Below are 72089 nucleotides of genomic sequence, written 5' to 3' on the forward strand. Positions count from 1 at the left end.
CCTGTACGGTGTATACTCAGCCGGGACATCCGAGGCGGTGTAGGAGTGGAACAAACCAGTATTAGCGTCCACAGCCGGAAACGTAACCCAAGAGTAAAACAACTCGTAAGGGAACGCCGGATCTGCACATACCACGAAAATCACAGCCATCCCATCTACCGGGACTTGGTACGTCTGAAGATGGTTGCGTACCGCAACGCGACTATGCTGCGCAATAGCCACCGCCGCCATGACAACACTGGAAACAAGAAAACACAAAGAATACTTTGTAGCACAACTGGGTAGTAATTCAAAGAAACCGTTTAAGAAAGAATCAAGCTTGAATAAGACCTATTTTAAAAAATAGGTAGGTTTCACCGACACCCCGCTTTCCGGAAACGGAGGTGAAGGGGTTAAGGTATGAACGATAAACTACTCGAGTGTCATGATATAAGGCCACCGAAACCGTTGGGCGCCATGTCGCAGGGTTTCTGTTCTCACACAGAACTGTGCACAGAGGAGTGGAACCTCGGCGAATTAGGGTGTCCCAAAACTCACCTTAGCAACCACCTCACCCCTTACCGAGCTAGCTACAGTGTCTCATTGGACGTATCAAACTCCCAATGTTTAGACAAACCAGAACATGAACTTATAGTACCTCAGGGTACGTGGAACTCATGAACACTCTTTCGTTATATTATCATTACAAACCAGAACATGGAGTAAAGAAGACACATGTGCATTTGAAATGTTTATTTACTAATGCCGTCTTCTCAGGCGCAGTATCTTAGATAATACAAGTATACTTATTATCAGTAGCAAAATTATCAGCATAGTTACTAAGACATAAAAAGCGAATGGTGACAGCATGTTGACATGCTGTAATGAATAAGAGTTAACAACACTTATATCTCACCCTCCCTAACACATATATTATATTATTAGCTAAGAAGGTCTCTTTGGGTTGTTTTAGGGCGGGCCCATACCTTAGTGTCCTAGCATGAAGGAATCACATCAGCATACACCAGCTCTCTCTGCATGTGCACCGCATCAAGTCCTCTATGTGCCTCGTGCAAAGCAATATCAATCCCGCCTGAAGCCAGAGTTGGCAAAGGCTGCACTTGTGTTATGACTATGAAGGCGTGGAGATCAGACCTCATAACAATTCCATATCGTGTTGTTCCTGAAACTTCAGCACTCTTCGTGCAGACATAGTTTATTAAGCAAAGCTGATATCAGAGCAATAACATATTATTCTCACATAAACCACGGCAAACTACTAGGTTGAAAGCTAAGTCAACAATTAAGTGTCGTGTGCAGAAGTTGCAAGAAAGAAAAATGGCGTTTAAACCTCAAATGTACCTATGCTAACTTAACACGATATAAGGATATACAGGAGCTATATGACAAGGGAGGGAGACACGGAGAGAGGGAGGGAGACAGGGAGGGAGGGAGACATGGAGGGAGGGAAACAGAGAGTGGGAGACAGGGAGGGAGACACAGAGGGAGGGAGGGAGACAGAGGGAGGGAGGGAGACACAGAGAGAGGGAGGGAGACAGGGAGGGAGCGAGACACAGAGGGAGAGAGGGAAACAGAGTGGGAGACAGGGAGGGAGATACAGACGGAGGGAGGGAGACACAGAGGGAGGCAGACACAGAGGGAGGGAGGGAAACAGAGAGTGGGAGACAGGGAAGGAGACACAGAGGGAGGGAAGGAGGGAGACACAGAGGAAGGGAGGGAAACAGAGAGTGGGAGACACAGAGGGAGGGAGGGAGACACAGAGGGAGGGGGGAAACAGAGAGTGGGAGACAGGGAGGGAGACACAGAGGGAGGGAAACAGAGAGTGGGAGACAGGGGGGAGACACAGAGGGAGGGAGGGATACAGAGGGAGGGAGGGAGGGAGACAGAGGGAGGGAGACAGGGAGAGAGGGAGACACAGAGGGAGGGGGGAAACAGAGAGTGGGAGACAGGGAGGGAGACACAGAGGGAGAGTGGGAGACAGGGAGGGAGACACAGATGGAGAGTTGGAGACTGGGAGGGAGACACAGAGGGAGAGTGGGAGACAGGGAGGGAGACACAGAGGGAGAGTGGGAGACTGGGAGGGAGACACAGAGGGAGAGGGATACTGGGAGGGAGACACATAGGGAGAGTGGAAGACTGGGAGGGAGAGGGGGGAGACAGGGAGGGAGACACAGAGGGAGAGTGGGAGACTGGGAGGGAGACACAGAGGGAGAGTGGAAGACAGGGAGGGAGACACAGAGGGAGAGTGGGAGACAGGGAGGGAGACACTGAGGGAGAGTGGGAGACAGGGAGGGAGACACACCGGGAGGGAGGGAGACACAGAGGGAGGGAGACACAGAGGGAGGGAGACACAGAGGGAGGGAGGGAGACACGGAGGGAGAGGGAGGGAGAAAGAGGGAGGGAGACACAGAGGGAGAGGGAGGGAGGGAGAGAGAGAGAGAGAGAGAGAGAGAGAAGGAGGGAGAGAGAGAGAGAAAGATGTGTGTATGCTGGGTATGGTGGCTCAGTGGACGAAGGTGTCTGCTGCAGGGACCTGTGTGTAACCTCATGGTCACAATTTTTGTTTGCTTTAGCCCCGCCCCCTCCCCCTTTGACCTCGCCCCCACCGGTGCGGCCCTCAGCCACAAACCAAACTGTAAATTTGGCCCCCGAGAGAAAATTTGTGAGTACCCATGCTCTAAAACCAGCCGAACTACGAATTCTGATTTACTCACCTGTTATCAGGAGATACCTCAGTGCTGCATCTTTGAGTCCAGTACTGATCCTGAAAAGTAATTCTAACCATACTAACCAGTAACTTGAATTTCCTTCCATAGGCTAACATTGACTGGGTTCACTTGGAAATTCTTCAAAGTGTGGAGTTTTTGAACTTTAAAATATTCACCTAAAATCATTCAAACAACGAATTCCGATTTACTCACCTGTTATCAGTAGAGAACCCCGTGCTGCATCTTTTAGCCCAGCACTGAACCTGAAAAGTAATTCTAAGCATACTTACCAGTAACTTGTATTTCTTTCCATAGGAATCAATTGTCTGGTTTTCACAAGAAAAGTTTCTAAGCGCCGATTTTAAAAAACTACAAATATTCCTTAAAAATCGCCTGTATAACTTAAACGCATTCTTTAACTGTTTACAGGACATGCACCAGTGCAAGATCCAGGATCCACCACTGAGTAAGAAAAAGTAACGTTAACACTACTTACCTGCTAAGTTAATTTCCTCCCATAGGAGAACATTGGTGTTTCTATGATTTGATTTGATTTGATTTATCCACTTATAAAGCGTGCGATTGCCCGAAGGCGTCATGGCGCTAAGACAGATAGCAAGCCTCAGAGATGGAAAAACTCCCCTAACAGTCAACCATAAAAAGCCAAGTTTTCACTGCCTTTCTAAACGTGGCCAGCGATGGACTTCCTTTTATGCTAAGTGGCAGCCGGTTCCATGCCCGATCTGTATGTACCAACAAACTTCTACCGCCCCAATTGGTTCGTCTGAATTTCGGGATACTAATTAATTTCAGTTGCCTTGATCTGAGCATCCTGACTGGTTCATACAATTTCAGGTTAGTTCACAGAAACTGTGAGCCTGAGTCCTGAACAGCCTTGTATGCCAAGCAAAGTGATTTGAAACATACTCTTTTTGCCACTGGAAGCCAATGTAAGAGTTTTAGTTTGGATGTAATTGACTCATATTTGGGGATGCCAAGCACTAACCTCGCAGCTGCATTTTGCAGGCGTTGTAACTTGGATAGAATTTGTTTTCTGGCCCCAGTGTATAAAGCATTTCCATAATCTAACCAAGACAATGCCAATGCCGTTACCACTGTTTTTCGGGTATCGTCTGGTATATAAGGCAATAGTTTCTTTATCATCTTTAGGATAAACCAAACTGAGGATACAAGTTTACTTGCTTGAGCATCAAAAGAAAGTTTGATGTCAAGGGTCATGCCCAGATTTTTTACTTTGTCTACCGGGTCCGGGCAGCTTCCCAGGTTGTCCGGCCACCAGGCTGGGGACCAGATATTAGCATTTCCTCCCAGCACCAGCACTTCACTCTTGTCACCGTTCAACTTCAAACAGTTGTCCGTCATCCACTGACTGACCTGTGACATACAATGTTTGAATTTGACTGCTGTCTCATTCACCTCCTTACTGATAGACACCACTATCTGGGTGTCGTCGGCATAAGACACTGGGGTAAAGCCACATTCCCTTATGATTTTTGCCAGAGGTGCTACATATAGATTAAAAATGGTAGGGCTTAAGGCAGACCCCTGGGGTACCCCACAAGGTGAACTAAATGATTTGGATTTTGCCTCTCCCAGCTCAACTGAGAAGGTTCTATTCCCAAGGTATGAGGCAAAGAGAGATATTGCAGAATCATGGACCCTTACTTCTGCTAGGCGGGCCAGGAGTGTCTCATGGCTGACCGTGTCGAAGGCCGCCAATAGGTCTAATAGCACTAAGGCGGCCTTCCCTCCATTGTTTAGCAGCCTCCTGAGTTCTTCAACCACCGTCAGCAGAGCTGTTTCCGTGCCGTGTCCCTCCCGGAATCCATATTGAGAATGATCTAATCAGCTACCCTCTATTAAATACCGGGACAGCTGTTTGTTTAATAATTTCTCTAGGATTTTCGCAGCAAATGGGATCCTGGCTATGGGTCTGTAGCTACTGGGCTCCTCATTATCCAAATTCGTTTTTTTCAGGAGCGGCCTTATTGATATACTTTTCCAAACATCAGGGAAAATCCCAGACGTATAATTTGTGTGAAGAATTTCACCAGAAGGGAGCTGAGTAGTTCTGGGAAAAGCTGCATTACTTTAGGCGGACAGGGGTCCATGGGACTGCCTGAACTGGTCGAGTTCACTTCCTTTATAATGTGCTCTAAAGTGGGTGGGGAAAATTGAAACATTGGAGTCTGCGGCAGCCTCTCCGCAGCTTTTGTTGGGCCGGAGATAACCAGATCTACATTATTTGAAAGGTGATTCTTAAAAGAGTTAAAAACCAAGGAAACCTTATTCAAAAAGAATTCACCCAGTGTATTACAAAAATCCGATGTTATTGTCTCTGAGCTGATGTTATCAATTGTTGCTAGTTTCTTAACAGTAGAAAAAAGGGCTTTGCTAGATCCTTTTGAGTCATAAATTTTTTTCACAAAGTAGTTGCTTTTTTCCGTTATAATCAATTTTTTATACGTGCCTAAAGCCACTTTATAGTCTTCTTTATGCTTAACGTCGTAGTTTGACCTCCATTTTTTCTCTGCCCTTCTACAACTCTGTTTTTGAGCCTTAAGTGCTTCTGAGAACCAAGGCTGTGATTGAGTTTTCCTTTTAAAGGTCACTTTCCTTAGTGGGACAGCCCCCTGCACTGCGGCCTTTATCCAATCATTAAATTGCTCACAGCCTATATTGCTCTCTAGACCAAGGTCAGGATAGAATCCCTGTAGATTGTCTATAAGAATCTCAGAGTTCGTCTTTGCCCAGTCAGGGTACGTGGCCTGCCTAAGCATTTCCACAGGCCTTCCGATACTTTCCTTGATTTCTAATGAGAACATAATTACCTTGTGGTCGGACCAGGGGACCAAAAGAGTGTCAATATTACTTAACCCCTGACAGGAGGAAAAAATACCATCCAATGAGTGGCCGGCACAGTGACTGTCTACAAAAACCTTTTATTCCAAGGAAAAATTGGCTAGCGCGTCCTTGAGAGAGGCTACCTTAGGGTCACCATCTTTCTCCAAATGCAAATTGAAGTCGCCCATAATAGTGTAGTCAGTGCCCGCTAGACTTGATTCTAGGAAAGGACTGAGTGAGTCAATCTGTGAGGTCTTTGCACTGGGGGGCCTATAGATTAATAGACCATTAAAAGTGAAATTGTTTGTGAGCATAATTTGAAACAAAAGCGTTTCACAATTCGGATTGCTGCCCTTTTCCTAGCTCTTTACCCTAAAACTGTCCCTGGTTATAATTGCTACCCCCCCGCGTTTCCTCTCTCTATCCGCTCTGTAAATAGCAAACCCCTCTGGAATGGCTAGAGCCAGATCAGAGTCTGAAGCTTTATCCGCCCAAGTCTCCGTGATAAATAATAGATCCAGATCTTGGCTTTCAATAAGTTCAGCCGTGTGAGTGTTGTGTTTAACCAACGACCTCGCATTTATTAGACCAGCCTTGATGAGTGTAATTTTACAGTCCTGGTCCTTAGGCTTGACGTTAGGTTCAGTCACCATGTCAATATGTGAGAATGCAAAGTCCTGCATACATACCGGACAAATTTTAGGTTCTTGGTGTGGCTTAATAACAGGGCAACTAGCCCTGGGTCTCAATAAATGAAGTTCAGAGCTAGAATATGTATATTTCCTCTTGTTTTCTACAAATTGCACAGGGGGTATGGCCCTGATCCCGGATATACCGCGGACGGGCGCAGACGGGCATTCATTTGGTGCGCCTTCGGCACGCCGCCGGCGCGGACGGGATGTCATCATCATTATATCCGGTGTAGAGGAGGGCGGGAGGTGGCCAGCAGCTGGACCGCAGCCCTTTTCTCCCCCCAATATGGCGGCTGAGAACCCTCTCTCCTCAAGCGTCAGCAACCTGGTCGGCTGCGCTGGGGGCAGGGTAATAGTGCGGCGTGAAGCAGGAGGTATGGGTTATCTTTTTAAAAAATAGTCACAACGCAAAATTTATTCCACAAATCAATAAAATGCACACTTTTAAAATTTTCAATTGGCAAGTTAAGCCCCCGGCTTCCGCCTCAGGGGTAAGCCATATGCTATCAGTCAGCGCGCTCGCGCTCTCGCGCTGTTTAAATAACCAGGGAGGGCGGGAGGCGGCCAGCAGCTGGACCGCAGCCCTTTTCTCCCTCCAATATGGCGGCTGAGAACCATCTCTCCTCAAGCGTCAGCAACCTGATCGGCTGCGCTGGGGGCAGGGTAATATTGCGGCGTGAAGCAGGAGGTATGGGTTATCTTTTTAAAAAATAGTCACAACGCAAAATGAATTCCACAAATCAATAAAATGCACACTTTTAAAATTTTCAATTGGCAAGCTAAGCCCCCGGCTTCCGCCTCAGGGGTAAGACATATGCTATCAGTCAGCGCGCTCGCGCTCTCGCGCTGTTTAAATAACCAGGCAGGGCGGGAGGCGGCCAGCAGCTGGACCGCAGCCCTTTTCTCCCTCCAATATGACGGCTGAGAACCCTCTCTCCTCAAGCGTCAGCAACCTGATCGGCAGAGCTGGGGGCAGGGTAATATTGCGGCGTGAAGCAGGAGGTATGGGTTATCTTTTTAAAAAATAGTCACAACGCTAAATGAATTCCACAAATCAATAAAATGCACACTTTTAAAATTTTCAATTGGCAAGCTAAGCCCCCGGTTTCCGCCTCAGGGGTAAGACATATGCTATCAGTCAGCGCTCTTGCGCTGTTTAAATAACCAGGGAAGGCGGGAGGCGGCCAGCAGCTGGACCGCAGCCCTTTTCTCCCTCCAATATGGTGGCTGAGAACCATCTCTCCTCAAGCGTCAGCAACCTGATCGGCTGCGCTGGGGGCAGGGTAATATTGCGGCGTGTAGCAGGAGGTATGGGTTATCTTTTTAAAAAATAGTCACAACGCAAAATGAATTCCACAAATCAATAAAATGCACACTTTAAAAATTTTCAATTGGCAAGCTAAGCCCCCGGCTTCCGCCTCAGGGGTAAGACATATGCTATCAGTCAGCACGCTCGCGCTCTCGCGCTGTTTAAATAACCAGGGAGGGCGGGAGGCGGCCAGCAGCTGGACCGCAGCCCTTTTCTCCCTCCAATATGGTGGCTGAGAACCCTCTCTCCTCAAGCGTCAGCAACTTGATCGGCTGCGCTGGGGGCAGGGTAATATTGAGGCGTGAAGCAGGAGTTATGGGTTATCTTTTTAAAAAATAGTCACAACGCAAAATGAATTCCACAAATCAATAAAATGCACACTTTTAAAATTTTCAATTGGCAAGCTAAGCCCCCGGCTTCCGCCTCAGGGGTAAGACATATGCTATCAGTCAGCGCGCTCGCGCTCTCGCGCTGTTTAAATAACCAGGGAGGGCGGGAGGCGGCCAGCAGCTGGACCGCAGCCCTTTTCTCCCTCCAATATGACGGCTGAGAACCCTCTCTCCTCAAGCGTCAGCAACCTGATTGGCAGAGCTGGGGGCAGGGTAATATTGCGGCGTGAAGCAGGAGGTATGGGTTATCTTTTAAAAAAATAGTCACAACGCTAAATGAATTCCACAAATCAATAAAATGCACACTTTTAAAATTTTCAATTGGCAAGCTAAGCCCCCGGCTTCCGCCTCAGGGGAAAGACATATGCTATCAGTCAGCGCTCTCGCTCTGTTTAAATAACCAGGGAGGGCGGGAGGCGGCCAGCAGCTGGACCGCAGCCCTTTTCTCCCTCCAATATGGTGGCTGAGAACCCTCTCTCCTCAAGCGTCAGCAACTTGATCGGCTGTGCTGGGGGCAGGGTAATATTGAGGCGTGAAGCAGGAGTTATGGGTTATCTTTTTAAAAAATAGTCACAACGCAAAATGAATTCCACAAATCAATAAAATGCACACTTTTAAAATTTTCAATTGGCAAGCTAAGCCCCCGACTTCCGCCTCAGGGGTAATACATATGCTATCAGTCAGCGCGTTCGCGCTTTTGCGCTGTTTAAATAACCAGCGAGGGCGGGAGGCGGCCAGCAGCTGCACCGCAGCCCTTTTCTCCCTCCAATATGGCGGTTGAGAACCTTCTCTCCTCAAGCGTCAGCAACCTGGTCAGTTGCGCTGGGGGCAGGGTAATATTGCGGCGTGAAGCAGGAGGTATGGGTTATCTTTTTAAAAAATAGTCACAACGCAAAATGAATTCCACAAATCAATAAAATGCACACTTTTAAAATTTTCAATTGGCAAGCTAAGCCCCCGGCTTCCGCCTCAGGGGTAGGACATATGCTATCAGTATAGATATGAAAACGTTTCTAAGTCTCAACTTTTAAAATACAATACTATTCCTTAAAAATCACTAGTGTAACCAAAACGATTTTACTAAACTGTTTACAGGAGATGTCCCAGGACTGAATCTAGGATCCAGTCCTGTGGTTAGAAAAGTAATCCATAAAGTAACTAATTGCATTTAACTAGAAATTCCCATTGAGCTCAATGTTGCATTGTGTTTGAAATTGTGTTGCCCATTGCAACAACTGTAACTACTGTACTTAAAAGTCTATTGCCTATTTTCAATTTAAACTAAAGTAATTCATTCTGAGAAAGTATATTTTGTAATATACTGTATAATGTAATTATAATATAATTTAAAAAATAAAATATCTAAAAATAAATTGTTTAAAAAAGTGTAGTAAATCAGTATGAAACAAATAAATATAACAATTAATACATTTAAAAATTGTCATTTACAAAAGCTTTGAAATTCACTGAAAAACCCATAGGTTTCAGACATGTTATAGTTGGGAATTAGCATTTAAAAAAACCTTTGAAATTCACTGAAAAAACCATAGGTTTCAGACATGTTATAGTTAGGAATTAGCATTTAAAAACCTTAGCAATTCACTGAAAAAAACATAGGTTTTAGGGGTGTTATAGTTAGCTGGACATTTCACTCGTACAAAACCATTGAAATTCCTCCGTTATAGTTAGTTCTGCTAACTATAACTCGCACGCCCGCAAGCCACTGCTGATGATGTCACATATTACATCAGTCATGACATGGTCAGTGACATCATTGTGTCATTGTACACTTCCATTGAATAAAGGGAAGGAACACATGCCTGTGAAAGCTTTTTGAGGGATCGACCAATGTAGTGGGTGGATCATATGGGAATGCTGATGGACATGTTAAATTACTGCTTAACGCATAATGTTTTTACATTTGATGGTAAATTCTATCAGCAATGGGCACCTCTTTTGCTCCCATCTACACAAACTTGTTCATGGGGTGGTGGGAAAAGGAAGTAGCCTGGGCTGAAGAAAAGAATATATATATGGAGAAAGTGGCACTTTGGACTAGACTCATTAACATTTATTTTATGGGAAGGAAGTGAAAGTGAATTTTAACTTTTCTTGATCAAACTGAGCGACAATGATTGTAATTTACAATTCACGTATACTCAAAGCCGCCAATGTTGTAACTTCTTGGATGTAGAGTTAGGGGTTAAGGATAATATATTAATAACCAAAATCCATAGGAAACCCACAGCAACTAACTCCATTCTACATGTGAATAGTCACCATCCAAATGCCCTCAAATGGAGCATTCCATATAGCCAGATGCTGAGAGCGAGGAAGGTCTGTTCAACAGAAGAATTGTATGATGAAAAAGTGTGTAGACTGGTCAGAACCTTCAGAGAATGTGGATACCCAATGACAGTACTTGAGGACGCCAGAAGCTCTAAAGAAAAAGCGAGATGGCAGTCCCATTACCCACAAAACACCCAGGAAGAGAATAAGAAAAGTTTAAATAGACTATTCCTGGTATACAACATGACCCAGTCGAGCATTAAGAAAATCCTCACAAAGAACTGGTAACGTCTTGAAGAAATCTTCAAAAAAGGACCACAAATTACATCTAAAAAAGTGAGATCCCTGGAAGATATTTTGACGTCAAGTCACTACATAGGTAAACAAGAACAACAAGGACAAAGGACATGGTTATCTAGAAACCTGGTGGGTTTCATAAAGTGCAATTCCTGCAAAGCGTGTAAATATGGATTGTACAGTAAGAGTTATCGAACAGTGGAAGGTCATGTAGTATCAATCAAAGAGAGAATAACATGCAACACACAATTTTTCATCTATGTGTTAAAATGTGGTTGCAACAAATTATACATCGGGAGAACCAAGAATAAATTGCAATTAAAAATCCTCCAACATATGAGAGCGATTAAAAATGGGTGACAAAAACTACCCAGTGGCTTGCCACTTCAGCCAAATGCATGATCATTCTCTGTCAACATTCACATATTGGGGCATCAAACATGTGAGGGCACACCCGAGAGGAGGTGATCTTGAGAAGGACTTAAGGAAACAAGATTCACGTTTGATACTCTCAATTGGGACCGAGATACCGTGGGGCCACAATAAGGATGCAGAACTGTTCGTCCGTTTATAATATCAGAAGAGATTATATTTATTGTCACTGTGCACCTTAAATAGACTAATTGTACATAATTCCTGATTATGAAGGGAGTGGATCTAGTATTAATTGTATTGACATCCATACTTTTTTATGAAACATTAGCAAAACATCATGTATTTGAAGAATGAGCAAAGGTCTTTTATAACAGCAATGGATATGGTGTAGCAGGGATCCTGTTCTCCTACAGAACTGTGCATAGAGACCTGGAACCTCAGTAAGTTAGGGTGTGCCAAAACTCACCTTAGTACCCAAAATCCCCTTACCTGACTAGCTACAGTGTCTCATTGGTCATTATAAACTCCCAATGTTTAGACAAACCAGAACATGGACTTAGATTACCTCGGGTAACGTGGAACACATGAACACTCTTTCGTTATACAATCATTTCAATTCAAAACAAGGAGTAAATGAGGACGCAAGCATATTTGAAATGTTTATTCACTAATGCAGGGTTCTCAAACGCAGTATCTTAGATAATACCAGCAAACATATTATAAGAAGCAAAATAAGCAGCATAGTTACTAGTCCATAGAATACACAAGGTGACAACATGATAAAATGCTGAAATGAATCGGGCTTAACAACACCTGATTCTCACCCTCCCTAACTAGCATATTATATTATATCTAAGAAGGTCTCATTGGGTTTTAGCAGGGCGGCCCGATACCTCAAGATCCTAGTGGTAAGGGATCACATCATCTTCCACCAGCTCTCTGCATGCGAAGCACCATCAAGTGTGTGTGGGTGCGCTGCATGAAGCAATATAAAACGTGCCTAACGCCAGAATTTGGCTGCCGCTGTATGTATGTTATGTCTAGGAAGGTGCGAAGATCAGACCTCACAACAACCACTGTGTTGAGTTATCCTTGAAGGCTTCAGCACTCAGTGTACAGACACAGTTCACTAAGCAAAGCAGATATCAGAGTAATAACATATTATTCTCGTGTGAATCCAAAGCGCTCTACTAGGCTCAAAGCTATAACAACAGTTTATGTGTTGTGTGCAAAAGCAGCAGACAGGAAAAATGGTGTTTAAACTTCTAATAAGCTCATGCTAACTTAACACAGCATATAGGCAAAACGTGGCACAACCTTGAAGAGCAGAGTTCAAAGATAGTCAGTTCAAATTTGAGTAAGTGAGAAAAAATATTTTTGTCACTTCAAAAAAAAACAAAATTGTATCCTCTTGACAATTTGAGCAAAGTCAATAGTTCTGGGAAAAGACCAAATTGGACATAATTCTCCCCCAAACAATTCGAAAAAAATTCAACGTTGTCAAAGTCAATAGTTCTGGGACATGTAAATTTTGTCATAATTCCCCCCAAAAATGTTGAAAAAAGTTCAATGTTAACAAATGCTTCGATTGGTTTCAGCCAAGGACTGAATATGCAAAATAAGCAGCAGCAGCTTCCAAAAGGAAGTCACTGTTATCATCAGAAAACAAATCAGCCATCCAATTCAATAGCGGGAAAGAACATTCATGCTCTTCAATTACCGGAGCCTCTAGCACCATCAGAGGACAACTCGGTGGGTTCTCAATGAAGCTATGTGCCAAGAAATCTTGCGCCGCTGCAAATACATTCCAACGACCCAGTACTCCATGCATCGCTGTCAAGGCCATAATCCTTTCGTCGGAACAAAGCAACTCGTGAGTAACTAAGGGACTCATGAGATGATTAAAATCCACATCAGGAGAAACCATCTTGCAGAGACACAAATCCAGGGCCCAATCGAAATCGCAGCTCAGGCAATGAAATACAGGCTGGACACACGTAAAATAGGAAAATCGAAACGATAATCCATACGCTGCACTTAAGGTGGCGAGCGGCAGCGTACCATAGTATTCAAGCATTCTGTTGCGAAACAGTGCCAGGCGGGACTGAGCGTCTTGAAACACAGGACAGGCATCCATTTTTCACAAAACAAAATATCACCAGAATGCCAGCAGCCAACGCTAGTAACACAGGAAACCCACCAAACAGGCTTGAAAAGATTAAATGAAGGAAAGCAGGAATGACTCCAAATATCTTTTCAAATGAAGTCACAAGACCGCTGCTAACTATTTAAAAAAAAATGTGCAAGGCCTGAAGTGGTGGACGCGTTAAAGATTGAATGAATCAGTTCACTGAAATGCAACGGTAGGTCAGTATTTAATAAGGCTTGCACCTCTGTGCGGGTGTTGGCAATGTGAAGGACAAATGTTTCACGAGCCGAAGTCAGAGCAACCTCTTTTTGTGACAATAGGGCTCTTATTCTACTCATTCCATTGAACTCTGCTCTCAAGGTTGGATTTCAAGGCCAGATTGAAACATCTGAGTTCCCATGCGGAGGAGGATACAAAACATTTTTACAGCACACCACACGTTCAGATACTGTAACCACATAAGCGACACCTTTTAATAGCCCACAACAATCTTCATTATTTAAAAGTAAATAGCTGCCGTTTGCCAGTAAAGTGAAAGTTGGGACTATTGCGGGAACGGGAGTACCTTTCAAAACACAGGCTAAATTAGGCTGTTCTTGGTTGCAAGAACCGTGCAATTGGATATGTCTACACATTAATGAGTGATCAGGCGTTTCTGTGCACTCTTCACCCTTGAGATAAACTTCCCTCCCTTCTCTAAGGCATCTGTAAGTAAAAGGAAGCGACCAGGCTTCATGGAGGTATGAACTACCCAGTGGCTCGTATCTACCAATGGCTAAATATTTCAAACAGTTTGTAAATTTAAATAAAGCAAACGGTAACGTAATTAAACCGTGGATAAGCCACGTCGCAGCCGTGTTCTCTGCCACAGAGAATGGTAAAGACTCCAACTTTTCAATATGTAGCATGGAAAAAGATGCATCTCTCATTGAAAGCAAACATTGCTTTTCTGTTAAATTAAAAAGGGCAAAAAGAGAGGAGACATTCATGTAAGTCGAAGGCACTTTTCCGGCCTTAAGCGTCTGCAGGGTCCATGCAAACTGCATAATGGAACGCAATTGATTTTGACCATGGTATAACACAGACACTTCATCTTGCACAATATCAACAACAGACGATACAATATTATCCAATGTGTAAATGCGGGAAGAAAGCATATCAATGCTATTATCTTCAACTGCAAGCACTTTCTCCAAGTTAGTTTGATCAATAGCCCTAAGGCAGGTAGCCGCTTCAATCTGTGATGTTTTCCAAATTTCATTATAAACAGCATATATCCATCTTTTTGATCTACCACTAGCTGGGCCTTTTATAAAAATCATTTAAATCAACATCACCCATTAGTTTAGATAGATGAAGTTTAACTGATGCCAAGGTAGAATGTTGGAGCCAATTCTGACATAATTTGCCTATTGAATAAGTGGTGACAGAATGGTCATTCTCAAAACGGGGATCGTCCCTTATTTGTTTGAAGCCATCAGCTAAACCCAGAAAACGATGTCGGCACGAATCAGCACTTCTGTGCCACAACAGCCAACCCTTGGGATCCAAACTTGATATATTAAAAGACGAGTAATGCAACAGAGTTTGCAATTCCCTAATGGAAAATTTTGTAGAATTACTCCAACCCGAATATTCTTCTAGATCAGGTATGGAAGGAGTATTCAATTTTTTAGTAGAAGTCAATCCAAAACATGTTGTCTGAGAAATGGTAGAGTTCAAAAATAACATATGATTCGGGATGAGACATGCACGGTGCAAAGCCTCAGTGCCTTGCACCTGCCAACTTTTAGAACCCCAAATTGATTTAAGGTCAATCGTCTCCCTCCACAATTCGTAGCCTCCAACAGCTATCTGGTCCAGGAAGGACTTCGAATACAATAACTTAGTATCGGTAAGTCTAACCTTGGACTCGGAGTGTCCTGTCATTTTAAAATAATATGAAGCGGATTGGACTGATTAAAGTCAGTAAAATAAGTGTACTTTTTCAAAAATGTACTCGAACTGCCTTGTAAAGGAGCCGGGCAATGCTCCCACTGTGTATAATTTACAGTATTTCTTCTGGAACTAGTTTTGTGTAAAAAGTGGTTGCCAAAATGTTGGAAGCAATATAAATCACCATAATTTGCAGAATCTAAATATAAATCTTCAGCATCAAAGGCAGCATAATATTTCAAATCAGAAAACAATGCCTCCACAGCCTGTACATCACAATCATCAGAACGTATGTTTTGTTTCACCACATCCCCCAAGTTAACTCTAAGCACATTAGGGACATTAATGGCTTCAGTAGGGCCATAGATTTGAAATTTAACAGGATCCCATACAATCCCATCTAGGACAGGCCAAGCAATGACGTTAACAAATGTCAAGTCTCTCTTCAGTCTGTGGGCAGAATGTGAGGAGGAAAGGGGTGCCAATGTTCCATTTAGATGTAGAATTCACGTTCTCTCTTCAACATAGTGCCCGTTGACTAACCGGATAAAATAAAACACAAAACCAATTGACATAAAAAGGTAAATTGAAAAAAGCACCAGCCAAATATATGTCCAAGGAGGAATTAAAATATGTTTTTTAAATAAACTTGTATATACTGCAATCCGAGAGGGCTTTCCTGATGTGTGCGAGACAGTGTCAAATGAAAATCTGGATTCTGTGGCCAAACGTGTTTGCAAATCAGGCATTGATAAGTCAGTTGGGTAAGTGTAGTCAATTTCATCAAGGTTAGTAGCAGGCAATGCACTTAATAAAGGACAGGAAATTGTAGGCATCTCGAGGGCCACCTCTGGCTCAGGATTAGAAGCAGTGGCCAAAACAGAATTTCTCACAATCGAAGGACAGGAGACCGCCGGTGTCATACTAGGAAGAATCGGCCACTCTGTGTATCTTGACATTGTCAATTGAGATAAACCTGTTTTCCTTATGACCTGGAAGTGGTGGTAAAATGACTGTTCTTGTGCCCTTCACACCAAGCACAGGAACCGGAGCTCGGTAGGAGGGACCAAATTCTTTCTTGTTCTCGATCTTCTCCCGAACCAGTTCTCCAACTTGGGGTAGCCAGCCAACTACCGGGATCTGCAACGCATCATCCGAAGTGGAGGGCAAATGTTCCTTTGCAAGACTGTCTCTTGTCTTTTGTAGAGTCTGTAAAACATTGCAATGTTCATCTACGTCAAAGGAGGCAGCGCTAGCCACCGAGTCTAGACCGTCAAGGTCCGGTACATACATCTTGATACCAAAGAGCATTTCGAATGGGGTCCGCCCACCCAGAGACCGTCTAGGGAGATTATTAAGAGCACGCTGCACGCCATTGAGATGGGCTAGCCAGTTCCTGCCAGTGCCTATAACTCGGGCTGTCAAAGATTGTTTTAAGTCACGGTTCATTCGTTCCACTACACTATTGCCCTTAGGTCTGTATGGAGACGAAAACTTGACTTGGACCCCCATCGAAATCATGGCATCCTTATACGCCTTAGAGGCGAAAGCCCAACCCTGATCCGAATGGAAGGTATTACAGGCAAAAATCCCTACAAAGACACGCAAATCTCTTATGACAGTCCACGAATCAGCGCTGCGGTGGGGCCAATGCCAGACAAAGCGTGTGCATGAATCAACTGCGACTAAGATATACTTATATGCAGTATCAGAAGAAAAAGGACCGCAGTGATCTAAATAAACACATCCTAGTGGTTTATTAGAAATGTACAACTGTGTTTGGGGCGGACGCGAAGCAGTCGAAGGCTTAATCTGCTGGCAAATGTCGCATTGAAGGACATAATCGCGCGTCTGTTTGTACAGTCCCCGCCACCAAAAACGTTATTGTAAATGAGACACAGTGGCCGAAACGCCCGCATGCGCAGACGCATCACCTTCATGCGCCGCTGTGATCAATGCATGTCTGCGATCCGAGTTGGGAATCAACCTATCACCAACCTCAGGAATTTTCACAGAAGGAACCTTGTCAGGACTTAAGTGGTATGTGTACTTAGAAGGGAACCCCGTAGGAAATTTACCTCCCTAACAGCTGCCAAGATATCATCATCAATCTTACTTTTTGAACGCGTAACTGCTGCAACCAAATATGTCGAAACCGCAGATTTCGCTGCCTCATCAGCAAGCTAGTTGCCAACAGCATGTACTCCAACGCGCTGATGACCCAGAGTATGAATTACAAACACGAGTGGTAACCGCTCTTTAAGCTCAGCCACTCGGACCCAGATCATTTTATGTTTTATTGTGCTACCCTTGGAATCACGAAAGTCATTCTGAATCCAAAAGAACAAGTTCTCATTGTAAGACTTGACACAGTAGTAAGAATCACTCACAAAAAGAGTCGTCACACCAGGATCAGCGTACTCCAATGCAAGCATCAGAGCACGAAGCTCTGTCAATTGTGCGGTGCAGTCTCCTAGTGTCTGCGTGTGCACGACACTGGACTTGAGCTCATCGTTCACCATGGCACCGACCACAATGGCGCATGCGGAAACGTAGGCATGTTTAGAGCCATGCGCAACCTGCGCCGAACCATCAGTGTAAATGATGCAATGGAAATCCTCCAAAGGCCTCATTGCTAAAGAAGCTGGATGAACAAATTCATACTGTAAATACTCCTGAGACCATGAGGAGGCATCAAAAATAAACGTGACATCCGGGGACGTCAAAGAAGCAGCCCACTGTATCCACCGAGGGTGCAAAGCTTTTGAATTAGGTACACTGGCTTTCGTAACTGCCTCTAATGCAGGACAAGGTGTAACAACCAACATGCGTTTTCCCTGTGACAGAGCACGTTCCTTAAGAATCGCCATCTGTACAGCCGTCAAAACTTTCTCCACAGTGGAAAATCGCATTTCAGCCGAAGTGTATAAGTGTGACTTGTAAGCAATAGGTACTGTGTCTCCTTCGTTAAAAGTCAGGTAAGTGAAACCCACCGTCCCAGGGATGATTCTTATCACCAGGTTGGTGTGGTTGTCACGTGTCAGCAAGAATTTAGAAGCGAGCAGATCAGCCTGCAAAGATTGCAGGATAGCTGAGTGCTCAGGCAGCCAGTTTGATTTGGTAAAAGTTGGTTGTATTAAAGCATACAAAGGCTTGATACGCTAGGCATATTCAGGAATGTATGTTCTCCCGAAAATTCAAAAATCCCAGCAAAGACTGTAACTTTTTCAGAGTTGTTGGAGCGCGCAGCTGTGCGCATTTCTCCAAGAAGTGAGGAGCCAATCCTCTACCTTCATTGTTGAGCTCGTAGCCCAAGAACAACACTGTAAACTCTGCAATGTGCGATTTTGCAAAGTTGAATTTGTAACCCATATCTGCAAAGCTACAAATTAAACGGTCAACTCGACACAGATGCTCCCGAAGTTCGTCGTCTGTGAGATAAATGTCATCCACATACGAGCATGCATCAGGGTCGACTCTCTCCAAGAGAGAGACAATGCGGGCAGTAAAAATCCCAGGACTATTCTTATAGCCCATAGGTAAACGTCGAAATTGTTTGTGGACCCCGCCGCAAGTAAAGGAGGTCCATTGGGAACCCAGACCATCCAAATGGTGGGTATAAAAACCGTTTGAAATGTCAAGCGTGGTCTTAAACCGCTTACGCACAAGACTATCCACTAATGCAGAGCTGTGAGTATTTTGTACTGCACAGGTACGGCAATGCGAGTTTAAATGCCGGTAATCCAATACCAAACGGTACCAACCGTCAGGCTTGGTCACAGCAAAAAGAGGGTTATTCATTGGTGACACACATGTTTCAATCACACCCTGATATTCTAATTGGTCAAGGATTTCCGCAACGGAAGCCTTAGCTTCACGTCTAATGGAATATTGAGGTTGAAGCTGTGGCTGAGACCGCAAAGGAATCTCGTGGTGTGCGGAAAATTTATCCCATCCACAGTGTGTACGGTTCAGAGCTGGCACAAGAGCCTTAGCCCACTCTTCTGCAAAATTCAGCGCATGCTCCTTCGAGACTGTGTGCGCGAAACTGGGGAGGATTGGAGCTGCGAGCACAAAAGGTGGGGGCCAGTCAGCCTCTGCTAATAAAATGTCATAAGTAGTCGTCAGATTTTCCCAAAATATCCCTTTTATAGTACGCTGTATGTTACCCTCTATCATAAAGTCTATCAGGGGGAGCAACTCCAGTGTCAGCTGTTTCTACTACAACATAACGGTCAGTCGCTGTCACCTTCAGTAGTGGACGCAGGGCCTCTCACACTATGGTAATCTCCGCCACGCTGTCCAGCAAGGTCAGAGCCCATGTCAGATTCCGAAGCCGCGTTCTCATTATCTGTGACATATCTCGCTGTTAAAGCGGCAACTTTCTTCTTTTGAAACTGGGGTCTCTTCGGTGTAGAGCCGTCCTGCTTCCCTGCACTGTCTTTCGGGCGGGGCTGGTCGCGTCCTTGCTGGCCGAGGCCGATGAATCCTGAAAAGAACGAGGAGAGCGGTGATCAGAAACCTGAAATCGATCAGGTGATTTAATCTTCGCGCGATCGCCCAAGTCATAAACACGTTCTGTGGGGGCAGGCAATGGAGACGCAGGACGGACTCCTGTTTCTGTTGCTGTTGCTTTCCCTGTTTTTGTTTTTTAGGCCAAATTTGTTTTTTGGACTTGGGCTGGACATCAGTCGCTGACTTCTGTCCTTGGGGTTGGTTTTTCTCTTTAATAGAAAATGGCTTTAGACCCCTACTATTGCGGCCCACAGTTTTACAAGCCGCCACAATAATCCTCGCTAACTGACTGGGTTTTTCGGCATCGGGGAGAACCTGCAAAGCATTGGCTACCTGAAAGTTCACTGCATCTCCCTTGACATTAGCAAGTATGAGATTGCAAACTACATCAAAAGGTGCCACATAGGCGCATACCCAATTCAACCGCAGCCTTGGGTCCGTGCTCATCCTGAACACGTTTAAGGACCGTAGGCAGGACAGTCATAGACAAAGTGCTGTAACACCTCGCATAGACCGCCGCAAATGTTCTACCCCAGGTCTCACAGTCACCGATTTCAGGGGCCAAGTCTTTAGGTAAGCTTATCGTAAGAATCCTGTGTTTTTCACCAGGAGTCGTGTTTAGAAATACTGCTTCCAGCTGGTCAAATTTCTCGGCAAGCCAGAAAGGAAAATCATCCTTATCTTGGGGACGCTTGCCCATCACTGCATTGACCATCACGGGACTGATCTTCATGCCGCCCTGTCCTGCAGGAAGCGCCGCACCACCCGGGGCCCCGCCCGGGAGATTACGGGTTATGTATTGTACCAACGACCGAATACCTCTAATTGAGACTACATGTAGTCTTCTTAGCTCAACAACGGTACAATTGCCGTGTTGAGGATGAGGAGTAAATCCAGCCAATACAGGTCGATTTGCGCACGGAATGGACAAAGGACCTAACCTCGGAGCTGTTAAAGTGTGGGGGAGGGAGCCACCAAACCAAACGCGATGCTGCCAAGTATCTATAGGTACTTCCTGTGTTCTATACGGAGTATATTCATTCGGCACAGCAGTGGGAGTGTACGTGTGGAACACACCTGAAGTTCCGTCCACAGCCGGGAAGGTCACCCACAAGTAAAATATCTCGTAAGGGTAAGCCACCTCTGCACTCACCACCATTATCACCGCCATGCCATCCACGGGAACATTATACTTCAGCAAATGGTTGCTAACCGCAATGCGACTATGCTGCGGAATGTCCACCGCGGCCATAACGACACAGGGAGAGAAAAGAACAAAGTAAACTTTGTAGCACAACTGGGTTGTAATTCAAGGAAACCGTTTAGAAAGATTCAAGCTTGAAAAGATCTATTTACAAAAATAGGTAGGTTTTTCCGACACCACCGTTTTCCGGAAACGACAGTGAAGGGGTTAAGGATTGAAAGATGAACTACTCAAGTGTCATGTAATAAAGCCGTCAGAACGTTGGGCGCCATATAGCAGGGATCCTGTTCTCCTACAGAACTGTGCATAGAGACCTGGAACCTCAGTAAGTTAGGGTGTGCCAAACTCATCTTAGTACCCAAAATCCCCATACCTGACTAGCTACAGTGTCTCATTGGTCATTATAAACTCCCAGTGCTTAGAAAAACCAGAACATGGACTTAGATTACCTCGGGTAACATGGAACACATGAACACTCTTTCGTTATACAATCATTTCAACTCAAAACAAGGAGTAAATGAGGACGCAAGCATATTTGAAATGTTTAGTCACTAATGCAGGGTTCTCAAATGCAGTATCTTAGATAATACCAGCAACATATTATAAGAAGCAAAATAAGCAGCATAGTTATTAGTCCATAGAATACACAAGGTGACAACATGATAAAATGCTGAAATGAATCGGGTTTAACAACACCTGATTCTCACCCTCCCTAACTAGCATATTATTTTATATCTAAGAAGGTTTCATTGGGTTTTAGCAGGGTGGCCCCATACCTCAAGATCCTAGTGGTAAGGGATCACATCATCTTCCACCAGCTCTCTGCATGCGAAGCACCATCAAGTGTGTGTGGGTGCGCTGCGTGAAGCAATATAAAACTTGCCTAAAGCCAGAATTTGGCTGCCGCTGTATGTATGTTATGTCTAGGAAGGTGCGAAGATCAGACCTCCCAACAACCACTGTGTCGAGTCATCCTTGAAGGCTTCAGCACTCAGTGTACAGACACAGTTCACTAAGCAAAGCTGATAGCAGAGTAATAACATATTATTCTCGTGTGAATCCAAAGCGCTCTACTAGGCTCAAAGCTATAACAACAGTTTATGTGTCATGTGCAAAAGCAGCAGACAGGAAAAATGGCGTATAAACTTCTAATAAGCTCATGCTAACTTAACACAGCATATAGGCAAAGCGTATCTATATGACAATGGAGGGATTTATTTGATTTAATATTTGCCCATGAACGTAAGGGGATGTGGACTGAAGGAGTTAGGATTAGGAAACACATATTGCACTTTGCACTTTGATTATTTAGCTTTTCTTTATTATGCTGCTATTGTTAGATTATGAACCCCTAAAAAAGAAACGGTTTGAATGTGTGGAAGAATAATCTTGAAGGAAATAATTTAAAGTACCTGGATAAGAAGCGTAGCATTAAATTGTATTAGCATAAATTATGGAATTTGTGTAACATCAGTCAAGGTTATCACCTTGCACATTAATTAATGTGCACTTTAATCAAAATGCTGCTTTTGGCTATTTTGTAAATGATTAAAGAGGGATTGGTACAGGATAATCGCAAGTAAATTACTGAATTTTTAATGTATTAGAGAATGAGGGAATGCAATCAAAAAAAGTAATTAATGATAAAATACTCGAGAGTACTCTGAGGTATTATGATGAAATGCAATTCGAGAAAAGTTTGAATCAAAATATGTATGATAGAAGTACCGATATGGAAAGAAATCACAAATAGAATACATTAAGTATATAGGAAAAAAAAGAACAAAATGTAAAAAACATACAAATGCACTTCCGAACATGGCATTTGGACTACCAAAATGAGGGAAGAATACTGCTTTTAACTTGTATAGAACTTGTTGCTCTAGTTGTTTTCAAGGGTCAGCAAAGCAAAAAAGGGACACAATATTAAACAGGCCACAATGCAGAACCCTATGTGACCCAGTAGAAGGCAAATCGCCAGTATGGAACAAGAAATTGTGTAACTCCTTACATATGGTGACTATGAAAAATAAAGAGCTGAGAATTAAATTTGGACATGGATGTTGTCGTCATTTGACTGTGCCACAGAGTGAGGTGCTCGTGGAGCAGGACGCCCAGGGAGACATATATATATATATATATATATATATATATATATATATATATATATATATATATATATATATATATATACACATATATATTACCTACTGGCGGTCGCCAGTAGGTATATATAGTTAGGATTTTTTCCCTATGGGATTTTTGAAAATTCTATGTCTAATAACTTTGGCGTTTGTGGACGGAATTGGCTGAAATTTTCTGGAAAATGGAACATTTTGTTTCTGAGCAGCCCTTGGAAATTTGGGGGGGTTTCGTCAAGGGGGGGCCGAGAAAAAAGGGGGGTCCCAAAACGTGTTTTTAACATTGAGTTTTCCATAGGGCGGTTGGCCTCACTTTTAGCCCGAACGGCTGAATGGATTTGCATGAAACTTGGCAAAATGGTAGGGACTGGTAGCCCGATGTGCCTTTTCTAGGTCTCAATATATGTGCTCCAGTGGATTTTGAGAAATTAACGTTTAAAAAAAGATATATATCTGTAAGCGCGCTCTGGGCAGCGCTCCGGTCCGCGGACCTTAAGCGTACCGGAACTTCGCGTAGCTAAGCTGATTGGCTCTCCGGTGTCTGTCAACATTCTAAACAGTCCGGAGCGGCCGCCATCTTGTCTCTCGGTAGGATTGAGAGACAAGAGGAGGCCAAAACAAAGGCGAAAATGACCATAAGGGGGCATACTAGATCCTCCCTGACCCCCTAGGTTTAATGTGGAGGTTTTAAAAGGGCCCCGCGGGGCAAAAAAAACAAAAAAAAATTTTTTTTTTTTTTTGCGTGGGGAGCGCCCGGTCCGCGAACCGGGAAGCGTTCTGGGCAGCGTACTGCAATGAAAAATGAATGATAGACTTTTCAAATGCTGTATGTTAATTGATTGTTGTTTTTGTTGATTATTTTTTATTTTCTTTATTTTTTAAGCATTTTTTTTATTGTGATTGTGTTTCATAATTTATTAAACTTTCTAACATTTCATTGTCAGAAATTTCATAATTATCATTGAATATACATTGTAGTCTCTGAGGGTGTAAAATGTCCTCATTTTCAAGGAGGTTATCTACTGCTTGTACACATTGCAGTAGTTCTTTGTCTAAAGTTTCATCGAAAAATTCAATATCATTTTCATCATTGATTTCTTGGCTGCTCTCTTGCAGGACAATTTGAAATTCAACTTTCTGTTCGCCTTCCATTTTGCCTGAAATTTAGATTAAAAAAATATATATTAGTAGAGATAGGGCACTGTTGGGATTAATTTTGGGCAGTGTATAGTATCAGAGTGGAAGTAGGAATATAAAAAAGTGTATGTGATTTAACGTAAGTAAATTCATAATTATACAAGAGAAGCCTAACTCCATCCATAACTATAACAGAGAAGTCTATCTAAATCTATAACTACTACAGAGGGATAGTATATAACTATCAGAAAAAGTTTACCATATTAACTTATAGTGCACAATATACTTCAGTTTTAAAAATAAAAACTTACCTTTAGATAGAAGTTGAAGGAATTAGTGAAAATCCTATTGAAATGTACACCAAGAAGTAGTAGTCAAAATGGCTGTGTTTTCTTCTCTTCCTTTATATATATTCAGGTATATAACCAATCAAATGTCAGGTAAAAAAAGTAGAAAATGAAAGTAACATTTTAATTGGTTGTCAATTCCAACACTTCAGATGTGTTTTGTGAAGTAATTTACCTCACGGTATTTAGAGAGGTCTACAGGCTAAATGGCTAAATGGAATTCCAATCAAATTTGTGAAAATGGTAGGGATTGGTATGTAGTATGAGCTAGTCTATATTTGGTGAAATTGTCTCCAGTGGCTTTTCTGTGAACTACTTTCCCACCTTTTTTGATGGTGCGCTTCCCAGGGAGCGACCCGGTAGGCGAACCGTTGAGCGCCCCGGTTCGCGAACCTTAAGCGTAACGGGAGTCCACCATTTTGTGTTTCGGTCGAATTAAGATACAAGATGGAGGGCAAATAATGTTCAGAATGGGTAGAAGGGGGCACGGTAGACTTATCTTGACCCCCTAGGTTTTGTGAGGGTGGCTGAGGAGGCCCATATGTGCGGAAAAAAAACATTTTTTTTAAAAATTTCGCGAGGTTAGCTCCCGGTTCGCGTACCGGGTAGCGCCCCAGGGAGCGTACTTTGTTGAAAATTAGTGAAAAATGTTAGAGTAAAATAATAATTGTGAGTGATCAGATGTAGGGTAGCTCTGAGAAGAGCTTTTGGGTTTATGGTACATTTAGGTACTTATAAGTAGGTACCAATGCACATTCTTAAATTCAGAGTGAAAATTCTGTTGCCCTCATCTGAGAAGTGAACTCCATCTCCTCTGTAGATATCTTGCATGTAGTAACGCAAGTTATTGTTGTACAGGGAGCCCATTCCATGGTCTCTCATGTAAGCTGAAACAGATTTGTTTACATGCTTCCTCGACTTCTCAATTTGTGGACAAAATTGGTTTGACCACCTCCATTTCTGTCTTTGGCATATATTTGAATATACCAAGGCAGTCTGAGGAAAAAGTGCCATTAATTGCTCAAAGGTGTCCTTTAAAAGCATTTCCAGACCTACACCAGTCAAAGTGCCCAAGTCATTACCTCCACAGTGCACAATTAACAGGTCAGGTTTGGGCAAATGCATAAAGGTTTTCACCAATGGTATCAATTGGTGACATTTTAATCCTCTGTGGCCAAACCACTTAATTTCCACATCTTGTAAATTGAGGTTAGGTAAATTCCTGTTTTCAGTGTACCTTTGAGCCCAGTGAATATAACTATGTCCAACAATCCAGACAGAAAACATGGTGAGAGAAGGTTCTCCTGCAGTCAGATGAAGTGTGGCAATGAAATGGCAGTTGAAAAAATGAGAGTTTAAAATGAAAAAAACTGTGGAGTTTCTGTGTTCATGAAGCAGTAACAGTGATTGGTGGATTTTGATTGCTGAAAACAGAAAGTTAGGGTGCACGGATGAGTTATTTGAAAGATGTATTTTGAATGGTCAATAAAAAATCATTAAATGAAAGAATGCACTGGATATGCAGGTGCACTGAGAGTTCAGAGTTCAATTGCAACATTGTTGTGTGAACTTGCAAACACCAGAAGTCTTCCAAGAGGTGGTTGCTATGCAGAAAAGGCATGAAATGGCAGAGGGGGGAAGGGTTTTCATTTGAAAAAAAGTGAGGGAAGAGTTTTGATTGGGTGACATGAGAGATATGTGTGAAGAATTACAGCATTTCTGTGCTTTTGATAGCTGCAGACTCTGGAGTGCATACCTTTTGCTCTGCTGAAGACAAATTGGTGTGTTTCTGAGACTGTTTTCAAACTCAAAGTATTTGCTAAGGTGAGAAAATATTTCTTTAATTTAGATAGAGAATAGTGTGCTTTAAGGAGAAAATTATGAATTATGTGGCGCAAATTGCTTGTAAATATGCTCCCACCTGTGCAAGGAAAATTTAGATTTTTAATGTTTGTGTTACATAGCCATGTTAAAAGTGATACAAACATGCTGCAAAGGCAATTAAAAAACGCTTTTATGTGTCTTAAGGACATTTTAAGTAATTTTCCCATGTGCAGTGTTTTGAAATTATGATTTGAAAATCGTTTTTGGGGAAAAGGAATTGTTTTTAAATTTATGACAAGGACATAATGGTGTATGCTTCTTTATAAGGCAATTGACTGTCCCTGATGTTATTTTTCCCATTTTAATGTAAGACCTTTCTCTGTGGCGCAAATTGCTTGTAAATATGCTCCCACCTGTGCATGGCAAATTTAGATTTTAAATGTTTGTGTTACATAGCCATGTTAAAAGTGACCCAACCATGCTGGAAAGGCAATAAAAAAACACTTTCATGTGTCTTAAGGACATTTTAAGTAATTTCCCTGTGGGCAGTGTTTTCAAATTATGAATTGAAAATCGTTTTTGAGGTAAAGGAATGTTGTTAAAATTTATGTGCGCCATATGCCCCCAAATTTCTTTTTCAGGGGTGCGGCAGGGTGTTATTGAGACACCCCTACACCTTTGGAAAAATTCCTAATTTGCGATGAGCTAATTGCTAATTGCAAATTGCACCTTCTTTCATATGGGCATCCTGGCGCATGGAAATGAATGGGTAATTTGCAATTAGCAATTTGCTCATCGCAAATTTGGAATGGTAAAGAATCGCTATTTATTCCTTAAAATTCGCTATTTTGGAAATGCAAAATAGTTATATGATACATATGGCGGTTGATGTCTAACAAGATAAGAAGCTTAGGGATAGATTTATGATGACTGGCGCAATGAAGTGGACATCACTTACTTCATTGGTAGAGCTTTACATGTATTATGTCCTCTGTATTCTTCATCAAGCGTAACTTTAATCTGCAATCCTGAGTAGGCCTCACCTTAAACAAACCTCTAGATAGGCCACATCTTATCGTCATCCTGAATTAATCATTTAAAATCCTAGGGACATATTTATGATAGGTGTATGCCTCTTTTGCGCCACTTACAAAACACTGTCCATGGGGAAATGACTTAAAATGTCCTTAAGACACATGAATGTGTTTTTTTAAAGCGTTTGCAATTTTTTTGGGTCACTTTTAACATGGCTATGTGACTCAAACAGTCAAAATCTAAATTCACCATGCACAGGTGGGAGCATATTTACAAGGAATGTGCTCCATGGGGAAAGGTCTTATAATGTAATATGGGAAAAATGACATCAGAGACACTGAAATGCCTTATAGAGAAGCATACACCATTATGTCCTTGTCATAAATTTGCAAACCATTACTTTTCCCCAAAAACGATTTTCAAATCATAATTTGAAAACACTGCACATGTGGAAATGACTTAAAATGTCCTTAATTCAAAATTTGCTATTCCTTATTTTGCGATTGCACTGAAGGATTTGCAAATTTTGCGATTCCTTAAATGCAATGTATCAAACAAAAAATATGTAAAAAATGACATTAAGGATTTGGAAACTACCACCAACTTCTAGTTGGTGGTAACTTGCGAATTCTTTTCAAAAAGCATTTTTTTCCAAAAAACAAAAGGTGCCATATGACGCCCATACATGCTCTTAGGGCATGTATGTGCGCCATATGCCCCCAAATTTCTTTTTCAGGGGTGCAGCAGGGTGTTCTTGAGATACCCCTGCACCCTTGAAAAAATTCCTATTTTGTGATGAGCTAATTGCTAATCGCAAATTGCACCTTCATTCCTATGAGCCTCCTAGCCCATGGAAATGAATGGGTAATTTGCAATTAGCAAATTGCTCATTGCAAATTAGGAATGGTAAAGAATTGCTATTTATTCCTTAAAATTCGCTATTTAGGAAATGCAAAATAGTTTGATGGTACATATGGTGGTTCATCTGTAACAAGATAAGAAGCTTAGGGATAAATTTATGATGACTGGCGAAATAAAGTGCAAATCACTTACTTCATTGGTAGGCCTTTACATGTATTATCTCTTCTGTATTCTTCATCAAGCGTAACTTTAATCTGCAATCCTGAGTAGGGCTCACCTTAAACAAACCTTTGGATAGGCCACACCTTATTGTCATCCTGGATTAATCATTTAAAATGCTAGGGACAGATTTATGATAGGTGTATGCCTCTTTTGTGCCACTGTGCGTCACTTTTATGATGCAGCGGCGGTGCTAATTTGCAATTAGCAATTTGCTCATTGCAAATTAGGAATGGTAAAGAATTGCTATTTATTCCTTAAAATTTGCTATTTAGGAAATGCAAAATAGTTTGATGGTACATATGGTGGTTCATCTGTAACAAGATAAGAAGCTTAGGGATACATTTATGATGACTGGCGCAATAAAGTGCACATTACTTACTTCATTGGTAGGCCTTTACATGTATTATCTCCTCTGTATTCTTCATCAAGCGTAACTTTAATCTGCAATCCTGAGTAGGCCTCACCTTAAACAAACCTCTGGATAGGCCACACCTTATCGTCATCCTGGATTAATCATTTAAAATGCTAGGGACAGATTTATGATAGGTGTATGCTTCTTTTGTGCCACTGTGCGTCACTTTTATGATGCAGCAGCGGTGCAAAAGATTTGCTATGAGGCGACAAAATTACAAATTGATGCATTTAGGCAGATATGTCATGGTGTAAAAAAAACGTACCACATGAAACCGATGCAGCAGTGATGCAAAAGATGCACCATGTCGCAAGACAGGCCTCACTTGGGGCCATATGTATCAAGCTAATTAGCATTCGCAAAGATCAAAATTCTACGAATTTCGGCCTTTGCGAATGTTAATTAGACAAATGGTATGTATCAAACAAGTTTGATGCAAAATAAGGAGTAGCAAAATTTGCTATTCCTTATTTTGCAATTGCACTGAAGGATTTGCAAATTTTGTGATTACTTAAATGCAATGTATCAAACAAAAAATATGTAAAAAAATGACATTAAGGATTTGGAAACTACCACCAACTTCTAGTTGGTGGTAATTTGTGAATTCTTTTCAAAAAGCTTTTTTTCCAAAAAACAAAAGGTCCCATATGACGCCCATACATGCCCTTAGGGCATGTATGTGCGCCATATGCCCCCAAATCTCTTTTTCAGGGGGTGCAGCAGGGTGTTCTTGAGACACCCCTGCACCCTTGGAAAAATTCCTAATTTGCGATGAGCAAATTGCTAATCGCAAATTGCAGCTTCATTCCTATGGGCCTCCTGCTGCATGGAAATGAATGGGTAATTTGTAATTAGCAAATAGGTCATCGCAAACTAGGAATGGTAATGAATCGCTATTTATTCCTTAAAGTTCGCTATTTAGGAAATGGAAAAAACTTTGATGATACATATGGCGGTTCATCTCCAACAAGATAAGAAGCTTAGGGATAGATTTATGATGACTGGTGCATCACCAGGGATGTGTCAGTCATCCTGCGCCGCTGTTCCGCCACCCATGGTGTGCTGCATTTACAATGCGGGGCATCATGGGGCAAAAATGGCACAGATGCGTGACGTATCTGTGCTGTAAAGGTAGTGATTGCTGGAGTTGTATCGCAAGTGCGATGCAGCTCAAGCAAGGCTCAGGGGTGCCCCATCTCCACAATGTTGCGTCAAGACCTATGCCTGCTTAAAGCAGGCGCAGGGTTTTGACGAAGCTTTCTCCTATCTAATTGTAAATACGGCACAACATGGGTGGCAGAGTAGTGGTGCACGTTAACTGGTGCATGCCTGGGGATGTGCCATTTAACATAAATCTGCCCCTTTACATTTAAGTATGTGCAGGACACACAGAGTCGGTGAGGCTTATCCAAGGTTAAGAAGAGATGAGTCCTGTTCACTGAAAATTTAGACATAGTCTTCACCTGCTCAGCATTGCTGGACATGGCTAAATAATAGCTGCAAAATATTACTCTTGTTAAACAATTTTACTATTATAATCTCTGAGATTTGTCTCTTACTCTGCAACATCTCATTGTTGTTATCTTTCTTTAAAGATAAAGACAACATCAACATGAGCGACAATCTGCAATCAGTTGATTTTGACCTCATCATTGAACTTGTAATTGAAACATCAGTGGATGTTGATCCTTTGGATGATTTAAATCCTGAGGATGAAGAAGCGCGTGATGAGGATGCAGATTTGTCCGAATTATATGACATAGGGTGGGAAGCTGACCTGCTTGATCCTATGGAAATATAAACATTTATTTTTAAAATTTATAATTAATAAAAAGTAAAAATGTAAACCGTTTAATTTAAAAATAAAGACACCTTCCAAAACAGGTTATGTGTAGTGTCTTCAATAAAATATTAAAATATGCTCATAAAATTAGATCAGATTCACATATAAAATAGCACAGGTAACATAAATATAAATGTCATTTCTTTTCTGCTATTTCTGTATTGTAAATTTGCCAACGACTAAAAAATCTTCTAATTAAAATGTCAAGTAGTGTGTTAAGTTTTTGATCACTGTTATTGATTTACTGTTTGGTAATAATGGTTAATAACATTTTTTATTATATTTTACCACAGATTCAACTGCAGATCATTTCAAGATTTCACCATGCCAACAATAGAAAGACAGAGAAAGGCTGCAAAACGTCAAAGACAGCAGGTGAAAGAAAATAAGCAGCAGTCCTCTAACAAAAAGATTTGTCAAGTCACGAAGAAAGCACCGGGTAAGAGCACAAAATATTTCATAAGAAATATGTGTAGTAAAAAAAATATTACTACAGAAAATGTTTCAGTCCATAAAACGAGAAGGAATTCAAATGGAAAGGAAAGGCCAATCAAAAATGTTACTGCTAGAGCAAGAGATAACTCTGTGCATGATAGTAGAAGGAAACAACAGTTTAGGGAGATTCGTAAACGAATGTTCCGCAACAGGATAATTGGCAATTTGTTAAAAAATATTAAGAAAGGTCAACAGAAACTGGTTTTTTATAAGAGAAAAAAAAAAGTTGAGAAAGTTATTCATCAGGCATTTGAAATTAAACGTAAGTTATTTATTTTGATAATCAATAGAATTAGGAAGCTAAACAAGGCAATTTATGATTTCAAAAGAAATAGTAGATGGAAGAGAATAGTTAATCGTAGTAATTTTTGTGAAGTTTTTTCTGGAGAATGGATGCATAGTTCAAGCTGTGAGGCATTTTTTAATGAGGAGAGTTATTTCCAGGATAATGATTTGGTGCATGCAGTTGACACCAGTGGTCGTGCTTATGAAGTGAAAGATGGTTGTCCAGTTGAAAAAGAAAAACTTGTGACAACAGAGACAGAAGAGGTGTTAGGTAATGAGGTTTTAGGAAGACGTGCTAAGGGTCCTGTCTACACCTGGAAGTGTAGTAGTATTTGTAGTGTGCGACAGGATTCCATCAATTTGCTTTGTGATTTTGTACGGTCATTTAATAAGAAAAGTTTGAAGCAGAAAATAAGGTTGTTGCAAGAATTAGATCCTTGCAGAGTGAGAGAAGTGACAGGTTTGCATGGTCATTCACTGGCTTGTCTTTCCAGGAGAGTATGCCAGAGTGTTTTTCATCATTTCAGGATGCTAGCAGTGCATCATAATAAAGTGAGGAAATTAGTTAGAATGTTGTATTATGCTAAGAGTCCAGCAATTATGCTTAAACAATTATGCGCTGCTCTTTTGCATGGTTCTGAAGTAGATGTGAAGAATATTTGTGAAGAAATTGAGTTTTGTTACTTTGGAAGTAAAGAGGAGAATGTTGAAATTGACCAAGAAGAAGAGGGTAATGTGGAAGATAATGTACAGGTTTCCAGTACAGATAATTTCCAGAGGGAAATTGCCACGTTTGAGGTGAAATCAAGTGAGAGGCCAAATTTCACTTGTGTGTGTTGTCGACGCACTTATTATAAGAATCAGACTAAGTTAGTGGATTTATATGCAAAAAGTGAAAGGGAAAATAATAGTGAATGGAAGGATTTCGCAACATACTTGATGGTAGAAAATTGTTTTGATTTGGGATTGGATCAACGTGTGTGTACTTATTGTTGTTGCAAATTAAATCAAAACCAGATGCCTGCTAGAGCAGTTCATAATAATCTGGAATTGGTTGAGATTCCTTCTGAATTGAAGGATTTAAATACTTATGAATCTATTTTGATTCAAAGTATCCATCCCTTTCAGGCTATTGTAAGAATGGAGCCAAAGACAGGGAAATTGCCTCCATCAGATTTACAGAGAGGATTAAAGGGAAGAGTTGTTTATTTGCCTCTAGATTTGAAGAAAAACATTAACACAATTGGAGTAGAAAAAGTGGAAGAGGAACCTCTGGTTATCTTAGTTAATGGGGTTCCGACAAAGAATAAGAAAATATGGCAAGATTTAGTAGATGTTAGGAAAGTTAAAAAGGCAACATTGTATTTGAAAAAAAATAATAAATACTATAAGAATGTATATGTTGCAGAAGAGGAAGTAAGTGAGGAAGAGGATAGCGATTTGTGTGCTGGTCAAATTGAGAAAGTAGAACCCTCTACTAGTGAAGAAATATATGAACATTATAGTGTTCATCCTTTGCATTCCAAGGAAGTCATGGGGAATGCTATTGAGTTGTTTCAAATGAAACAAGCCAAAGGGAGTCCCATTAGTGTTTGGGAGGAAAGTTTGGAAGCTCGGTGTTTCCCACAGCTTTTTCCAACAGGTCAGGGAGGAAGATATGATGAGCGACCTCATCAAATTCCTGCTTCTGAATACCGGACTTTGCGATTGTATGCAGGAGATGCTAGGTTTCGACAATGCATTCCTTATTTGTTTCATCTCCTGTTTGAAAGCGATCTGTCTGGACTGTCATATGCAGTGAACCACATCTTGAAAAGTGGTATACACATGCAAAACATCTCGGCAAGTGACTTTATGGATAAAGTCAATGTCCAAGACAGTATTTTGGATTCTCACCTGATTAATCTCATGGCGTGTCAGCGTGGTACTAATGAGTACTGGTACCGTCGTCATGGTGATTTAAAATGTATGCTGAGGAACTTAGGTACTCCCACATGGTTCCTCACTCTGAGCTGTGCCGAGTATGGCTGGGAAGACTTACTTGAATTTCTACGAGAGGCAAATGCTAACGTAGATAACATCGAATTCAAGACACCCGGAGAACTGTGCTCTTTGGATCCAGTCAATGTATGTAGGTACTTCAATCATAGATTTGAAGCTATGATGTCTTTCATCATGAATAAGAAGAATCCACCTCTTGGAGAGGTGTTGGATTTCTTCTGGAGAAAGGAGTACCAAGCAAGAGGTGCTCCTCATATACATATGTTGCTGTGGATCAAGGATGTACCTAAATTTGGAACGGATCCAGAAGACTCAGTGATGAGTTTCATCCAACAGTATTCTACGTGTGCTGTTCCAAACGCAAAGGAGAAGAAAAGCCTAAGAGAAAAAGTTCTGCGTTTCCAAAGCCATCAATGTGGAAAGTACTGCCGTCGTAAATTCCGAAACAAGGACAAGTTCTACACCAAATGTCGTTTCGGCTTTCCACGACCGGTGATTTCTAAAGGAAGAGTAAACAGTTTGATGTCTTCGCTGCGACACAATGTCATGAAGAAATCACCTAAAAACACATACAATTTGAAGAGGAACGAAGAGTCCAAGTACATCAATGACTACAACCCGGTGATTTTGTCCATGTGGAATGCTAACATGGATATACAGTTTGTGGCTGATAATTGTATGGCTGTGGCTCGGTATGTGACATCTTACATCACCAAAAAAGAGAAGACAGAATTGAAGGATATGTGGGAGGACATTTCCCATGAAAAGAGCCTCAGCAAGAAGTTGTACAGTTTCAGTCTGAAGATGTTGTCGCATCGAGAAATCGGAGCGTACGAATGTTCTGACCGGTTGTCTTCAGCAAGTCTCTATGCCAAGTCCAGGAGTATCGTCTGGGCGAGTCTTGGTCTTGCTGCAACGCGTAATCGAGTTCTCAAACCTGTCCGGGAAATTGAGTATTTGGCGGAAAAGGAGCCAAACAGTACCGACATTTTGAAGACCAACATGTTGGATACATATTATCCAAATCGAAGCATTCACCTTGAGAATGTTTGTCTGTATGAGGTTCTTCAAAATTACATATTCAAGAGGAACATCAAAGAAGATACTGAGAAAGGAGTGTATGCTGTAATAGGAAGTGAGGGATGTCTGGTCAAGCAAAGAAAATGCCACTTGGTAAACCATCGAAAATTGAGTGGCGAATCTCCTGAAAAAAAGGAGTTTTTCTATTTAGCACTTTTGCAACTTTTCAAGCCTTGGCGTGCAGAAGAGGAACTGCTTGGAGATTTTCTCTGTTACGAAGACTCTTTCAATGCCGCCAAGGAGACCATAGAATGTCCTGCTTTTCCCAAATATGTAGAAATGTTGAATGCGGAAATTGAGCAGGAAGCAACGATTGCAGCCGAGATTGCCAGAGACAGTTCTCAGGACAGTCAGAGTTCTGCTTCATTGAGTCAGGATCCACTAGGAGGACCTGTTATCGAAAATGAAGCTGCCACTGCTATGAATGAAGTGGAAAGAGCCATGGCACATGCTCAGGAGGATGCGGTTAACTTAGAAGAGTTGGAAAGACAACTCAACGTTGAGCAGAGGAAAATATATGACGAAGTTACCAACCAAATTGATCATGGATTAAGTCATGATAAGAAAGAGTGCTCATGTACGTCGTTGAAGCCTGTCCGACTGTACGTGAGTGGAGAAGCGGGAACTGGAAAAAGTTTCCTCATTAAAGCAATTTCATGCTATTTGCAGGAAAGGACAGAGTCATCGCTGTCTTGTGTTGTCACTGCTCCAACTGGACTGGCAGCACATAATATTAAAGGGATTACTTTACATCGTTTACTGATGCTGCCAGTGGAGCATGACAACAAATTACAATATCACAAGCTATCTGGAGATGCTTGTTTTGAAGTTTCAAGAATCTTGAGAAAAATGAAACTTCTTATCATTGACGAAGTAAGCATGGTTTCCAATGTCATGCTTGCCTTTGTGCATTTGAGAATGCAAGAAGTTCTCAAAACAGAGTATGATGTGTTATTTGGTGGCAAACACATCATTGTTTTTGGAGATCTTCTGCAGCTGACACCAGTGAAAGGGCAACCTGTGTTCAAAATGCTCACGCATGAAGATACCAGGAAGTGCCTAGGCAGCGTTGGCAACGTCAATATATGGTTAAACTTCAATTATGCTGAACTGCATGAAAATATGCGTCAGGCGAAGGATGAAGTTTACAAGACTATTCTACAAGATGTTAGAATTGGAAAAGTGACCGAGCATGGGAAAGAAGCTTTACATGCACGTTTACTGTCAAATTTATATCCAGAACAAGATGTTGTGCCTGAGAATATTTTTCAGAAAATTACTGAGAAGAAATCTGGAATATGTTTGATGCCAACTCTTGCAGAATGTGCCAAATTTAACAACAAAATGTTGCATTTAGAAAAGCAAGAGATTGTGAAACTGGAAGCTATTGACAGAGTAGAGCATATGGGATCAACAATTATTTTGTCTGAGAATCTGAAAACAAAATTGGATTCATTAGAGAAGAGTATATCTAAAACTGGAGGTTTTGAAAAGACTCTGAATGTGTGCTTGAACTGCCGTATAATTTTAAGAAGGAATTTACATGTTGAAAGAGGTCTGGTAAATGGATCAATGGGTAATGTTGTTGATTTTGTGAAATACAGAAATAGAGATGGAATTGAATTTTTAAAAATTAAATTTGATGGCATTGAGGAAGTACAGCTAATTGCTCGTTGTTCTGCTAGATTTTTGCTTGTAAAAGACTTATATGTTCGCCGTAAGCAGTTTCCTGTTTGCTTGGCATATGCGGTGACAATCCATAAATCGCAAGGTTTAAGTGTAGACAGTGCATTGGTGAATATTGGCAGTTCTGTGTTCAAGGAGGGTATGGCATATGTGGCATTGTCACGAGTTAGAACTTTATCGGGATTGTACTTGATTGAGTGTGATGTCACAAACATTTGTGCTGATCTAGATTGTGTTAAGGAATACAATAGGTTAAGAAGAGAGTATGCGCCACATTTGCCTCAGTATCCTTTGTTTGAGAAACGTGTGGTAGGCCGGAAACGAAGAAATGTGACCAATACTGGGGAGGTTGTAGCAAAAAGACGAAAAATCGATGAACCTAAAATTACAAGCAGAAACAAAAAGGATTCTGTTGAAGATGTTGTTGGTTTTCAATTATTTGAAAACAGTTCTGGTGTCAACTGCTATGCTAATGTAGTGGTTAATGTTTTGTTTTCTCTAGAAAATGTAAAAGAAGAGATTGTGGTCAATTCTGATCAAAGATTTTGCAGTTTGTTAAATTCTGTGTTAGAGAAATGTAGCACTGATAGAAGAAACATAGAAAGTGTGTCTGAAATTCGAAATCTGTTAGACAGATGTTCAGGCCAAACACAATTCTCTCAAAATATTCAGCAAGATTGTCAGGAGTTTTTAATGTATATGCTTGATGTATTACATGCTGAAGGTGTAGATGTAGATCAGCTGTTTGGGCTTTCTTATCAATGGCAGCATGACTGCGAGAACTGTATGGTATCAAGTACTACTAGTGTAGACTCAGAAAGATTTATATATTTAACTTTGCCAGACAGTAAATCAGTCTCCTTTAATAAGCTAGTAAAAGCAGCTGATCACAACATGGAGTGTAGCCAATGTAAATCTGAAATGATGTCCACATTATTTATACGAACATATGGCCAGTATGTCATTTTAATGTTCCAACGATGTAGGCCTGATGGAACAAAATTGACAACTTTAATTAAAAATTTTGTAGCTTCGCAGTTGTCAATATCAGGAAGGACTTTTGTAACTGCAGCAATTATATATCATGACGGCCCTTCAATAACATCAGGACATTACACAGCTTATTTAAAGTCTAGAAATGGCTGGTCATTCTGCAATGATTCTGTTTTAATTTTCAAAAAAAAATTGCCGTATGACCTTAAAAACTCTTACCTGGTGTTTTTAAAACCAAAATTTTAGGGAAATAATCTCGGGATGTGCTCTGTGGAATTTCAAGAAGTTCTAATGGCTCCTACACAATTTGGCCTTGAGGATAAGTGTAGTTCAGAGACATAACTTCTAACCATAGGACTGGACGTCATGGAGAAATACGTGCACTTTGAATGAGTTCAGAAAAACTGTTTCTTTTTATAAGCTAATTGAAGCAGCCAATCAAAACATGGAGTAGAGGGAATGTAAGTCTGCAATGCTGTCTACTGTTTTACATTGCTTTGTGATTAAAAGTGATGTAGAGAATTAAATAATTGTAGTAGTCATAGAGGTAGTGTAAGTCTGCTTCATAGTAAGCAGTATCAGTGTCATAGGAAATGTAGAACATGACTGAGCAAGAAGGGGAAGATATTACTATTCCAGGATTGTGAAAATGATCTTCAACATTTTAATTCTGAAAGTTGCGGAAATGCCAAATGACGGGATTGGCTTACAAGAAATCCAAGAGTTATAAATGGCTCTGACCAGATTTGGCCTTGTGGAAACTTGTGGTAGAGAGCAAGAAGTCATTTATTGCATGTAACGTGTTTTTAAAAACGATGGAGATTTTCTTTCAGAAAGTGGCGGGCTGAAAGTAATAACAGCACCAAAGAGTGTAAGCTGTTCATAGGACATCCTTGGACGTCATGGAAAGTAAGTTAACTTTAAGGAGTTCTGAATTTTGATTTCTTATGTTGTATGGGTTTTTTAAACACAATCATTTTGATTGTGTTTTTTTTTCCCCGCTGTTATATGATGAATACCTTCAAGTCACTGTTTTTAGTGAATTTTGATACATTCTGAGAACAGCAAAAATAAACCATTTAACATGTATAATTAATTCTGTACTGTTTGCATTTATGATGTATATGTAGAACTGTGTAGGAGGCATGGAGAAGGTGAGGCTTCTGTAAGTGTCAAAGTTGTTGCATGCAGTGCTGCACTTCTGCGTATTCTTTCATATGCTAGACTACATCTGCACAATGAGATACCTAAGCAAAGGAAACACAAGTGATGTGATTGTGAAATGAGCAAAATAAATTGCACGTATTTCAATTACATCACCTGTGTTTCCTATCATTACGAATCACATTGTGCAGATCAAGTTTAGGTCTGTCCAGGGAAACATAGGAGGTTTGGACTTTGTTGAAGAGTGCAGTGGACATGACTCACTTCATTGGTAGACCTTCACATGTATTATCTCCTCTGTACTCTTCAACAAGTGTAAATCTCATCTGCAACCCTGAGTAGGCCTCACCTCAAACAAACCTCTGGATAGTAGACATCTTATTGGCATCCTGAAGCAATTATTTAAAATTTTATCTGAAACAACAGCAATGCAAAAGATGCACCATGTTTTAAGATAGGCCTCACTTCATCTGCATCAAGATACTGTTAGTTTAAAATGTATATCTTTAGGACTGTGTAGGGGGCCTGGAGAAGCAGAAGCTTCTGTAAGTGTCAAAGTTGTTGAAAAACTGTTTGTCCTTCAATCTTTTCCCTTGTCTTTTCTAATTTTTAAATACATGTTTTAATATTTTTCAAATGTTTGTTCTCTCTTTCACAGATTGAAAGTATAAAAACAAAAAGTGAGTAATTTAACGACAATTATAAGGTAAATATTTTGTACTCTTTTTGTTACATTTCTATCACATTTAACTACTATTAGTTCCACTGCTTCATTTCTTTAACCCTCAGTTTCCTGCCTTTGCTACTTCCCTCATTCCTTTCTCTATTTCCTACTTACTCAACTCCTTCCACTCTTTTTCTCAGTCCCTCTCTTCTCATAGTTCCTCACTCTTGTTCACTCACTCCATCTCTATTACTCTTAGTGTCTTTGACTGATCACTCTATCACTACTTGTTCATAATGCTTTCTCTGTGTAGTTGAAGCACACTAAGGGGAATATTATGAACACAGCCAATAAAATTATTGCTCTTTTTATTGGCAGAAAACTGGTGCAAAAGTGGTTTTAGCGGCAGTTTTCTGCCACAAAAGCAGCTTTAGCGACACATTTCTGCCAATAAAAGCTGCAAAACTTTTATTGCCTATGTTGATGATATGGCTCTATGTTACTTACATTTCTTTGCTGTTTCAATTAATCTTTTTCTGTTATTTTTTGTTTTCTGTTTTCTATTTTTTCTCTCTGTTATTCCTCATGTTTTAATCTTATTTTGAACATTCACTCACATTCTCCAAGAAACTCTTCTTTGTTAATGTTATACTCTCTTTTTTTTTCTTTCACTTCGTTATCTATTTTGTTTTTCCAATTATACCCTCTTCTGTCTTTTCTTCGGTAAATAGATCTATTAAACAGTATCTCTTCTTTACTCCCTATAGCTGTCTTTCTTTTAACATCACTCTCTGTTTACTTTCCTTATACTTACACTTTTTTTTTTTTTAAATTTTTTTTGGTTAGCTCCCGGTCCGCGTACCGGGAAGCTAACCCGGGAGCGAACCAAAAGAAATAGAGCTTGCCAGAGTGCTAAACATTCTAGCAATTTTTTTTGAAAGGGAAGGTAGTTCTGAAAATAACTTTTTTTTTAATATTTTTGTTGTTTTATATTTTTTTTTATTTTTTGAACATTTTTTGTTTTTTTTGTATTTTTTGAACGATTTTATATTTTTTTTGGTTTTTTTTTGGGGGGGGAAACAACAAAAAACAGGCGTTGAAAAGGGCTCAACAGGAGCAAAAAAAAATTACTGGGGGCGGTTAGGGCAATCATGGTGTTCATACGCCAGGTTGAGTGCATTGATGCTCATGTTGCCACAAGCTAATAATGCACGACAGTGCATACATAAGTGAATCATGTGCCCAAAATTTTCTTGAATATTTGGCACAGTTTCCCATGCCTCTTCTGGTGTTAGAGAAATCGGTATTGTTGGTCTGGCCACAGGAGTTGGTCTTGGATTGTCCTGCATATCCCTTATTTCCGCCCGGCTGTAATTTAGTGGATGCTTCCTTGTCATGTGCCTGTGCATTGTGTGATTTCCATAGCTATATTTTTTGTCCGTCCCTCTTGATAATTGTTCTTTGCATATGCGGCAGGTGACATACCTCGCATTGACTTTTTTTTGGCCACGAGGGATCGAATAAAACTGCCAGATGAAACTGGCTTTCTTTCTGGAAACCCGGGGCACCTCTTCTAAGAACTGTGGTTCTTCTCCCTCCTCATCCATTTCTTCATCTTCCTCCTCAGTGTTGGTAATGACCTGGGGAGGTGGTCCTCTCTTCCCATGAGGAGGTGGAGGTGGTGGTGGGGGTCCACCAGCTGAAGCTACCAATGAAGCCATTTTCCAACAAGCAAAATAGGTCTTCCTCTCACAATGATGAAAGTCAGAGTGAGGAAAGAAGGAGGGGTTTTCATCATTTGGGAAAAACAATACTTCTCAACCAATGAAAAGTGTTATTTTTAGGTCACCTGACCTAGCCTTACATCATTATGAAACCAAAAGTGAAATGAACCAATGAAAAGTTTTATTAACAAGTCACATGACCTCTCACGCTCATGTTACGCGCTGCGGAACGCGCCCCGGTTAGCTTCCGGGTCGCTAAGCTTCGCGCCCCGGTCCGCGCCCCGGGACACTTCCGGGTGCGCTAACGCGGTACGTCAAAAGACGCATTACGCGGCAACGCGATACGTCGCGTTTTCGCGACGTGCCGCGGATCGCTTCCGGGGAGCTGCGTTTCGCGCCTCGGTCCGCGCCCCGGGGCACTTCCGGGTGCGCTAACGCAGTACGTCATAAGACGCATTACGCGGCAACGCGATACCGTCACTATGTTGATTTTTTACCGGTTCGCGGACCGGGTCGCGGCATCAAATTGAGCTAACGGGAAGCTTCCCGGTCCGCGGACCGGGAGCGAAACAAAAAAAATATTTAAAAAAAATTATTAATAAACATATAAAATATATTTTTGGATTTAAATAAGAATACATTTTACAGCTATAGATATTTGCTATTAAAAAACCATTGAAATTCACTGAAAAAACCATAGGTTATAAACCATATATAGTTAGGAATTAGCGTTTACAAAACCTTGAAAATTCACTGAAAAAACCATAGGTTATACACCATATATAGTTAGGAATTAGCATTTTTAAAACCTTATTTTACTCACACAAAACCATTGAAATTCCATATATAGTTAGTTGCACTAACTATATATCGCGCACCCGCAATCCACTGCTGATGATGTCACATATTACATCATTCATGACATGGTCAGTGACATCACTGATGACATCACTGATGACATCTCAAATGACATCACTGATGACATCACTGATAACAACATCCAGTGATTTTATGTTTCTGTAAAGTTTAAATATGTCTTACATATTGAAGAATGAGTGGATGTATAAGTGTCTGGACGAAGGATTTAGTAGGTGCATGACTGACTGTATGAGTGAGTGATTAAATGTATCTCACTGAGTGCATGGGTTAGTGACTAAACTGTCTTAATTTGTGCATCATTATGTCTGTTGTTCTGTAAACTGCTGCATGTGTTGATCAGTAGCTATATGAGTAACTATATGGGTTATTGATTGATTGTCCAAGTATTTGTATGGGAGACTGAGTGTGTGTGTGGCTGGCTGGGAGGTGTGTGACTCTGTGCAGATCAATGTGTACTTATATCAATGATTGTATAACAAGGTAAGTATGTGTTAGTATATGTTTGAAAATGTAAGGTGCTCTATGTTTAACTGTATAGACAAGAAAATGGAAGTGTGATTGATTCTTTACAGGACTGACTAGGTGTGTGAGTAACTCCATGGATGAGTGGCAGAGTGTGAGTGTCTGTATAGGTGTATGAGTGCATATGATAGTGTTGTAAAGATGAGTGATTGTATGTATGAATGATTGTATGGGTGAATGAGTGAATGTGTGTGTAGACGTAGGAATCAGTGAGTACATATGTAGTAACTAGTATTGGTGTGTCAATGGTTTCAAAAATTATACTCTGTATTTAACACTGGGTGAAACAGAGGTTATATTAAAATGTGAGGAGATGCATTGTATTGTCACATGAATGATATCATCAGTGATGTGGTCATTGATGTCAAATGAGATGTCATCAGTGATGTCATCAGTGATGTCATTTGAGATGTCATCAGTGATGTCATCAGTGATGTCACTGACCATGTCATGAATGATGTAATATGTGACATCATCAGCAGTGGATTGCGGGTGCGCGATATATAGTTAGTGCAACTAACTATACATGGAATTTCAATGGTTTTGTGTGAGTAAAATAAGGTTTTAAAAATGCTAATTCCTAACTATATATGGTGTATAACCTATGGTTTTTTCAGTGAATATATATATATATATATATATATATATATATATAGAGATAGTTATAGATATATATATGTATATATATATATATATATATATATATATAGAGAGAGAGAGAGAGAGAGAGAGAGAGAGAGAGAGAGAGATGGATAGATGGATAGATGGATGGATAGATAGATAGATAGATAGATAGATAGATAGATAGATAGATAGATAGATAGATAGATAGATAGATAGATAGATAGATAGATAGATAGATAGATAGATAGATAGATAGATAGATAGATAGATAGAATTCTCATAATCAAATTCTCATTTTCAAATTCCAAAAAGAAGAGAGCGACACTCCAATTTTGTATTTATATACAACATAAATACATATTTATCATTAAATATATATAATTATATATATATGTATATTTTATTTATATACATATTAACCTATTAACCCTTAGAAATCCCTTGCCACCCTAAATATTCCCTTACTACCAAAAAACCCATACCCACCCTAAACTTCAAACATTCACCTACCACCCAAAAACACACACACACAGCCTAAACCATAAACATTCTCTTGCCACCCAAAAACCCAAACCCACCCTATATTTCCCTACCACCTAATAGCCCATACCCAACTTAAACCCTAAAAATTACCCTACTACCCAAAAACCCACACCCACCCTAAACCCCATAAATTCCCCTACCGCCCAAAAACCCATGCCCACCCTAAACCCTAAAAATGTCCCTACCACCCAAAACCCCATACCCATATTAAACCCTAAATATTTTCCTACCACCCAACAACCCTGCTTGGATATCCAAAATGCGTCTTGACTTGTTAAGAAAATAAAATAATGCTGGCACAAAAAGTTGGTCTGCGCCCGTGATTCCGCGTCTAAGCGGTGTTCGTTGTGAGCTGTTGCAGATATTTACCGGCATTGGATTGCTGCCGGTTCGTGGACCCCCTCCTAGGAAGAAAGCTTCATTGCAAGCAGTCCATTTGCCCTTTTGGTTTCCTGTCGGCATCACTGCGGGCGCGTGGTGGTGCCTTGGCGGGGACCCCGGGGGCACTGTTGGAAAGCTCGGCAAAGGAAATGGTTGAGGCCCCCCGGAAAACAGCCCAATTACTTGAGGAACAAGCGTGGAGATGAGCGTGGAGGAACGAGAGCGGTATTACTGCCTGATGCTTTCAGTACCCCTCCGCTGAGCTGGTACGTGATGGAGGCGGCAACCGGGAGTTCCACCAACGCGGTAAGAACGCTGCGACATAAAGGACTGTGGCTGTGCGGGTTTAGGAGGTATGCACACAATATAAAAACCGGTGAAAATAATTGGGCTATCGTTGGGACTAGCAGTCGAAACGAGGATAATAATGCTCATCTGTATACCGAGGATATTGTGTAAAAACAGCATATAAACTGCCAATAAAGAAGCCAATGCTGAGATTGGAGCAGATTCTGCTAGTCTAAAGGATTCCTTCAAGTTATTAGAAAAATATAAAAAACAAGAGCAGTCTAAGTGGTGGGAGGCGCGCTCATTAAAAAGGTACCTTGATGTAGGAAGAATACCTAGGGGATTGTGCATTATGTTAGCCCCGAGCTATGAGGCGCTAAACCCCCTAATGATGGCAGAATGGGGTGAATGCAACCTCGAATCCTCAAGACGTTAAGTGCAAATTTTGGTAAAATATGCCGAGATTGATGGGGCAGATCTTCAAACAAAAATAGATGCCCTGGAAACCACCATTAGACAGCAGGCAGGCGGAGGGGAATCCCGCCAAGAAACTAAGATGAGGGAAGACATGACAAGCAGATTGGCGAAAGAAGAAGAAAAAATAAAAATGCGCAAGATTTATAAGTTTAAAAGAGATCGAGATGATTACGCCAATGGACAGGTTTTCACGTTTGCACGCCGTTATGAAACCTTAAGGGCAGCGACAGCAAACAAACGAAGTGAAGGTAATAAAGGGATAGAAAAACATCCAGTAGAACTTTCCTCAATATCCAGTTCAGCACCAGAGAGTGAATCAGACAACGAAGGTGCCAGAAAAACAGCTGGAATTAGGTTAACGTTGGGGGAAGAATTGGACATTTTAAAACAAAGCAGGAGGGACACATTGAGACCACGGTTCCAAGGGTCAGTGTCAAAACAAAATGCCAAAGGAGAAGGGGGAGATGCCAGGCCCGCAAGCAGTGGAGAATCAAAGAAGCGGGGCCGGGGGCATGCCTGGAGAAACCAGCAACTATAAATGAAAATGGGTCCGGCTCTGACTGTGTTGGAAACTCAGGAATCAAAATCCCTAATCAACCTGGGTACCATAGATCTGTCAAAAGCAGAAACACAATTGTTATGTCTGGGCTTAAGTTTTTGTCCGGAATCAAACTTCAAATACACCAGAACAAGGGCGGATGTTTACCAATTTATCCGGAAATTAAAGCTAAAGAAATTACATCTACAAAAACCAGTTACAGAACATATAACGGACACAACATTAGGCAATGAAACCTCTGGACAATTGGTCTCTGACTTAAACCAATACCAAGATCTGTGTCAACTAGCGACTGGAGATGAGACAAATTCACAACAAGTACCAACAACAATGAGGGGGCAGAAGAAACCAGTTACCCCATTTAAATTAAAGTCTAAGTTCATCCCTTTATCAGCACATGATGGCTTGGATACCTTCAGTGAACATGTGGTGGCCCATATTAAAAAATTGACACACGCAAGCAATAGAACAAGGAAAAAATATTCTAATCAAGAAAGAAAATACAATCAATTGATGTTAAAATTGCAGAAGGAAGATTTGATTATTCGAAAAGGGCGGAAACGTCATCCTATGGCCATTATCGGACTATCTAAAGGAAGCATACGGCCAATTAAACAATATCCAATGCTACAAAAAAAATACTCCATTGAAATATAAGGCAATACAGGACACATTGTTTAAAAGTCTGTTAGCATGGAAAGGCTTGGGTCTCCTGAGTGGGGATGAATATAAATTTATCAAAAAAGAACATCCACTGGTACCTTATATTTATTTTATACCCAAGGTCCATAAGAGTTTAACATCACCGCCGGCGAGACTAATCATTGCAGCATGTGAAGGGCCGCTGGAAAACCTTTCAAAATATATTGACTATTTTTTACAGGCACATATGAAGAATTTGGAGTCCTATGTCCAAGATACTAGCGATTTTCTTGGTAAAATTAAGGACATGGAGCTCTGATTTATTGTTGGTAACATTGGACGTGAGCTCTCTTTATACATGTATAAGGCATAGAGATGGGCTACGGGCTGCAAAATATTTTCTTACCACTAGACCAATGGAATATGCTCAGCATACGAAAATGTTACTGGATATGTTGTCTTTTTGCCTAGAAAATAACCACTTTCTTTTTAATGGTCAGTTTTACCAGCAGGTGCAGGGTGTAGCCATGGGGGCAGTTTCTTCCCCAGTTATGCCTGTTTGTCTATGGGCTGGTGGGAGGAACTGGTCCTCAGGCGTAAGTTTGAACACAACTGCACCCACAACATAGTCTCCTGGATGCAATTTATTGATGACCATTTTATTGTATGTTGTAGTACTGAGGAGAGTGTGTTAAAGTTTATAGACGAAATTAATGTGAATGATCTTAATTTGAATTTTACATTTAACATCAGTAAGCACTCAGTGTCATTTTTAGATGTCCAGGTTTGTATACAAAATATCATCTTAACAACTACCCTTTTTACAAAACCAACGGCAGGCAATACATTACTCCACGCAACAAGTGCCCATCCCCCACCCTTGATAAAGAGTATACCTTATGGGGAGATGCTTCGCATCCGACGTATATGTAGTGATCCTATTGATGCAAAGGAGAAGCAAATGGAGAGCCTTGCCAGATTTTTAGCTAGAGGATACAGCTATAGAGTAGAAAAGGCCGCCATGAGGAAATCACAATTGAAGCCGAGAGAGGAACTCCTTGAATACAAAGCTAAGACCACACAGGGAGTTGAAAAGGAAAAAGAATTGAGGAGCATTATCAGGCATAATTAGCACTTTATCCAGGATGACCCTGTGATTGGTGACCTAATGCCCTCAAATCCTGCTATAGCCTTTCGAAGATCTAAGAGTATGGGCAACATGTTGGCTAGAAACAGTCAGGAGAGCTTTAAGAAAGATACCTGGCTGTCCTCCAGAAGGGGTTTTTATAAATGTCTAACCTGTAAGGCTTGTCAGTTCGGAATAAACACTAAAACCTATAGAACAGCGTTTTCCGGGACCACAAGAGAAATTAAGCAACATCTAACATGTAAAACAGAATATTGTGTTTATGTCCTGGAATGCGAATGTCATTTAAAGTATATAGGTAGCACCAAACTGACAGTACATAAGCGTATACTACAACATTTAAGGGCTATCACAAATAAGGATCAAAATTACCCTGTTGCAAGACATTTTCAGGCTGTTCATAACAGCAACCCCAAATGTCTCAGATATTATGCGATAGAGTCCATTCCATTGACAAAGAGAGGAGGAGACAGAGAGGCCCGTCTAAGACAAACGGAGACAAATTATATATTGGGGTTCGATTCTAAGTGGCCGGGGGGGTTAAACGCAACAGAGGACCTTCATACATTTTTGTGACTGATTTTAAGCCCCAGTACTACTCCCAACCTTTTTCGATGATTCATCCAGTGTAGAACTTTATGTACAGATTAGCTGAATTTCTGATGGAGAAACTGTTCTTAGCTGTAATCTAGATGAGTCAAATGTGAATCCATTTTATTTAGATGCCTCGTAGGAGATGTTTTTTATGATTGGTTTTAAGACATTTTGGGTAGTTTTTATCTATGTGTCTTTTTATCAATTGTTTTAGATATGTCGCGGGGTGTTATTTATTGTGGTTTTACAAAGGTTTTGGCAAATTTGCACATTCAATATTCAACTATGCACTTTATCATCAGTACATATATTTAAGCTTATGAAAATGCACTTTATTCTGAACTCTCAAACAATCTTGTATGCTCTTTATTGGCTCTAGTCGCTTTAATCGTTAGCACAGAGGCACAGGTCACTTTTGTCTACAGTACTGTAGCACCATGGCACTTTCTTCTTCCAGTGAATTATGAATTGAATGATTTTTTATTAGTACGGTTGGTTTATACAGGCTGTATTTGACCTAGGAAGAATTTGTAAATATGTCTGTGTAGGTAACTCTTCGGCATCATCCTGTAATATATAGGTGTGATGCAGTCAAAACTATAGAGGGATAGTTGCGGGAGAGCAAGCAACTAAGTGATTGTAGAGGCCTGTTTTTTTCTATATATATAATTTATGCACACATTTGTTTAATTTTACTTCACGTTTAGGTGAGCACTTAGGAGCAAGTGTCTATACATTGCATTTTAGCAGATTGGAAACAATGAGAAAATAAGTTTATGGCATTTATGCAGAAAAAGTTTTTCTTGTATTGAATTTATATTTAGAAAAAGAAAAAACGTTTTTAAGATGAATTGTTGATAGTGTAAGCATTCAAGCTGTTATTATACAACCATGACAACTGTTATTGAAAAACACTGCAAAACAAAATATGGCTATGTATTTAAACATGAAAGTATTTTTTCCATGTCATTTGAAACTGTGATGCACTGGCACTTTAAAAATGGGGCTGGTCAGAACACATGGTCAGGTGATCAAGGCCGCTTGGACGGCCGAAACGCGTCTTGACTTGTTAAGAAAATAAAATAATGCTGGCACAAAAAGTTAATCTGCACCTGTGATTCCGCATCTAAGCGGTGTTCATTGCGAGCTGTTGCAGATATATACATATATATATATATATATATATATATATATATATATATATATATATATATATATATATAATATATAATATATACACACACGCACACACACACACACACACATTGTTAGGACCTAGTTTCCCTAGGAAAAGCCTTTTTTGACTTGCCTATATCTGTGGTGCCATTTGATGAATCTTCACGAAATGTTCCACAAAAAGTGCCCTGCTGGGTCTAGTTCTCCATGTAAATATTAGGGGTGATTCATCAAGTAGAGGTAGAAGAAAAGGGGGGTGGGGCAAATAAAAGTGTGTTTCCTGTGTTAATTCCCATAGGGATTTTAGACGTGAGCACACCAACAGGAATGCTGTAATTGACTGTATGCAACATTGTGTAGAAAATTGCAGCTGCCATTTTATATTACAGGACACAGTCCCAGGGGTCTCAAAAGGAAGATTGAACGTTATAAAAGGGGTCAGGGTAGAGGTACCCTGACCCCATGGGTGTGATAAAGGGGTCTTTGAGGGACACCTTATGTGTACAACATGTTGAAAAACTGTTTATTTTCTACGTGCAATATCTGAAAATTCATTGTAACGCTCAGTGTGCCCCTTGTGTATCATCGCAACAGATTCACAAATATATCAGAAAATGTTTTATAAAAAATACATTCAGATACTCACTCAGACACTAATGTACTCACTCAAACGAACACCCACACTGTTAGACTCACTCACACACCCACTCAGAGACTCATACACTCACTCACAGGCTCACTCAGACACTCACGGGCCACTCACAGACCCACTTGGACACTCATGCAACCACTCACAGACCCACTCAGACATTTCAGCAACCACTCACATACCCACACCGAGACTAACAGACCCACTCAGACACTCACACACCCACTCAGAGACTCACACATCCACTAAGAGACCCCTGAGAGACTCACGCACCCACTTACAGACACACTCAGAGACTCAAACACCCACTCAGAGACCCACTCAGACACTCGCACACCCACTCACATTCCCATACAGCCACTCACACCCACAAAACCATTAACACATCCACTCACACACCATTACAGTCACTCACACACACACACTCATCGTCTAATAAAGCCACTCACACACAAACTCTCAAAGGTTATAGTTTACAGTTAGGAAATACAATTTTAAAAATCTTTGAAATTTACAAAAAAAACTAAACGTTACAGGGACTTTATTTTCAGGAATAACATGAAAAACCTTAGAAATGTACTGAAAAAAAGCAAAGATTACAGGGATGATTTAGTTAGGCTCAGATTTAACTCATACCAAACCAGTGAAATTTAGCAGTTATAGTTACCTGAGCTAACTATAACTTATGCCCCGCAAAGCACTGCTTATGACGCCTCATATTACATCAGTCATGACATGGTGAGTGACATCACTAATGACATCCCAAATTACATCACTGATAACACCATCCACAGAACCACTCACACATCCACTCACACATCCACATAACCACTAATATACCCACTCACGAATCTGTAGAGCCACTCACACACCCACTCACTCACCCATACTGCCACTCACTTCCCATACACCTACTCACACAGCCCTCTCACTCTGTTAGTTCTGTCAACTCTTGAAGGTGATACTTCATGTTTGTTCTTGTACACTGTACTACAATATAGGATATGTATACATGGAGCAGGTTCAGGTGTAATTGTGGGCTCCACAGAAGGCCCAGTGCTAGTGGTGTCTGTCCAGGGCAGCGGAGCTACAGAACTCACAGATCCAGGACAGGCTGTCTCCCTGAGTCAGTCCACTATGCAGGTTTCATTCCACTGCATCTTGGCTCTGTCATCCTCTCAGTCTGAAGGATCTCTACTGTAGGAGGAGGCTTACATCTGGTGCCTCCTCAGTCCAGTAGAGCCTAGTAACTATCTGGTAGTGCAACAGTTGTGTGAAACAATTTGGCTGCACCCTTAGGGCCATATTCATGAGGCTAGTTGCTTTGCAGTTGCACTATGCAATATGGTGCATGCGCGGTACAACTACAAAATTAGATTAATGAAGCCACACAAGGCTACTTTGCGTGATCCAGAGTGGCTTCATAAATCTTGAGTAACACAGTGCATGTACAAATTGCTGCATTGCATTACTCTGCCTTGGGAAGCCATTCCATGGGCATTGCGTGGGTGTTCCCCAGTGGTGGCTCCTCCGCTGGGGCAAGTAGTGTCGCCCCACTGCGTTGCAGCAGTGAAATAAAGGAAAAATTACATGATAATTACTCAACTTTATTATCATTTTATGTTTTCCTGCTGCGGCAGCTTTGCGGGAGGGGCTGCTCTGAGGACAGAAGAGCAGGGGGATGAGTGGTAGCACACTGTAAGTGCCCATGACTGTTTGGCCGGCCGTCACGGGGCGCCCAAACAGTCATGCACACTCTGCATGTTCTCCACCCAGGCTGAATTACAGCCTGGACGGCGAACATGCACAGGCTCCCACCGCCTGTCTGAGTGCTGAAGCACAGGACTCAGACCAATCACAATGCTGTAGTGCAGTGTTGTGATTGGCTTAGAGGAGCCTGGGTGCTTCCTGTTCCGGCATAATGTGGAGGAGAGCAGAAGAGAGATGCAGCGATAAGGTACATTTTTTTCTTTATTTTTTTATAAGGCCTTACCTTCCTCCTACCCCATCGCCCTGCCAGCCCCGATCCGTGCCTGCCGCCGCTGGTGATGCCACACACCTGACATGGTTTTTGATGCATTCCCAGATTGACCAGAAATTGTAAACTTGGGAATGTGCCAAAATGCTATGCCTTCCCCTTGGAGGCATAACGAGGAGAAATATATATTTTTTTCTCCTCGTTACTTTCTCTTTCTATGAATTCTGCAGCACAAATAGGAAGAGGAATATGCGTCAGGGGATTGTTTGTGTGCCCCTTCTTGCACAAAAACAGTCCTGCATGCAACACAGGGACAAAGGCAGGAATTCTTTTAAATCCGGTGCATTCCTGTCTGTTCCCAGTAATGCAGTGCAGAGCAACAAGGTGTCAGGCGTGGCGTGCTTAGGTGCCTACCACATTGCTCGAACTAAGAAAACTACATTTCCCATGATGCCCGGCCGGGCGCATGGGTATTTCTGCCAGAGTGAGCACACAACTGGCGTACGTAATTCCTTCTGGTTCAGGATTCCGGCACCAGACTCAGCAGTGTTGGAAGCTCGGGTTATTCTTGCACACGGCCGGACTGGGAACCAAAACCGGCCCTGGCAAAGTGCTCGGCCGGCCCCCCCACCCCCCGGGCGGGAGGGGGGCGAGCGCTTTGCCAGGGCCGCTTTTCAGCCGATTTTGTTACAGGGCCAATTTTGCAGCTATGCTGCAAAACCGGCTCTGCAACAAAAACGGCCCCCAGGTCCCAAAACCGGCCCCCACCCTTGCGGCCGACCGGGGGATTGCCCGGTGCCCACAACGGCCAGTCCGGGCCTGTTCTTGCAGGAGGCTGAGAGTGCTATCCTTCGCTACCCCCTCCAGGTATCTCATCTGTAGTTTTGCGTGTGTGTGGGGCTCTACACACACGAACTGAGTGAAGACAGTCTTCAAGTCTGTGCTCCGTTACGATTACCTCTTAGAATTGGATTGAAGGTAATTGTTTTTTGTTCTCAGTGACTGTTCTGCAGGCTGCTTCCTGCGGATGTATAATTAATTACTTGTTGGTGCATTTTGTATATGGAAGTCACGAAGGAAGGATTCTCATTAATAATTTTCCATAGGGTGACGTAACCTTATTGGGGAGTACTTTATTTCCAGTTGGGACTTGTGGCCTTGATACTTTCCTTCTTTCATATAATTTTTACTAGCAAAGTTGGATTAGCGTTCAGGTGAACGCGCAGAGTTCTTATTTGCATCTGGGGATAGGGTTCAGTTGCTCGAGACTTTGAGAATTATCAGTACAGACCTCACTCTAGGATCTTGTTCTTTCCAGTTGCTTCCATTGCTGATTGTTGTATGTTAAGGGGTGATTTACAGTTGAGGTGTTTGGGGCACGTATGCATGAAACAGATTACCGAAGTAACCTTTCGTGTTTTGTTTTAGAAGTAAACAACAAGGAAGAAAACAATTGGATGGTTTTTAGTGCAGATGGAAGTACTTCTGATGGTGTTTATACATTTGAAGGTATACGGCATTCCTGGCATTTTAGCGAGATTAATGAGGGTAGAAAGCTTGATATTGAAGTACTAATGTGTTGTTTTCTTTCGCAGCTTCTTATTCCCTGCAGTTCCCTTCCCTATTCCCAATCCCTCGCTTGACCACTTCACTACTCTATGTATATATATATAAAACCATAGAGTTGGAGATGTCACGAGGTGGACCATTTTGAGCAGCATTCCGGTTCTGAGGTGTTCACATTTGCTGGAACTGACAGAATTACACACCCACTTATTTCAACACCTCCCAACCGGGGTGTGTGCATTATAGCCACCTTAGATGATGTCGTGCATCATTATTCCTAGTACAACAGGAATTAGCTACTTTGAAGGCTGAAACAGCAGCTCTAAAGGACAGGTTAGAGAGGCAGGTATGCAATCCATTTGATGCTTCTACTACTCCTTCCCAGATACAAGTGCAAGTACCACCTCCCATACCTCTTGCCACTCCTGAAAGATATACAGGAGATCCCAATAAAACTCAGGTGTTTCAAACACAGATCATGTTTTACTTCTCATGCAAGCCCTCGTCATTCCCCACCAACCACTCTCGGGTGGCAGTTGCGATATCCTACTTAGCGGGGGGGATGTGGCATATTGGGCAGTTCCCTTGGTGAAGAATAATGACCCAGTACTGTCTGGTGGCTCAGTGGACTAATGCATCCACTGCAGGGGCCTGTGTTGGACCTCATGGTCACAAGTTTAAATCCCGGTGGGTCCACTCAGCCTTTCATCCATTTGAGGTCGATAAAATGAGTACCATTGAGTTGGGTAACAATATACATCTGTTATTTCAGCGCCAAGATGCCCTGTTGCTGGGGTGAACGTGCGCTTTACAAATACACCTGTTATGTTATGTTATGTTATTGGGATGCCTTCCGGAGGGAACTAGAGAGAGTGTTTGATAGAAGAGCCACTACTTTTAGTGCTGACCAAGAGCTCTTAGAGTCAAAACAGGAAAGACTAGACTTAGTTACCTACCTTACATCTTTCAATCATCTTGTAGCTAAAACCGGTTGGCCTGAAGAAAAACAAATGTCATTGTATTACCAGGGGTTTAGGGACGAAATGAAGGATGTTTTAGCTCAAATCGATCCTCAACCCACTAATTGCACTGATTTAATTAACTTCACCCTTAGGTTAGATCACAGGATATCAGAGAGGGGGGTGAGGGTAAAAGAAGTGAGAGATGGACTCCTAGATATGATAAGGGCGGTAAGGAAGCCGATATTAGAAAACAAAACTGGCGTTGAACCCATGGAGTTAGGGGCTGTCAGATCCCCTCTCTCTAAAGAGGAAAGGGAGGCACGCCAGGTAAACGGGCAGTGCATGTACTGTGGTAAGAAGGGGCACTTCGTCCGTGAATGGCCTACCAGACCTAAATCATCTCATACTTTTATGTTAGGTAAAATGTTAGCAATAATGGTTTTGCCAGAAGGAGTGGGAACCAGGGAGAATGCGTTACAAGAGGTTATTGACCCCTTAGAAGCCAGTTTTCAGTGGAAGGTGCCTTCTTTATCGGCCTCAGATGGAGGGCAGACAGAAGCGCACATTTTGGCTCCAATGGAGTTATATGTCAGGGATTTGTCATACACTATCACTGTTATGATAGATTCGGGAGCGACGGGTAATTTCATAGATCAAGGTCTGGTTCAGAAGTTAGCTTTAAATCAAGTCATCAGAGAAGTACCAGAGACAGTATTAGCTGTTGATGGTAAACCTTTGACATCAGGACCTGTAACAGAACAGAATGAAAAAGTAGGATTGGCTGTCCGGGATGGGATTCATATTCATGAGGAAATCTTGTCATTGAATATCATTGTAGCTCCCCAGCATGAGATCATTTTGGGCATGCCATGGCTGTGCTACTATAACTATGCCATTAACTGGAGAAAGAAGATGCTTCATTTCCCTTCAGAAGAATGCATAGAGAACTGTCTCAGAGAAGAGGCTTCTCAGGCCAGTGCTTTGGCCCACCCTTGGTGCCTAGCCACTGTGCTGAAAAGTGTATAGTGTTTCCCTCAATGTACAGTCAGTTCCAGGATGTGTTAAGTGAAGCCCAGGCCGAAAGGCTACCGCCTCATAGGGTCTATGATTGTCAGATAGACCTCATAGAGGGGGCCACTCTTCCTTCTTGCCGAGTGTATGCACTATCTGTGTCTGAAACCCAATACCTGAGAGGATACTTGGATAATTTTCTTGAGATAGGATTCATTCGCCCCTCTAAGTCCCCGGCAGCTTCTCCCCTTTTATTTATAGCTAAAGCCAATGGGGAACTGAGGACGTGTATAGATTACTGCAAGTTAAATCAGGCTACCGTGAGGAATAGATATCCCCTTCCCCTCATCCCTGTACTGCTAGACCAAGTGAAAGAGGCTAAGATCTATAATAAGCTAGATCTGAGAGGTACCTATCATTTGGTCCAGATTAGAGAGGGGTATGAGTGTAAAACAGCTTTTAAAACTCGATATGGATGCAAGCGAAATGAGGGGTCAAGACTAGGGCATTACGGATCACGGGTAACAGCCCCACTGAGAGCAATTCAACGAAGGCTCATCAGGTGTCTACAGTGGGGATAGCTCTAAGTTGGGGTCCCCGGTGCAACCTGCACTTTCAGCTTCCAGAGCCGCCCATGCCGCAGAAGCCACCCAGGCTACCCATGTATTGGCTCAACTAAGGGATGTAGTAATGGGTAGTCAGGAAGCCACGTCACTTTCGCTTTGTTTGATCTTACAGTCTTTGAATGAGCAAAGACAAGAAGCCCAGCAGCATTACATACAGGTCCAGGAAGACAACAATAGAATGCAACAGTCCCTTCAGGAGATGGCAGATAAATTTAGGGGGCTAACCCGAGATATCTCGGAGTTGCAACAGAGGGTTGCGGACACCGAAGAACTATCCGCACTTACAGATGTTCTTGCACAGAAGCATGAGGCCCAGATCTCAGGCAATGTGGAAAAGTAAATTTTGCCATGTCATATGTGCCTACGTGTTCCCCATCTTATGTTATATGTGCATGATCGATATGCATGTATTCCCCTCTGATCGATTAAAGACGCAATTACAGTTGTGTCCATCTCTAGTATGCCAGTTTCCAGTTTTCGTGAATATAACGAATATCAGGCCTATGTAAAGCTACGTTGCCACGTTTTACAGTGTGCACGTTAATTCATTGAATTGTCCCCGTTTCTAGGCCTCAAAAGGGCCCGGACTCAGATTCAGCTCCTGTCTCCTGAACCCTCTCCGAGGAGCGATACAGCCCCCACCTGTATCCCTGACCCTTAGCCAACTTCTTGCCACGCAGTGCCCGGCTCGGCCTGGCTCTGCCTCCCAGTCTGCCAAGAGTATGTTATGTTTCTAGTTATCAGTCCAGCCCTCCTTCTCTGCATTCCTAAGCTACTGAATCGCTTCAATAGTTTCCGTCATGGTCTAGCCTTTATGTCTCCATGTAAGAGAAATACTGTATTCATATTCATAGAATATTCCTCGCACATGCAATACATTTAGAATAATGCATGCACCAGTCTTAGTGTCTGTTAGCCTTTACCCTGATAACTTTTGGATTCTATCAACATGTACTATAAACACCAGATACTAGATATGCCTAGGTACATGTCGCTCTGACCCTCCAGACTTTCGTCTCCTCTTCTAGTGCAGAAGTCATAGCCCCCAGTTCTCCCTGGTAACACGTCATTGCCAGTTTACGCGCACCACTAGGTTAGAGGTCCCAGCTGCTCAGGTAGCCCTCCCCATGTTTCCGCCCCGTTTATGACATATTCTGTTACGTTTGCATCACATGTCTATGTATACGCCCTGTACACACCTCTTGTTACACCCACTTTATGCCTTATCTTTCGCGACTGCTACAAACTCCGCCTACTGCTACGCCTACTGTATTGAATGTAATGTATTTGTTTTTGGTATATATACTAATGTTTTGTTACTGAAAGCCAGCCTTATTCCTGCCCCCGGCAGCTGCCATCCTATTCCCATGCAGGCTGTCCTGTTCCTGTCCTTTTATGACTGATTAAAGCCTGTATACTTCAGCTACCTCGAATCTTGACTCTTATTTATTGAGCTATCTGTTATTAGAGTATCCTGAAAAATAGAACCGGTAATTAATTATTCATTTACCACATAATGGCGCCCGAATAGGGACTTGCCCTTTCCCCACGCGCCGGAGAAGCCACGCAGGCCCCCTGATCCTCTGCAGCCGTGACGGAACCATACCGGCCACGTGCAGATATTTCTGCTTCAAGTATCCCTCAGGCCCACGGAGGAGACGGAGGTTGCGGTCCAGCGTCCAGACGAGGCGGTGGAGGAACGCGGCGAGTCCCGACCAGAGCCCAAGCCGAGAGTCCAAGGTCCGAGGTATCCGGAGGCCCACCTGTAACTGAAGTCCGAAGTTCGTCCGTCCGTCGTCGTAGCAGTCCAGTCCAGTCCGAGGCCTTCCGTTCTTGCTGCCCGGTGAGTACCGTTGCTGGGGTAGTATCTAGACAGGGTCAATTAATTTGTCTCTGGTCCGTGGGTTTGGGTACACAGATCCAACACGAAGTGTCCACCTAGGTGGATGCGGGTCCTGACGTGTCTCTTTATGAGACCGGTAAGTTTCGTACTGTTTTAGCAGTGCATCTAGTCATTCCAGTAAGTTCTGTTCTGTTCTCGAGAAATTCATGTGTTTCTGTTTTCAGTATTCCAGGTAGTATTCTGTCCGAACTGTTATTTTAAATGTTATTTCATGTGTTTTCAATGTTGTGGTCAAGTTATTATTGTGTTTATCGTGTATTGTATTTGTGTCCAGATTCCAGTCTAAGTCATGCCTCTGTTCTCGAAGTTACGTCAGTTAAAAACCAGAAAAGGTCTGCTCGAAGAGGCAGTTCCTGTCCCGCCTAGGGACAGTCCAGGTCATTTTATGTATCATAAACATGGCATAAGTGCCATATTATATCTAGACTTATGGGTCGAGTATACTAAAGATCTAGAAGAGAAATATAGATGGCCTGTATCAGGTACATGGGATGCCGAGTGCATCATGCGAGTAGAAGAAGCATTATGGAAAAAGAAATCCAGACAGTCCCAGAAAGATGCCATCGAGTTATGGCGCAAAGAATCTCATAAAAGAACCGAAAAAGAAATCAGAAAGTCAGAATTAAGTAGAGAATCCTCAGAAAGAGCCCAAGAAAGGGAATTAATCGAAGTAGGTGAACGAGTTAAAGCCGAACAGTCAGACAGACAGAGAAATGCCCTTATTAAGGGTATGTATCCTCTTCTTGCCGAGGGCTTGCCAAAAGCAACCCCGGAAGCACCATGTAATTTTCCGCCGACATTGGTTCCGATTAAGTTACGTCACAAACCGACCGCAGCTGATATTTTTCTCTCGTCCTATTTGGACGACACAGTCCCAGAATATGCAAATCCTGTTCCGCCAGCTCCTGTAAATAATGTAATTCCTGTTCCTCCAGCCACCGGGGCACCTGTTACAGCACCTGTTACGGTACCCCCGGTCCAGCCCGTAGTACAAGTTCCCGCTACATCGGTCACTCTGCCAGCACGAAGAGTATCAGTCGACGATTCTAGTATAGGGGCCGCGGGGGGAGGTCCTCCTGGTACCCCGCCGCCACACAAACGTGTAACGTTAGTCGAGTTACATGAACGTGCGTTACAGCGTACGCCCAAATATCAGTCCGTTGCAGATATCAGACGAGCTCTCACCGAATGCCGTTATGATTCAGTCCCAGGCGATGATAATATGGTTATATATTCATTGCGTGTAAGACGGGTGACCGAGTATTTGGACACCCTACCGAATATGAAAGAAGATCTAGACAGAATATATCGTTTCATCCGTACAGGAGACGATCCAGAAAGTATTGGTGAAATCATGTCTCAAAGGAAAGCTGAGATTCAGCTCATGCTATTAAAATTTCTAATCAACTGTTTAGTAAGGGAACAAGATTGTCCGACTAAGGATCCGATCGAAATGAGAGTTCTGACAAAGTGGAGTGATCATATAGCCGAGGGTAGACACAAGACACTCAGTAGTATAGAGAGTATGTACAAGAAAATTCGTAAGGAAATAATAAGGTTACATGAGAAACGTAAAGCAGCACAAGTGTCCGAGAAAGAAGACGACTCTCCTACTGAAGAGGTAGAAGACGAGAATACCGCCAGAATAGCGTATGTAGGTAAATCTAGACTTCTAGACCGACATTCAAGCCTAGAACACAAGAAAGTTTTTCACCTTCCAGCACTAGAACAAGAGAATCTTGAACAAGTATTTCAAGCTACCGATCACATTCTGAAATCACGTATCGGTTATAGTGAACTTAGTACCATGCATGAACTAGAACTAGCCCGATCAGCAGTCCGATGGACTACTGATTCTACCACTTTTCCAGATGAAATAGTGGCACAAATGTTTCTGAAACTGCCCCCAGCCGAGCAGCGACTGGTGGGTATGTATATGATCCAACACCTCATTACATTGTATGAGGGACAACATTCTGATCCAGGTCCGTTACATGATGTTCTGAACGAGTTGCTCCAGTATAGATGGAAAGGTTTAGGTACCGATTTAATTAGTGTCATTCTAGAACAGCGCCACAAATATAGAACGTTTCTGAATCCGCATTTTGTTCACGTCTCACCTCCAGAAAGTAAACCATTTTACATAGATAGACAGCATCCGTTACGAGAAGTACACCCAGTTAGGACAACGGGTGGTGAAATGCAACGAGTATTTGTTTACACCCCTATCACAAAGATGGAACTCTTAGAGATGAAGAAATTAATTCCTTGTCACGACAAAGACCCAGCAGGGTTCCATCGAGAATTAAAAGACATGCTCCGTATGGGAGAATACACGTATCCAGATGTCATTAAAATGCTTAAGGTCCTGTTGCCCGCAGGGGTATATGAAAAACTCAAGGAAAAAGAATGGGAGGTGGGAGAGAAAAAGATTGATTGGACAGCTCTAGAAGCTGAAGATAAAATACGAGTACCAGGTACCGGTCTTGGGGACAAATGTAAAGAATTGCCCGAGTTATTGATACAAGTTTTGCCAAGGTTATTAGCCACGAAAAAGGAAGATTGGGATGCAATCTCAGCATGTAAACAGAAACAGGATGAAGACACTAGTGATTTTTATTCCAGATTTGAAAAATGCTTTATTATTAATAGTGGTTTGAAGACAAGTAGCGAATCGTACCCTCATCTTTTTGTTACCAAACTAGTCGAGAATTCAAGTCCACAAGTTAAAAATCGAGTATTGAAAGTCGAAAGTAGCTGGCAAGCTAGTACCCCGTCACAAATGCTTCAAATGCTCCAGTATCACCAGAATAGAATCAGGGAAGAGCAAGAACACGAAAAGAGACGTATGAAAGACACAAAAATGAAAGTACTAGTTGCACAATCTGTTCCACAAGACAGTCAGAAGAGGGGTCCGAATCAAGCCAGTCATCCTGCAGCTCCCGTTAAAGGGACATGCAATTATTGTAAACAGCCAGGTCATTTTATAAACGAGTGTGCAGTTCTGAAACACAACATAGCTACTGGTAAGACTAAAGAAAGACCACGTCCGTCTAGACCAGAACAAGTCTCACAGACTTCTCAGTCACCGCAGAATGCACAACAGACAGTTCCAGCACCGCAGCCTATCGCTGCAACACAGCATGTTACACAGCAGATGTACCAGTATGCCCAGACAGAGTATCCAGAGTATCAACAGTATTCATGAAACAGCCTAGAGAGGGAGGTAGGCTTGCCTCTCATCGAGATACCTGTAGATCAAGAGGGTCCCTATGTGCACAGTCAAGTATTAGGGAAAGACAGAAAGTTTTTGATTGATACAGGGGCAAGTAGGACTACTATCAGTCATGACGAGGTTCCAGGGGCTCCGCTCTCAGGCTCTAGAAATGTTTCCCTTGGATTTTCAGGAAAGCCTATTGTTAACGAGATTTCAAAGCCAGTTACTCTAGAAGTTGGTCCATTGTCCCGAACTACTGATTTGTTACTTACGAAGTCATGTCCAGAAAATTTGTTAGGAATTAAAACATTGAAAGAATTAGGTGCAGTAATTTGCTGTTCCCCAGAAGGAATACGATTGTTTTTGCGTGACTTTAAAGGTCACTATGTATTACGCGATTTTGATCCAAGATTATCCAATGTACCGCAGCATTTATGGGCGCAAGGTCCAACTGATGTAGGTTTTATGCAAATCACACCCCTTCGTGTGACTCTCAAGCAAGGTATAGTCTTGCCACGAATCAGACAATATAGATTGCCACCTGAGGCTGTAGCAGCCTTATCCAAAATTATTGATGAGCTCATTGCTCAAGGAGTGGTTGTAGAAACTGACTCCAATGTATGTAATTCTCCTATCATTCCAGTCATGAAACGTACTGATCCAAATGCACCTCCAGTATATCGATTAGTGATTGACCTTCGAGAACTTAATAAATGTATCATACCCCAGTATCCAGTAGTCCCGGATATTTCATCCCTATTGACAGCCATTGATTCTGAAGCTACATTTTTCACTGTCATCCACCTCAAGAATGCATTTTTCAGTGTCCCCATTCATCCAGACAGCCAGTACCTTTTCGGTTTTTGTTTAAATGGAAGGAGCTATAAATTCACACGAGCTCCTCAAGGTTTCACAGAAAGTCCTAGCATTTACAGTCAAGCACTTAAAAGACAACTAGACAATATCCACATGCCAACTGACACTGCCCTGCTCCAGTATGTCGATGATCTACTGATCACAGCCCGTTCTGAACGTGACTGCGAGCGTGCGTCACTTACAGTTCTGTATTTTCTGGCCGAGATGGGGCACAAGGTGTCCCTTTCAAAGCTCCAGTTCTGTGTCCAGCAAGTGATCTACTTAGGCCACTTACTGTCCAAGTGGGGTAGGCAGTTGACACCAGACCGTATCCAGTTGATAGCGAGTCTTCCACAGCCCAAGACACAGAAGGAGGTACGTGCTTTTATTGGCCTCACTTCTTACTGCAGACAATGGATTCCTCAGTATGCATTTCTAGCCAAGCCACTGATACAGTTAACGACACAGGAGGCAGCCGTATCGACTGTCCTCCCTTGGACATCTGAACATACACTTAGTTTTAATGAATTAAAGAAAGCCTTATGCCAAGCACCTGTTCTAGCTACACCGAACTACAGTAAGTCTTTTACACTTTTTGTCACAGAACGTGATGGTACTGCATTATCTGTTCTCACACAAGATCAAGCAGGACAGTACAAGCCTTGTGCTTATTTCTCGAGCACATTAGATCCAGTAGCCCAGGCTTTGCCTGCGTGCCTCAAGTCAGTTGCAGCCACAGCTCTAGCTATCAGACAAAGTGATTCCATAGTATTAGGACACTCCTTGACAGTACAAGTTCCACACTCCGTGGAAGTTCTTTTAAACCGAACACAGACACAGCACTTGACCATTGCACGTTTAACAGGTTATGAACTGACACTGTTCCAGCCACACATAGAAATCAGACGCTGCAACGTTCTAAATCCTGCTACCCTGTTACCATCAGTTACTTCAAATCCTGCCACACATGACTGTGTGGAAGTCATTAATACTATGACTAAGCCAAGACAAGACCTGACAGACATTGCATTACCTAACCCCGACCTGACACTTTATGTGGACGGTTCATGTATGAGAACTAGTACAGGAGAACTAGCAGCCGCGTACGCAGTGACTACTGAAACCGAAGTTATAGAAACACGTCGTATTGACACCCTGTCTGCTCAAGCAGCAGAGCTAGTTGCTCTGACCCAAGCCTGCATACGTGCCAAGAACCTGAAAGTAAACATATACACAGATTCACGTTACGCATTCGGAGTTGTACACGACTTCGGAGTACTCTGGCAGGAGAGAGGTTTCATGACTTCTCATGGAACCAAGATTCAGCATGGTCTCCTCATTCAAGCTCTGTTAGATGCAATACATTTACCGACAGCTATCGCTATCATGAAGTGCAAAGCACATACGAAAGTTACTGACATCATTTCCCAAGGTAACGATCTAGCAGATCGAACAGCCAAACTTACAGCTCAGACCCCAGACATTCCAGTTAACAAGACACAGACATCCATTCCAGAACAGACTACTTGTATGACAGTTAAGGACCCTACACAAGATGTCATAGACATACAGTTACATGCTACTCCTGAAGAAATCAAGAAATGGTCCGAACAAGGAGGGGTCCAGACAGATCAGGGATGGTTGACGAAGGGAAAAGCCACATGGTTTCTCCCCGACTCCATGGTTCAAGTCATTATCAATACCGCACATAGTCCAGCACACCTAGGAGAAAAAGCCATGTTAGACAGTATACAGAACCTCTGGTTCAACAAGCATTTACGAGCTGCAGCCAAGCAGAAAGTCCGTACCTGTATGATATGTTGCCAGTTCAATCCAGGTAAAAGTGTCCCGGTGGAACAAGGTGGATTTCAACCTCCTGACCACCCTTTTGAAGCCCTCCAGATGGATTATATTCAGATGGAGCGATGTCGAGGTTTCAAGTATGTCCTTGTAGTAGTATGCGCTTTGTCCAGATGGACAGAAGCATATCCAGTTCCAGATTACACAGCCGCGACCACTGCCAAGCAGCTGGTTCGTGAATTCTTTCCCCGTTATGGACTCCCTAGGGTCGTGTATTCTGATAACGGCCAGCCATTCTCATCTGAGTTAATGAAACATGTTTCCCTTTTGTTAGGGTACCAGTGGAAGTTCCATTGTGTGCGCCATCCTGAAGCAGCCGGTCTCGTAGAGAGACATAATCAAACCCTGAAAATCCGTATTGCTAAGACATGTAAAGAGAAAGGTGTAGACTGGCTAGTTGCCCTGCCAGTTGCTTTATTCTACATTAGAATGGTCGCACATTCCAGATCAGGTCTGTCCCCTTATGAGGTCGTATTCGGCCGCCCCCCAAACATGTGGGGTACACCTAGACCCCGCAGTATTACAGATGTTTCCAGCAATATGTTGACAGATTACCTAGCTTCCTTGATGTCTGCCCTACACTCTTGTCGTTCACAGGTTGCCGCTGCATTTCCAGACAACACCGAGGTGAAACCGCATGAGGTCATTCCAGGCGACCTCGTATTGGTCAGGAACTTTGATCGTTCAAGTCCGCTGGAGCCTCGTTGGAAGGAGCCGAGACTTGTCCTTCTGACCACCCGTACGGCCGTGAAGTTGGAAGGCCGCAAGGGGTGGGTCCATCTGTCCCATGTAAAGAAATTCCATGGAGTCCGGAAAAAGACATTTTTAAAGGACACTTCTAAAGACTGTTCCATTCCTAAAGACTGCCTAAAAACAAACTCTGAACTCAAGCCTCCCCTGTTAGAGAAAACTCCGCAGCAGGAGTATAAAGAGAAACTCCGGTCTAGTAAAATAAGTCAGCCAGTTTAATTGTCTAAGTCCCTCTCGGGTGAAACGGTTAGACAGGTTCCTGACATGTATGAGATAGACCCCCATAGTGAGAGAGTTAGTCAAAACTCTATACGATGTATCGTCATTCTGAGTTTCCTATTGTTTCTAAGTTTGATGGTTACCTGCACAAGTTATGCATTACATTTATGTTTTCCAATTCCTCATGTAAATAAGTTTGCTAATGCTACAGTAGAGCACACATTTAGTGATCTGCCTCCTCACGAGCTATCCTATCGTCTTGCTATGCGTAATAATACATTCATCCGAATGTTACACTATTCACACCAGACCAGCAATGCCACTAATTGTTGGGTGTGTGGTCGACTCCCCCCTTTCCGGACACCGAAGGGAGTTCTGCCACTCTTTCCTTATCCGTTTTCACATAATGGTTCGTGTGGAGCATGGTCCATGTTAACGTCATCTTCAAATGATATGTCCCTTCTGAATAGAACATGTTTTCCAGACAAGCAAGGTCTCCCCCATAGAACAGGGTTAGATCTAGAAAATGAAGTATATAATTTAGGTAATTATTCTTCGAATTTTATGGTATTGAATGTTCAGTCTGATACTACTCCAGACTTACCTGCTATTTCAGTACTACCAGTCAAAGGCGAATTATGTGTCAGAAAGAATGGTTCCGCACATGTAGGACATAGTGATTGTACTACTACTGTCAAGTATAGTGACAGTGGGAAATCTATTTTCAAAGCATCACGTCATTCTTATTTTGTTTGTGGTCAGACCGCATATGTTCGTCTGCCCCTCGATTGGGATGGAACATGTTACATTGCCTTCCTACTGCCACCAGTTTTTCTAGCCCCATCTGATTATCATAGAAACACACATCTAGTACACGTCAGACATAGAAGGGAGATTGAGTCCCCGATTGTCGATCCAACTGAAACTACTCTAGAACAATATCAAGATTTCAATAAAGGTTTCTTCTTCTTTATAGGACCTATCCAGAATAGTAAGTTAATACGTAGACTAACCAGAACCCTTGAAGCAGTAGTGAATGAGACTACTTCTGCTCTAGGTAACTTAACCGAAGAGCAATCTGCTATGAGATTTGTCGTGCTCCAAAATCGTCTCGTTCTTGACGCCATACTGGCCGATAGAGGAGGAGCATGTAGAGTCATCGGATCTAGTTGCTGCATTTTCATTCCTAATAACGCGCCGTCTGTTTATTCAGCTATAACCAGACTTCATAAAATTGCCCATCAGTTACACCAGAATCCAGGCACCTGGACATGGTCCGGTTGGCTCTGGAGTATCATATCTGCCTGGGGATGGAAAGTATTGCCATTTCTAGGTATTGCAGTAATGATCCTATTCAGTTGCTGCCTCTGTATACAATGTGGCCCTGCGATTTGCGGCATTTGTGCTACCTCTTGTATTCCTAGTCCTAAGTCCCGTTCCAAGACAATTCGAGACGAGCAAATGATGCTATATGAAATGATAGATGGTATCATGAATATTGATGTTTCCTGATGGAAACGTAGGGCACAAGGAGGGAATGTGGAAAAGTAAATTTTGCCATGTCATATGTGCCTACGTGTTCCCCATCTTATGTTATATGTGCATGATCGATATGCATGTATTCCCCTCTGATCGATTAAAGACGCAATTACAGTTGTGTCCATCTCTAGTATGCCAGTTTCCAGTTTTCGTGAATATAACGAATATCAGGCCTATGTAAAGCTACGTTGCCACGTTTTACAGTGTGCACGTTAATTCATTGAATTGTCCCCGTTTCTAGGCCTCAAAAGGGCCCGGACTCAGATTCAGCTCCTGTCTCCTGAACCCTCTCCGAGGAGCGATACAGCCCCCACCTGTATCCCTGACCCTTAGCCTACTTCTTGCCACGCAGTGCCCGGCTCGGCCTGGCTCTGCCTCCCAGTCTGCCAAGAGTATGTTATGTTTCTAGTTATCAGTCCAGCCCTCCTTCTCTGCATTCCTAAGCTACTGAATCGCTTCAATAGTTTCCGTCATGGTCTAGCCTTTATGTCTCCATGTAAGAGAAATACTGTATTCATATTCATAGAATATTCCTCGCACATGCAATACATTTAGAATAATGCATGCACCAGTCTTAGTGTCTGTTAGCCTTTACCCTGATAACTTTTGGATTCTATCAACATGTACTATAAACACCAGATACTAGATATGCCTAGGTACATGTCGCTCTGACCCTCCAGACTTTCGTCTCCTCTTCTAGTGCAGAAGTCATAGCCCCCAGTTCTCCCTGGTAACACGTCATTGCCAGTTTACGCGCACCACTAGGTTAGAGGTCCCAGCTGCTCAGGTAGCCCCCTCCATGTTTCCGCCCCGTTTATGACATATTCTGTTACGTTTGCATCACATGTCTATGTATACGCCCTGTACACACCTCTTGTTACACCCACTTTATGCCTTATCTTTCGCGACTGCTACAAACTCCGCCTACTGCTACGCCTACTGTATTGAATGTAATGTATTTGTTTTTGGTATATATACTAATGTTTTGTTACTGAAAGCCAGCCTTATTCCTGCCCCCGGCAGCTGCCATCCTATTCCCATGCAGGCTGTCCTGTTCCTGTCCTTTTATGACTGATTAAAGCCTGTATACTTCAGCTACCTCGAATCTTGACTCTTATTTATTGAGCTATCTGTTATTAGAGTATCCTGAAAAATAGAACCGGTAATTAATTATTTATTTACCACAGCATACAGACTAAGCTGGAGGACATGGAAAATCGCCAACGTCGACAAAATCTCAGGTTTTTTGGTATCCCAGAAGGTGCAGAAGGGGCGGATCTTAGGGCTTACATGGTTCAACTACTACAGAAGACCTTCCCCGATCTGTACGATTGGGATTGGGACTTTCAGCTGCAAAGAGTTCATAGAGTACCATTAGTCCAGAGGAATAAGGGGGGGCATTATCCACGTCCACTATTGATTTTTCTTGGAAATTTCTTGCTGAGACAGGCAGCTGCATTGAAAGCCCGACCTAATTCTCCAGTAACAGTTGAAGCAGTCACTTTCTTTGTAAGATCGGATTTAAGCAAGGCTACAATGGATAGGCGTTTGAAGCTGTGTCAATTCATAGACCCAATAAAAGCCCTTGGTGCTCAGCCCTTTTTGCAAGAACCCGCACATCTAAAGGTTTTTAAAGACAGACGCACTTATTTCTTTACTGAAGAAAAGGAAACCGGACAGGCAGTGGCTAAGTGGTTAGCAGAAGCTGCAGAGAAGATTCAGAAATAAGGGTGTATAATATTTCTGGACATGACTCAAAAGCTTAATGGGTGTACAGGGGTCTTGCTTAACTTAGTTGGTTCTATTTGGTTAATTTTTTCTTTTTCCTTTTTTTTCAATTGTGTTTTTGAGTCTTGCTTATTTTTCTTTTTTACTCTAATAGTCATAAGCTAAGCGCTATCCTATAAAATTGTTAGTGCAGAATTAGGGTGTGTGGGGGCGACCTCTATGACTGTGTCTCTGTAGGGCTGCCCATTCAGCGGCAGCTGGTAAGGGGGGGAGTCCTCTTCCATGGAACAGGGTGGAGGGTGGGTATTGGAGCATGGTCTGGGGTGTTAGGGGTAAGGGTGTTATAACGGGGCAAAAAAAGTCAACATTCGGGTACTGTTGGCTTAAGGCAAATGGAAGGTTTTCAGGTTTCTTCTTTTGGATTAGAAGGCGTTATACTAAAAATAACTTTTTGTTAGTTGTATTTGGAGGTGGTAAAGGGGACTTATTTGAAAAGCAGAAATTTCATTATGAACTGGGTTAAATGTATGGCCTGGAATGTGGCTGCTCTCGATAGTGTAACTAAGCGACAGCTAGCCCATGAGGAGCTACAAATGTATCAGCCTCAACTGGTTTTCTTAACGGAAACTCACCTCGCTTATAAAGATCAAAACATGTTAAAACACTTAGGGTATGATATCATTGTTTGTAATACTCAATCTGTATCTATAAAAGGAGCTGCTATTTTAAAAGATAAGAGGCTTAATTGCAGAGTGATTAAAACTAAGTCTGATCAATGGAGGCGCTGGGCACTGGCACAATTTGAATTAAGGGGTAAAAAATGTGTGGCTTGTGTAGTATATGGTCCTAAAGTGGACGATCCTGCTATCTTTGAATATCTTAATTTAGAATTGCTAAACTGGGAGGGTGAAAGACTGATTATGGGAGACTTTAACTGTGTCATAGATTATGGCACACCTGGAAATGTCTTAATTATAGAATGCGGAAGACTCGTGCTGCGATATTTCAAATGGCAAGGCTTCAGTCTGTTAAGGATGCATGGAGACAACTATACCCAACTGTACCAGGTTATACATTTTATTCAGCCCCCCACAAGTTGTATTCTAGGATAGACATGGCCTGGGTTTCGGACAGTTTAATCTTAGCATCAGATATGGAAATATGCCCTCGGGTTACCTCAGACCACAACCCCATTATTCTATCTTTTCAGGTTGAAGTGGAGAAGAGTGAAGTCAGGCCATTTTCCTTTCCAAGGTATCTCTTGTCGGACAGTGAATATATTGTTATTATGGCCCAGCAACTTGAGGAATTTTTTAGAGAAAACACAGGGACAGCATCCCCATACAATGAAAGCGGACGCCCGAGCTATCAGGCAAAAATACATCTTATCACAGAATTAAAAGCGCAAAGGTGAAATGGAGACATTGGTGAACACCCTGCGCACTATTGAGAAACAGCATGTGGAGGCAGTAAAGAAAGATCAGAGGATTCAAGATAGCCTGCCTTTGTCGTTAATAGATGCAAGAATATTATTGAAGAAGTTCTTTAGGGACAAAATTGCGGCTAGTTATAACAAACATCGCTTAGAACAATACGAATATGGGGAACATATAGGGCAGGTGCTGGCCTATCAGACAGCGGATTATTATTTTTTTTTATCAGACAGCGGAGGCAAAGGCTAAAACTAGGATAAGCGCTATAAAGGGCGCAGATGGGCTCTTGCATACCGAACCTTCAGCCATTTTAGAACAATTTTTGCTGTTCTATCAACAGTTTTATTCACTTACGTGGACACCAAACCCAGATGAGATGCTACGATACCTCGATGATAGCTGTCTGTCAGTGGCAGATGCAGAGGAAGCTGCTATATTAGATGCAACAGTATCAGTAGAAGAAGTAGAGTTGGCGGTATCAGCATTGTCAACAGGGAAGGCGGCAGGAGATTACTCAATACCGCGAGTATTTTATAAATCCTTTAAAAAGATTTTGCTTTCGCCCCTCAGTAGGTTAGTACAACTTGTGGCTATCAGCAGGCAGGTACCGGAGTCGTGGGGTATGACATAGATTGTGTTTTTTAATAAAAGGGAATATCACCAACAGAATGTGGATCATATCAGCCAATTTCTCTTATCAATGTGGATGCCAAGATATTTTCAAAAGTCTTGGCGACCCATCTTGCTCCGTTAATGCCGGGATTAGTCTCTGAAAGACAGCATGGATTTATCATGGGCTGGGATACTACTGCCCATGTTAACATGGCTATTGGAGCATTTGACTTCGCAGGGAAAAAAAGGATCGACTACGGCATGATCCTATTAGACGCCGAAAAGGCTTTTGACCGGGTCAGGTGGGAATTTTTATGGGCCGTACTGGCCAAGGTTGGCCTTGGATCACAGTTCCGGTCCTGGGTGCAGGCTTTATACTCTAATCCTCAGGCTAAGTTGTCTTACATGGGGTCTCGATCTACATCATTCCGAATCCTGTGCGGGACTAGGCAGGGTTGTCCCTTGTTTACATTATTGTTCGCTCTATATATAGAGCCATTCATACGCACTTTACAATCCTGTACGCATATTAAGCCATTGGAATCTGAGATTTCCAAACTTAAGGTCACGGCATATGCTGATGATATCGTGGTCTACGCAATTAATCCAGGGGAGGCCGTGACAAGCATCAAGGAAGAAGCAGAGACATTTGGTAATGTTTCAGGTTATAAACTTAATGCTAATAAGACTCAAGTGCTTACTAATTTTGGGGCCCAAAACTCTAGCACCGGGGCTTGCACTACTGTGACTTACCTGGGGGTAAAGATAACAGCTAAAGTCCATCAGATTATTGATTTAAATTATGTACCACTTCTGAATGAAACTACGAAACTGCTCAAAATTTGGCATAGGCTTCCTACAGGGTTATTAGGTAGATGTAAACTGAAATGTAACATTAAAATACTCCCTACGTTTTTATATTTGTTTCAGTCCATTCTTTTAAAAGTCCCTAATATTTTTTTTTTTAACTTGAGGGGATCTTCAGCAGTTTCATATGGGGATATAAAAAACCTAGGAGAGCAATTGAGCTGCTTAAATCTCCATTTGATTAAGGCGGACTCGGGTTTCCAGATTTAAAAATGTATTTCTGAACTGCTTTTATGGGTCGATTCCGTATTCGGCTTGGTCTTGACCAGACAGACTCAGTTTTAGGTTTATCTTAGGCAACCAGAGGGAAAAGTTCCTCTACGGAATCAGGGACACAAACTATTTCAAGCGAGTGAGGTACAAGACTGTCAGAGACACTGTATATATTTGGCGAGTTATGTCTACTAGATGTAAATTACCAGCATTTCACGAAAAATTTCCACTGTGGGGGAATCCTCTGTTCCCCGAGGTGTTTCAGGATCAAGCGGCAAATCCTGGGCCAAATATGGAGTTACTCATTTGGGTGATTTGTATGATGAGAAAGTAATCAAATCATTTGAAAACCTATGTTTACTTTATAAATTACCTGCTCATTTCTTTTTCAAGTATTTACAGATCAGAGATTATTTGGTCCCTAATTTGGATGCAAAAGCAATAATGGATTCATGCATCTGGGACTGCTTATATGGAGGAAAAACTAAGTCCTTGATAGGGTCAATGTATGAACTTTTACTTAGTTTTAGATCAGATGGCAGTGAGAAACTAGCAGAACACTGGAGTCAAACTTTGTGTATAGCGATTACACCTAGAGTGATTAAACAGGCTTTAGGTCATGTTAAGTATTCGGTTCATTCTGTTAGTTTGCAACTTCAGCAATTTCGCACTACCTGTATTTTGTACTATACACCGGCTAAAATAGCTAAATGGGCTCAGGGGAACATGATGGGGATAAGATAAATTGCCCTAAATGTGGACTATATGCTGCTAATCTGATACATATGTTTATTGAATGCCCAGAGCCGAAAGTTGAACAGATAATTCAGCTTAAACTGGGCTTGGACCATCCACTCACCGATCTTGAAATTTTATTGGGGTATAAGGAGGATAACCAAGCAAGTGCACGTCTTTTTTCAATTCTGATGGCTGCTGCTAGACTGGCCATCGCCCGGGTGTGGGTCTCTACGATTCCGCCCTCGGCCGAGGATTGGTGGTTTATCATCAGAGAGACGTATGGTTTAGAGGCAGCATTGGCAAAGGAAAGGGGTGTCCGCTCCTTAATCAAGTCATAAGCATTATGCAGACCTCTGGTTTTGGATGGAATAATTTAATTATGGATAGTGTTACACAAAATAATTTGTGTCTCCTTTAATCTCTCCGCCTTGGTTTTTGTTTGATGTTTTTTCTTTCTTTTTTCTTTCTGTACTTGTGTTTTCGCCTGATGTGTAAACTTAAAAACCTCCAGTTTATTTATTTCTTCTTGTTGTATATCTGTGCCCTTTCTAATGAAAATAAAAATCATTTAAAAAAAACAAACCTCGATATAGGTTGTTTGAATATGCTGTCATGCCGTGCGGGTTGTATAACGCCCCGGCGGACTTTCAGTATTTTTTAAACAATGTTTTGAGAGACTACATTGACACCTTTGTTTTAGTATACATAGACGATATCCTCGTCTATTCTGTGAATGAACGTGTGCATGAGCAACATGTGATTCTGGTGTTAGAAAAATTACGGGAACATTCCTTGTTTTGCAAGTTGAGTAAATGTGACTTTTATGTGTCTGAGGTTGAATTTTTGGGAGTGATGTTGTACCCTTCAGGACTGTGCATGACAGAGCGAAA

The sequence above is a fragment of the Lissotriton helveticus genome, chromosome 10 (assembly GCF_964261635.1).
Source record: "Lissotriton helveticus chromosome 10, aLisHel1.1, whole genome shotgun sequence".
NCBI lineage: Eukaryota > Metazoa > Chordata > Amphibia > Caudata > Salamandridae > Lissotriton > Lissotriton helveticus.